Source organism: Oncorhynchus kisutch, linkage group LG28 (genome assembly GCF_002021735.2).
Source record: "Oncorhynchus kisutch isolate 150728-3 linkage group LG28, Okis_V2, whole genome shotgun sequence".
NCBI lineage: Eukaryota > Metazoa > Chordata > Actinopteri > Salmoniformes > Salmonidae > Oncorhynchus > Oncorhynchus kisutch.
The window spans coordinates 39,650,161-39,713,347 of record NC_034201.2 but is presented as its reverse complement, the minus strand read 5'-3'; the positions used below and the strand labels follow the sequence as shown (position 1 = coordinate 39,713,347).

General features: G+C 43.1%; 1 protein-coding gene across 11 annotated transcripts; it reads right to left on the bottom strand.

Moving 5' to 3' along the window:
- Positions 1-23,150: 23,150 nt before the first annotated feature.
- LOC109872851 (gamma-aminobutyric acid type A receptor subunit alpha1) lies at positions 23,151-54,847 on the bottom strand. 11 transcript variants are annotated; one of them, XM_031807954.1, is made up of 10 exons: positions 54,722-54,813; positions 51,353-51,452; positions 46,402-46,514; positions 45,066-45,133; positions 42,007-42,227; positions 41,052-41,134; positions 38,877-39,020; positions 36,547-36,699; positions 27,590-27,792; positions 23,151-27,097 (listed from the first exon to the last, which is right to left on the bottom strand). In XM_031807954.1, the coding sequence occupies exons 2-10, from the start codon at positions 51,430-51,432 to the stop codon at positions 26,774-26,776; spliced, it is 1,389 nt and encodes a 462-aa protein (XP_031663814.1). In that variant the 5' UTR covers positions 51,433-51,452; positions 54,722-54,813; the 3' UTR covers positions 23,151-26,773. The 11 variants fall into 11 exon arrangements, with proteins under 11 accessions (XP_031663814.1, XP_020319801.1, XP_020319799.1 ...); XM_020464212.2 differs by lacking the exon at positions 54,722-54,813 and adding an exon at positions 53,830-53,951 and having other exon boundaries at positions 23,151-27,100; XM_020464210.2 differs by lacking the exon at positions 54,722-54,813 and adding an exon at positions 53,835-53,951 and having other exon boundaries at positions 23,151-27,100.
- Positions 54,848-63,187: the final 8,340 nt, after the last annotated feature.

The following is a 63,187-nucleotide window of genomic DNA, read 5'->3' as shown; positions in this document are numbered from 1 at the left end:
CAGTATTCACACAACGTGTCACAGAAAGAGTCAAAGAACAACCAAACAAAATGTGTTTTTTTGTCTCGCGATAAAGACTTAAACGGCTGTCAATATGCCGGAGGCGCGGGAGCTGTGAGCCAGATGAAACAACACGAATCCATAAGAAAAAAATGTAATTCTGCCAGTAAAATATCCCCCCTAGTAACATCAACATAAACAGGCAGTGTGTAAAGGTTACCCGGGAGACAGAGAACACAGGGCAATGTCATGTGATGGAGGACATTTCATTCCTCCATGTCAAGGTGACCTTGAGTGTAGAAGGGGGAAAAAACCCAGCCAAGATCCTTCCTTGAAAACCATTAGTGTCTTCAAAAGATGAGGGACAAAAGGTGAGTGTTCCGAAGCAACTAGAGCTTAAGTGCTTGAGAAAATAAGCAAGGCTTTCTTGCTCTGAGTCCCCAGGCGGAATGCCATATTAAGATGGTCCAAGCCCCCTGTTAAAGCAGCTGACTACCACAGCCTTCTAGGTTTGAAACCAGAATAATAATCCAGCTCCTATTCAAAACCCTCTTTTCTTGAGTGGTCCTGTACATTGTCCACTGCATGACCTTCCACTGCATGACCTCTATAGTCCTTTGGTGGAATCGAATGTTGGAACATTCTTGGTCTCTCAGCCATTGAGGGCCACATCAACCACTTCAGAGATTGGAAGACACCCTTTTTGTGAAAAAGTTTTCTATCTTCATTTTGGACCTTAGTAATTCTCAGTTTCATTAATGAGACAGGATGGCATTGTCAGCGGCAGGCAGTGCAGGTCGGTGGACAGGAGGGAGCTCGCCAAACAGGAGAAGAGAAGTGGTTTAGTAAAAATGCAGATAAGCTAATCAGTTGACTTCATGCAGGGAGAAGGCTTTCGCTTCACTCCGGGTGGTTGTTCCATGTTTGTCTGCTGCAAGGGCTCCTATTCATTTGGCCTTCAATGTATTTCATTCTCCTCATTTTATCTGCTGGTTCTGAGTTCTTCTGGATCGCTGAACAGCAAGAAGATAAAACGAGGTTGGTATAAAAAAAGAGTTGGTTGGATGATGCACTAGGTTGTTTTCACGTCCATGTACGTACATGTATGCTATTTGCAGCCGGTTGCATGGTGTTGAGGTGCGTTAAGGATCCATTGTCGGTGTGTTTGGATGGTGAAGAGGCCACTGGCTCCCCAGGGAGCTGATATGAGGTGCATGTTTGCACAGTAGGGTATAAGTTGGGGTAAATTGAGCCAATTTTTGTTGCATTCAAGGAAAATATAGTGTTCTTTCTAACAAAGATATCTCCATACTGTATTTTTCAGGATGTTGTGTATTCCTGGAAATAATCAGAATTAATGTAATCATAACAGTTTGAAAATATAGCTGGTCCTCTTGGCAAAACTTTACCTGTTTTTGGAGTAGGTTGAGCCTCCTTGGGGTAAGTGGGTGATGGTGTCCTGTGACAGTGGATGATGGTGCTGGTAGGTCAAAGTTGAATTCATGGTATGGGGGTGTGGTATATTGTAAATCTGAAATATATGCCTACATTCAGATATAGATGTATCTGTTCAATATCACTTACCCTTCCATTTCTTGACCAGGGACAAAAATGTTGTTTCGATGAGCCAATTTGTATTTCTCTGCATTTTAGGCTATTAACCCCATGAGACTGGTCTGTGAGATTCTTGATGTGTTTATCAAGCTCAGACTCCATGTCATCAGATAAGACCTTGTGTGCCTCTGCTACTCTATCATAGACTCTCTTTCACACAGGTAGGGTTAAAGTCGGAGGTTTACATACACTTAAGTTGGAGTCATTAAAACTAGTTTTTCAACAAATTCACACATTTCTTGTTAACAAACTATAGTTTTGGCAAGTATGTTAGGACATCTACTTTGTGCATGACACAAGTAATTTTTCCAAAAATTGTTTACAGACAGATTTTTTCAGTCATAAATTCACTGTACCACAATTCCAGTGGGTCAGAAGTTTACATACACAAAGTTGACTGTGCCTTTAAACAGCTTGGAAAATTCCAGAAAATGATGTCATGGCTTTAGAAGCTTCTGATAGACTAATTGACATCATTTGAGTCAATTGGAGGTGTACCTTGAAGGCCTACCATCAAACTCAGTGCCTCTTTGCTTGACATCATGGGAAAATCTAAAGAAATCAACCAAGACCTCAAAAAAAATTTGTAGACCTCCAGAAGTCTGGTTCATCCTTGGGAGCAATTTCCAAACGCCTGAAGGTACCACGTTCATCTGTGCAAACAATAGTATGCAAGTATAAACACCATGGGACCACGCAGCCGTCATAACGCTCAGGAAGGAGACACGTTCTGTCTCCTAGAGATTAACGTACTTTGGTGCAAAAAGTGCAAATCAATCCCAGAACAACAGCAAAGGCCCTTGTGAAGATGCTGGAGGAAACAGGTACAAAAGTATCTATATCCACAGTAAAACGAGTCCTATATCGACATAACCTGAATGGCCGCTCTGCAAGGAAGAAGCCACTGCTCCAAAACCGCCATAAAAAAGCCAGACTATGGTTTGCAACGCACATGGGGGCAAAGATTGTACTTTTTGGAGAAATGTTCTCTGGTCTGATGAAACAACAATAGAACTGTTTGGCCATAATGACCATCGTGATGTTTGGAGGAAAAAGGAGGATGCTTACAAGCCAAAGAACATCATCCCAACCTTGAAGCACGGGGTTGACAGCATCATGTTGTGGGGGTGCTTTGCTGCAGGAGGGACTGGTGCACTTCACAAACTAGATGGCATCATGAGGAAAGTAAATTATGTGGATATATTGAAGCAACATCTCAAGACATCAGTCAGGAAGTTAAAGCTTGATCGCAAATGTGTCTTCCAAATGGACAATGACTCCAAGCATACTTCCAAAGTTGTGGCAAAATGGCTTAAGGACAACAAAGTCAAGGTATTGGAGTGGCCATCACAAAGCCCTGACCTCAATCCCATAGAACATTTGTGGGCAGAACTGAAGAAGCGTGTGCGAGCAAGGAGGCCTACAAACCTGACTCAGTTACACCAGCTCTGTCAGGGGGAATGGGCCAAAATTCACCCAACTTATTGTGGGAAGCTTGTGGAAGGATACCCAAAACATTTGACTCAAGTTAAACAATTTAAAGACAATGTTACCCAATACTAATTGAGTGTATGTAAACTTCAGACCCACTGGGAATGTGATGAAAGAAATAAAAGCTGAATTAAATAATTCTCTCTACTATTATTCTGACATCCTAACTGACCTAAGACAGGGAATAATATTTTCTAGGATTAAATGTCAGGAATTGTGAAATTTAGTTTAAATGTATTTGGCTAAAGTGTACGTAAACTTCCGACTTCAACTTTACATGGTCATTATCTTTTTTGTTAATGTACCTCTTCAGTGTCATTCAATCCATTTTTTTCAACCCTTGCTGCTGTTCAAATGGACTTCATCCCTTCTCTCATTTCCTTGGCTTCTCTCTCAAGAACCTCAAGGGGGGCCAGACCCCTGCTTGTTTTATGTTTGTTCATCCCTTCTCTCACTTCCTTGGCTTCTCTCTCAAGAACCTCAAGGGGGGCCAGACCCCTGATTGTTTTATGTTTGTTCATCCCTTCTCTCACTTCCTTGGCTTCTCTCTCAAGAACCTCAAGGGGGGCCAGACCCCTGCTTGTTTTATGTTTGTTCATCCCTTCTCTCACTTCCTTGGCTTCTCTCTCAAGAACCTCAAGGGGGGCCAGACCCCTGCTTGTTTTATGTTTGTTCATCCCTTCTCTCACTTCCTTGGCTTCTCTCTCAAGAACCTCAAGGGGGGCCAGACCCCTGCTTGTTTTATGTTTGTTCATCCCTTCTCTCACTTCCTTGGCTTCTCTCTCAAGAACCTCAAGGGGGGCCAGACCCCTGCTTGTTTTATGTTTGTTCATCCCTTCTCTCACTTCCTTGGCTTCTCTCTCAAGAACCTCAAGGGGGGCCAGACCCCTGCTTGTTTTATGTTTGTATACACAAGGCATGATGATGTCTGCTCTGTAACAATACAAATGCACTATCTAGAGTTCACATACATGACAGACAGCAACAGTACTATGCATAGAACTGACAAAATGTAATCAGAATTTGTGTATGGGGTATGGTGGCCAAAACCTCAACCTACCACATGACCATTGGCTCAACTTACCCAAAGGTAAACATTTAGACTATTAGCCCACAAAGCTACAAGGATGCACTTTCATGCTAGGTTTAGGACCTCATTGTGAAGCTTATAGAGACCCAAACTGATGTATAAAACAATCTTAAAACAATCTACTTTGGTTTAGATACAAGCATCATGAAACCTATAACACAATCAATTAACTTGACTTTGTGAAAATCTCTTCTTTTTTTTTACCGAACTTGCGTAACACTTTTTCATGGGTTTTCATCCATCACAGACTCCATAAAATGACCTCTTCCTAAATATTTGGTCACATGATACATTTTGTGTATGGTTTCCTAGAAAAAGGGTTGGCTCAACTCACCCTTTGGCTCAACGTACCCCATTCTCCCATATGTTCAGAGTATCGTGGCTGGGGATCAGGTCTGTCTGACATAGAAATACCAGATTGACCAGAGTGGCTGGGGTATAGCCATTAGACACCTCCCTGGAATACATGAATACATGAAGAGGGAAACGCATAGAATCACATTTAGACAAAGGTACACATCCATTACCTACATCTAGTGATGACTGACATTGTTTCTTCCCTGACACACCATGTGAGTCACCATGTGAGTCACCATGTGAGTCATAACATATTTTCTTGGCTCAATCCTATTCTTTACTAACTTTATTGATTTTTATTCCTGAAATGTGTGTTCTTCCTGGGAATGTGCCTTTTTTGGTGCAAAAATAGCAGAGGGAATAAAGTGGGAATGTTGCTTGTTACCTTTGGATTATCCTCAAACACACACAAAGGGTAATGCTCCCTGAAACGCAATGTCACTGGTGCAATTATCTGCAATATGGAATATATATATATATTTTTAACTTGCACTGATTGAATTTCTAGTTTATGCCCTATGAGCAGCTTTCCCACAAAATAGAGAACTTCAAAGGGAACCTCCTTATAATAGGATATGATTGAATGAAAATGTGTGACTGAGCAGAACGAAGTGAGCATTATACCCTTTTGAACTGCGCTGCTTGTTAGAGATGTACACTGCAACAATTGGCTTTGACAAGGAAAATCCGGAAAGCTTCAGAAGACTTAGTGTGAATGACCCTGTAAATCTCTGGAGAGCGTAATGTATTGTTTGTAGGAACAGTGTGAACAGAGGGGGGACTCCTTTCCCACTACCAGGTGATGTTAGGGGCTGACTGCTGTGGCTGTTGCCTTACACTGTGATTTATGGGCCGGAGGTAGATACACACCCTCAGGCTGGGGGTAGCAAGCGCTGCTACTGTTAACCATCCAAAGTGAAGCCATGTTCAGCACGCTAGAGATCCAGGCTGGACAAATGCTTTGAGCCCAGGAGTCACCACCCGCCAGCAGAAGTGTATCGGCCTGAGTGTGGGACATCCCATGAGAATAGGAATGTGGTGGGTGTGTATATTTGTCCTGTTTCACACATGTCCAAGTGTGTATTAACGTGTGAAATGGAAATATGTTCTTTGCATATCCCAACTCTCCCTGAGACACCCTTGGAGAGTGGGGTTGCGGCCAGGGTCAGCCATTGTCAACGGCGACACTGGAGCAATTAGGGTTAAGTGCCTTGCTCATCGACAGATTTTTCACCTTGTTGGCTTTGAATTAGCAACCTTTCAATTACTGGCCTAACGCTCTAACCGCTAGTCTACCTGCCGCTAGGCTACCTAACACGAGTGTAACCGGTGTGAAATGGCTAGCTAGTTAGCAATGCGTGCTAGTCGTGTTTCAATCGGTGACGTCACTGGCTCTGAGACCTTGAAGTAGTTGTTCCCCTTGCCCTGCAAGTGCCGCAGCTTTTGTGGGGCGATAGGCAACGATGCTTCGAGGGTGACTGTCGATGTGTGAAGAGGGTCCCTGGTTTAAGCCCACGCTGGGGAGAGGTAAGGGATGGAAGAAAAACACTGTTATGCTAGGCTACTTCCCGCTAGGCTACCTGCCTTATTAATAAGGCAGTGGATAAGTAACATACTAGCCCAAGGCAGTAGTTAAAGCTCTAATGTTCATACTCCCTTGTGTTGGTATGATGGTCTCATTGAAAAAGGATGTGGTAATATTTTTAAAATCCACGTTTGTATTTGTCCTGTCATTTTTTGTTGAAGGGTTTATCAATTCATATATTCAGTTTCTATAACATGTATGGGCTGCTGACAAATATCTCCGTCCAACCTCCCTTAAGCTAGCCTACAGGTATATGTATATTTCATATTTTGTTTGTATGTACTGTATGTGTTGGACTTTATAGATAGCTGAGATTATTCTTTACAGTGTCAAGTATATTTGTCCAGGCTTCAATTGTTCCTGGACTAACACCATTCATTCTCGCCGTCAATAATTCTGATGTTCTAACTTCTAATAGTAACTGTATCCACTGGTTAAATGGGAGAGAGTGAGCTGATTTCTATTTTTTTTCCAAGCAGTGCTGCCTCCCAGCAGTAATCATCTCTGATTGATTGAAAGATTCAAGGAGCTATCATCGTTAAGTAACATAGTAGATGCAACGCATTGAATATTTACATTCATACACTTCAAAATTAATTTAGTAACTTTGGCCCAGAAGCATTTAACTACAGGGAACTCCCACATCATATGAAGGAACGAGATTTAGGGGACAAAGTGAACAGTTGAGAGTTGGGGCAAATTTCATCATAAACCTTTTCATTGGTGTGAACAACCTCTATAAATTCATGGTTCAGATTACAGGATGCCAAGGTAATATTTTTCCATATTCTGTTCCAGTTAAAGGGTTGTTCAGATTCACTTAGATCTGTGGACAATACTTTTTTAATGGCTAGCTCAGAATATGAGCTTTCCAAAAGTTGTTTATATATTATAGATGTTAGACCTTTCGGGAAGCCAGATCATTTATTTATAAATCCCATCATTGGATGGTTCAGTAGTTGGATTTCCCAAGGGACTCCATAGGCCAGAATAGCTGACTTATGTTGTAAATATAAAAAGGAGTTGCCTGGTAATGTGTATGTCTTTCAAATCTTGGAATGCTCTCAGTCCATGAAATCAGCAAGGCTGTGGATTCCATATTTAGACCATTGGGGGGATGCTAAAGGCTAGCCTCTAGATCGCAAGACATTATTGTAAAATATTGCACGGGCATGCCATTTTCATTCCCAATTCCATTTTTTTTTGCGCTTATTAGAAATTGTGTGAGCAGTAATAGGACCAAAGTGTAGTTTACATTGTTTCAGGGATATATCAGTGTAGACCACCTCTTTCAAGCCAATAGGAGACACCATATTTCTCTCTATAATCAGCCAGGGAGCGAAATAACAAATGTGACTCGTTTTAGAAAACTAGGTGTATGTCGTGTGTCACTACTTCACAGGAGAGTCATTTGAACATAAAAAAAATGTATTTTTAGAAAAATTCAATTTTGGGGCATAAGTGCCTTCTGGAACATGTGAACTTTCATGTGCCTTAATAACAAACTTGTATACCATCTATAATATATGTAAATATTAGCTGGCTGGCTCGCTAGCTAACGTTTTGTGTATGATCTGTGTAGTAATATGATTTGTATCTCAGAGTCATTTGCTTTGCTAGTTATAGCCGAATGTTAGTTAGCAAACATGAAACCTGGTTGGTTAGCTACCTGCAGATTCATGCAGGGTATTAACGTCATGAATTGGGATTATGGTTCATTGTTTAGCTAGCTACATGTCTGAAATTCTTTGGGATCGGTATCCCTTCCATGGGATGGTTGAGCTAACGTAGGCTAATGCGATTAGCATGAGTGTGCCAAAGCGCAAAATACCGGTTGAAAATGGTTGGTCATCCTAAGTCATTACCTCCTTGCAAGTTTTTTAATTTTGTCAGGGATTGCTTACCTTGCCATATACATTTTGAAACTGCTCTATGGATTTTTTCCCCATAGCCAGAAGGGGAACAACAGAAATTCAGCAATGGCAATAAATAAATTTTGACAATAGATATTTGGAATGTTAAAGTAATTGGGATTTCTATTGAGGTCGGATTGAATTTGATTTGAGTTTTCTGTTAAAGTTTCTGGCAGTGGATTTATCTAAGGAAAGAAATATACCTATTAAAACGGGAAAAGATTGGGATTCTATAAGTAGAGATGGAGTCCTCCATCAGCGTCTTGAGAGGCAGTAGGGCAGATTTGGTTAGATGTATTTTATAACTTGAGATGGAGCTGAATTTGTCTATGGGAGGGATTGAGATACATTGTCGAGAGTAAGTAAGATATTGTTCGTACATGTGTCACACCCTGATCCGTTTCACCTGTCCTCGTTATTGTCTCCACCCACTCCAGGTGTCGCTTGTTTTCCCCAGTGTATTTATCCCTGTGTATCCTGTCTCTCTGTGCCAGTTGTATGTTCAATTTTTTCTTGTGTGTTTCCAAGTCATCCAGCGTTTTCCCATTCTCCTGCTTTTTGGTTACAAGTCCAACGCTCTAACCACTAGGCTACCCTGCCGACTCCAACCATCTGCCTCCTGTGTCTGCATTTGGGTCTCGCCTTGTGCCTTGATAGTAAGAACTGGCCATGACAGACCCAGCAGACTTGGACCAGCTCAGCCACGCTGTCTCCCTGCAGGGAGCCACCATTGGGAGACATCAGGAGTTGCTACAGGACCTTTTGGAAGGGAGTTAGTTCCGTCAGTTCCTTGACGGAATGCCATAACCAAGGGTAAAGGCTATTATGGAGCAAATCAGGGAGTTAGCTCAGAGCCACTTCTGAAAAACTCCAATCACTCTGTAATTTTATCCCTAGCTGTAGTGACTTGGTACAGCCTATCCTGAATCCCCGTGAACCCTGCTTACTTCCTCCAGAGTGATATTCGGGGGAATCCTGGTGCCTTCCGGGGTTTTCTTTCTCAGTGCGCGCTTATTTTTGAGCTTCATCCATCTTCGTTTTCTTCAGACCAATCGAAGATAGCATATATAATTACGCTAATGTCGGGAAGGGCGCTCTCCTGGGCTACGGCAGTATGGGAACAACAATCTGCCATTTGCGGGAATTTGGAGGAATTTATGGCAGAGGTGAGAAAGGTTTTTGGAGAAAGGTGGCCAGCAAACTGCTTGACTTAAGTCAAAACTCCCGTAGTTTGGCCGCCGAGAGTGCCTGGAATCCGGAGTCTCTTTTCGGTACTTTTCTGCACGGATTATCTGAGGAGGGGATGAGCTAGCTGCTCTGGAACTGCCAGAGGACCTCGACTCTCTTATCGCCTTAACCATTAAATTTGATGGACGCCTAAGGGAACCCAAGAGTGAGAGGAGGTCTGGTCTCAGGCAAACTCGTGCACCCGATATGGTGCATTCACTTCCTATGGAATCCGGAAGTTCCCGAAGGCAGCTCTTCCGAGAGGAGTTGAAGCCACCCGAGCTCTCTCGTGAGTCTACGACGGGTGAGTTGGATACTCCTGAGCCTATGCAGTTGGGAAGAACTAGGCTATCAGTTCGGTAGCACTCACGGAGGATGAATAATAACTGTTGTCTGTACTGTGGAAGGGGCAGGACATTTTATAGCCAGCCACCTGTCCTATTAGGAAACCCTTGTCTCTAGTGGGTACCAGTACTATGGTGAGTCAGACTGGGAGTTCCCTAATTCCCATCACCCGCACACCCCTTTTTGCTCTTGTGCTGTGGGGAGACCAATCTAAGTCTCTCCGAGTGCTCATTGACTCTGGGGCTGATGAAAATCTTATGGATGCCACAATAGCTTCGGAGCTTGGTATTCACACTCTGTCTCTCTCTGTTCCCATGGATGCTAGGGCACTGGACTGCCGCTCTGTAGGGGAAGTCACCCATAATACTGTGCCTGTTCAATTACGGATTTCTGGTAACCACAGTGAGACAATAAAGTTCCGCCTCATTACCGCTCCCCATGTTCCGGTGGTTTTTCCTGGCTTCAAAAGTACAATCTGATGATTGATTGGATCACAAGCTCCATCCTGGGTTGGAGCCCATTTTGCCATTCCCACTGCCATCAAGCAGCACAGCCATTCTCAAGTCATCTTCCTCTCCACAGAATACCATGACCTCCTGGAAGTGTTCAGTAAGGCACGTGCTACTTCCCTTCCCCCACACCATCCTTATGATTGTGCCATTGATCTTCTCCCAGACACCACATCACCTCAAGGTCGATTGTATTCTCTGTCTGGACCAGAGACCAAAGCTATGGAGGAGTACATAGAGGAGTCTCTGGCCACTGGGGCCATCGGTCCATCTGCATCTCCTGCTGTCGCAGGGTTTTTCTTTGTGGGGAAGAAGTAGTCCGTGCTTTGACTACCGAGGACTTAATGACATTACTGTCAAGAATCGTTACCTCCTACCTCTCCTCTCCTCGGCGTTTGAACCTCTCCAGGGTGCCACCATATTTTCCAAGTTGGACCTTCAACATGCCTACCACCTGGTTTGGATATGCGAGGAGGATGAGTGGAAGACAGCCTTCAACACAGCCAGTGGACATTATGAGCACCAGGTAATGCCATTTGAACTCGCTGTTTTCCAGGCTTTGGTCAATGATGTCCTTTGGGACATGCTAAACCGTTTTGTGTTTGTGTACCTTGATGACATCCTGTTTTTTCCCGATCTGCACAAGAACATGTTCTTCATGTCAGACAGGCCCTTCAATGCCTCGTGGAGCACTAACTATTTGTGAAAGCCAAGAAGTGTGAGTTCCACCACTCTACTATCACCTTTCTGGGATATGTCATTGCTGAGGGCAATGTTCAGATGGATCCTGGTAAGGTGAAAGCAGTGTTGGATTGGCCTCAACCAATGTCCAGGGTGCAGTTGCAACGGTTTCTTGATTTTGCAAACTTCTACCGCCGTTTCATTCGGGACTACAGCACCCTGGCGGCCCCCCTCTCGGCACTCACCTCTCCCAAGGTTCTGTTCAAATGGTCTCCAGCTGTTGACAAAGCCTTTGTGGATCTTAAGCATCAGTTTACAACAGCTCCCATTCTCATCCATTCGGATCCCTCGCGTCATTTTGTGATGGAAGTGGATGCTTCAGATGTTGGAGTGGGGGCCATCCTGTCCCAGCGATCTGCCCAGGAGCAGAAGCTTCATCCCTGTGCCTTCCTGTCCCATCGTCTCAATCCTGCTGAAAGGAACTACGACTCCTGGCGGTGAAGATGGCGCTGGAAGAGTGGAGGCATTGACTGGAAGGAGCAGAAAAGCCATTTCTGGTCTGGACCGACCGTAAAAACCTGGAATATCTGGAATATCTCCATACAGCCAACTCTTAACTCCTCCTGTTTCACCAGATGTAACTTCACCATCTCCTACCGCCCAGGGTAGAATGTGTTGTGAAGCCTAATGCCCTCTCCGGCCTATACAGTTCCTCTAACACACCCTCAACCTCTGAAACCTTTCTGCCTGCCTCATGCCTTGCTGCCACTGTGGATTGGGGTATTGAGAACCTGGTCCGTGAGGCACAATTCTCACAGCCTGGACCTGAAGGGGGCCCGGATAACTGGCTGTTTGTCCCTAATCTAGTCTGGTCCCAGGTTCTGGAATGGGCTCATTCCTCCAGGCTGACCTGTCATCCAGGGTCCCGTTGTACGCTAGCCTTCCTTCGACAACGTTTCTGATGGCCCAAAACGGTCCCTGACATCTCTGCCTTTGTCACCACATGCACTGTGTGTGCTCAAAACAAGACTCCACGGCAAGCTCCTTTTGGCCTCTTGCAGCCACTACCGGTTCCTCATCGTCCCTGGTCTCATAAATCTCTGGACTTTGTCACTGGCCTCCCTAGGTCTGATGGCAACACTGTCATTCTGATGGTAGTCGACCAGGTCTCCAAGGCCGCCCATTTCATCCCTCTCCCCAAAATACCTTCTGCCAAGGAGACGGCCCAGCTAATGGAGCAGCATGTCTTCCGGATCCATGGACTCCCGGTAGACAGGTTCTCCGATTGGGGTCCTTAGTTCTCGTGCTCTTAACCAACCCCACTACCTGGAGCCGTCAACTGGTCTGGGTGGAGTATGTCCAGAACACTCCTCCCAGTTCTGTCACGGGACTCTCCCCTTTCGAGTGCTCCATGGGGTATCAGCCTCCACTCTTCCCTGAACAAGAGCAGAAGGTCAGCGTCCCCTCGGCTCAGATGTTTGTCCGCCTTTGTCGACATACCTGGAGAAGAGCCATGGCGGCTATTCTCAAGACCAACTCCAGGTTTCGTCGACAATCGGACCGTTGCCGGACCTCAGCTCCCCCTACCACATTGGGCAGAGGGTATGGCTGTCCACACGGGATCTGCCCCTTCGGGTTGAGTCCCGCAAACTGTCTCCTCAGTTCATTGGTCCTTTTCCCATCTCCAGAGTCCTGAGTTCCACTGCTGTCTGTCTTGTGTTAACCCGTACCCTCCGTATTCAGCCTACTGTTATTTTACTAGGCAAGTCAGTTAAGAACAAATTCTTATTTTCAATGACGGCCTACCTTCCATGTGTCTAAGATTAAGCCTCTGTCTTTGTCTTCTGGCCCTTCTGGCGTCCCTAGAGGGGGGGTACTGTCACACCCTGATCAGTTTCACCTGTCTTCGTTATTGTCTCCACCCCCTCCATTGTATGACTCCAACCATCTGCCTCCTGTGTCTGCATTTGGGTCTCGCCTTGATATAATCAGATGACCTGTGTCATGACGTTGGCACCCCTTCCCCCTTTTTCCTCTCTACCCTACTGGGGTTACATTTGCAAAACCCTTGGTTAACATAGAGATTCTGGGAACGTCAGAATGTGGGGGGAAATGAACTATATTCTGGTAATCCGAACAATTGAACATATGCGGTGGTACTTAATGAATATGATGTCAGTTCGGTTGTCATCTGAGACATTCTCATCGATGATAAGATGACATAAACTCTACAGTGGAAAGTCTACACATCAGAGTTATCGGATTCACATGGAATTGTTGTTCAATTTAAATGTTTGAATATGAAATTATTTGTGATGGGATGAAATGTGATTTCAGCTTCTAAAATGTGAGATGTGGGTTTTCATAAGATATTGCTGCTCACTCAGTGGCCCGCCCACGTGAAGAGACAGAGGATGTAAACTATGAAACACACCCCTTTTCTCCCTTCCTATATAAAGCCTTGACAACAACATAACTTCCTGTTCCGAGGATATGAGGGTGACGGTCCTATGTCAGTATCCCGTCTATCACAGAATGACATTACTACAACGTATTCAATTAACAACCAGAAAAGGACAGAGGATTCGGTTTGGCAACACAGCCTTCCATCTACCACCAACCTACTGAAGCACAGCTCAAAGTAAATGTTTATTGCATTTTCCTTTTCCAAATGGGCGGTAATTTAGAATGCATAAGATACTGTATTTATGATAGCACAGTTCGCCTTTGTTCCTGTCTTCCCGCTCTTTCACTCAAGCCAGCCTCTTTTCCTTTGTGTAACAATCTGTCATATCTCTTCCCCCCTTTAGGGATGTTTTCCTTTATGACGTAATTTGTAATCAAGTTATGATTTAATTATGTGTATGTGTGATTAGTTAGGTATTTAGTAAATAAATGATTAAACCCAATTTTGTATTGCTGATTCAAATTGTTAGCCAGGGTTCTTGCAGATAACCAAGAATTTACAACTTTCAGATGAGACTGAAGTAAGATGAACATTAATGTTGACTGCTATTGATGTAAAATATTACTAGGTCATTAAGAGTTTATTCGGAAGATAACAGCTCTATAAATATTATTTTGTGGTGCCCGACTCTCTAGTTAATTACATTTACATGATTAGCTCAATAGAAAATAATAATAAAATAACTACATTCTGAGCAAATATTGTCTGCTAAATGAGTGTAGTCCACAGCCATACGGCATAGCCAGATCAGGGCCTAACAACTCAGAGGATGCTATTCTGTTCTTCTGAAATAGACTACATTTTCTTCACTTCATGTTTCTTTAGACCTGTCTAAAAAAATAATGAATTTATTGTGAAGGTGTAGGCTATATTACATGGATTTATTAGACTCTTTAAAATGTACTGTAGATGTTCCAAAGGTCTGCATCAGTAACTTGTAGGCTCTGTGGAAGCCAGGAGATGCCAAATGTGTTTATGTTAATTAGGTCAATTAGACCTGCAGATATTTGCTTGACAGTCACCAACTGATTACATTTGGTAACCGCCACAACCCTACACCTGGCACCTACTACCATTCTCCGTTCAAAGGCATATTTTGTCTTGCCCATTTACCCATTTACAATCCATGTCTCAATTGTCTAAAGGCAAAACAATTGTTCTTTAACTTGTCTCCGCAGCTAATGAAGTGGATTTAACAAGTGATATCAATAGGGGATCATAGCTTTCACCTGGATTCTCCTGGTCAGTGTACGTCATGAAAAGTGCAGGTGTTCTTAATGTTTTGTATACTCAGTGTATATTGCCATATTTAGCCCAAATGGATTCCATGTACTGTAGCCACACAAGAAAGCAGTCCCAGTATGTATGACACCTCCATATATGGTTCATTGTCCATTAGTTGGCATGGTGTCATCACTGTGTAAATGTCCTAGAACACAGACAAAATAGCAAGTTCAATGCTCAGCATCAATAGTTATATTGTTTTTTTGTACCCAAACATGAGAGGTGTCCTCATCCTAGTCTTATGCTGAGGGCAGCATCGTAGCCATAGGCTAAACTGCGTGATTGTGCATGGATAGCATACCTGAATAATGAGCCAGCCATGGGGTACCATCTGTCAGCTTGTCCCCTTGTGTGTTGGGTTTGATGTGCTTCTCAAAGAAGTCTGAGCCACCTTGGCAGTGGAAAATGTGTGTGTTGTGTTCTGGAATGTCATGATTAGTTTTGCTGGATGGATGAAGCCCCATCTCATGTTTAGCTTGCCTCCTATTTGACAGTTTGATGCAGTGTCCAAAGTGCCCCAATTACAGTGGAAATGAGGTGTAACTCCTTTTTTTCTCCACATGAAAGCTCTCACTTGTAATTGAATGGAACTGTATGTTTTCTGATGTAAGCCAAACACATTTCAACTACCATCTGAGCAAATGGATTTTTGCACTGAAAAAGACAGAAGACATGTGAATTGGGATAAATGACTGGCACAAGGAAACTAAATTAATGTAATGCAATGATTGAAAAATGAGAACTTCTAATTATGTTACATAACTTCTGTTACATAAATGTAGCTGTAGCAGCCCATAAAAACAATATCTCCTAGATGATAGAATTGCTTTTAATAAGGGGAATAGAGAGAGCAAAACAGAGGGAAAGAGAGAGAAGGGAGAGAGAGGATGAGAGGAGGAGTTGGTGAGCCAGAATAACAGATTTTCCTTCGTCTTTAGTCATGTAAGCTCTACTGTCGTGTTACACCTCCTCTGAGATGTGTCATATCATTCCCTGAGTATAGATGCCTGCGACATCAGCCGCATGCAGACACAAAGGCGGCAGGAAGCGGTGTAATGCCAAGGTCCTACGCCCATCTCCAGGCGTTTCTGTACACATGACAGCCAAATGAGTGGTCATCATAATGCGTTATATCAATCGACCATCAATGTGATTTCCCACCAATGCAAATATCATCAACGAAAATAGTGACAAGAATATTTGTCAAACACATATTTTTTAAAGACTAACTGACTAAATAGACTCAGAAAAAACTATAACTAAACAAAAATTATTTTTCATTTCATTTAACTAAAATGAGACAAGACAACATTATCTCTGTGACTAAAATCTGAAAGCTTTTCAGTGATAAGCACAATTAATATTAACAGCACAGATGCGCAGCGCAGCGCAGTTCTGTTCAGCAGTAGGAAGGACGCACCAAACCCAGCACACAGCCTACATTAGCTGGTAAGCTGCACGGGAGCAAGCGATGAGTGTGGTCAGACAGGCAGACAGGCTCCGCTCCGGCTCCGCCTCCGATTATACACATTGCTCAGGTGACTCTCTTGCTTCCTTGTAGCTAACCAGTCACCACCAGCCTTCTAGTTAGCTACCTTTGCCTTGTTACAAAGCACAAAATGCTCAACGAACTTCAAAACAATAGCAGCGTTGAGTTTAATAATAAAACAACAGTCTTCCTATGTTTTTCTCTCCCTTGAGAGAGAGAAAGCGATATCTATGTAGGCTGAAATAGGAATTTATATGGGCAGATAATTCTTATATATGTTTGTCATATTTCTGCTGTTGGGAAGAGAATAGGATGCTATGGGTGTAACGATCGTCTGTGGTGGAAGAAGGTGAGGACCAAAGCGCAGCGTGGTAAGTGTTCATGTTTTTTAATAAAGTAATGAACACTGAACAAAACAATACACGACAAACGAACAGTCATGAACGGTGCAACAAAACACAGAACAGAAAATAAACACTCACGAAACACAGGTGTAAAAAGGCTACCTAAGTATGATTCTCAATCAGAGACAACTAACGACACCTGCCTCTGATTGAGAACCATACTAGGCCGAACACAGAAACCAACATAGAGAAACAAACATAGACTGCCCACCCCAACTCACGCCCTGACCATACTAAAACAAAGACAACAAAAAAAAGGAACTAAGGTCAGAACGTGACAATGGAGGCTTCTCAGAGGAGGAAGGGGAGGATCATCCTCCTCAGTGAATAAAAATAAATTTTAAAAGTAAAATATTAAAGAAAGTTATCCTTTAAGTTATTCTAATAAATATATTAATGTCACCAAATCATTGATTAAAACACACTGTTTTGCAATGAAGGTCTACAGTAGCCTCAGCAGCACTCTGTAGCGTAGCACCATGGTGTAGCCAGAGCACAGCTAACTTCGGTCCTTCTCTGGGTACGACTGCGTGGCCACGCACGCCTCCAACTCAATCATCAAGTTTGCGGACGACACAACAGTGGTAGGCTTGATTACCAACAACGACGAGACGGCCTACAGGGAGGAGGTGAGGGCCCTCGGAGTGTGGTGTCAGGAAAATAACCTCACACTCAACGTCAACAAAACTAAGGAGATGATTGTGGACTTCAGGAAACAGCAGAGGGAACACCCCCCCATCCACATCGATGGAACAGTAGTGGAGAGGGTAGCAAGTTTTAAGTTCCTCGGCATACACATCACAGACAAACTGAATTGGTCCACTCACACAGACAGCATCGTGAGGAAGGCGCAGCAGCGCCTCTTCAACCTCAGGAGGCTGAAGAAATTCGGCTTGTCACCAAAAGCACTCACAAACTTCTACAGATGCACAATCGAGAGCATCCTGGCGGGCTGTATCACCGCCTGGTATGGCAACTGCACCGCCCTCAACCGTAAGGCTCTCCAGAGGGTAGTGAGGTCTGCACAACGCATCACCGGGGGCAAACTACCTGCCCTCCTGGACACCTACACCACCCGATGCTACAGGAAGGCCATAAAGATCATCAAGGACATCAACCACCCGAGCCACTGCCTGTTCACCCCGCTGTCATCCAGAAGGCGAGGTCAGTACAGGTGCATCAAAGCTGGGACCGAGAGACTGAAAAACAGCTTCTATCTCAAGGCCATCAGACTGTTAAACAGCCACCACTAACATTGAGTGGCTACTGCCAACACACTGTCAATGCCACTGACTCTACTCCAGCCACTTTAATCATGGGAATTGATGGGAAATGATGTAAATATATCACTAGCCACTTTAAACAATGCTACCTTATATAATGTTACCTACCCTACATTATTCATCTCATATGCATACGTAGATACTGTACTCTATATCATCGACTGCATCCTTATGTAATACATGTATCACTAGCCACTTTAACTATGCCACTTGGTTTACATACTCATCTCATATGTATATACTGTACTCGATATCATCTACTGTATCTTGCCTATGCTGCTCTGTACCATCACTCATTCATATATCTTTATGTACATATTCTTTATCCCCTTACACTGTGTATAAGACAGTAGTTTTTTTGGGGAATTGTTAGTTAGATCACTTGTTCGTTATTACTGCATTGTCGGAACTAGAAGCACAAGCATTTCGCTACACTCGCATTAACATCTGCTAACCATGTGTATGTGACAAATCAATTTGATTTGATTTGATTTGATTTGGGTACATTTACTTCAATACAAGACTTAGGAGGCTCATGGTTCTCACCCCCTTCCATAGACTTGCACATTAATTATGACAGAGAGAGAGATAGCTATATTTGGTTGTATTTCACTTAGCTAGCAAATGCAGCTAGCTAGTTTAGTCTACTCAAACACCCGGCTCAAACAGAGAGGGATGCTATGTTAGCTAGCTGGCTATGATTATCCAACACTGGATACTTTTTTTCGCCTGGTCACAGACAGCTGATGTGTTGTGCATGTAAGTCCACAAGCGAAGGGAAAAGGTGAGAGGATATAGTTGAGAGAAGGAATTATATATGCAAAGAGCAAAGTGATCATGTTGTTTTTATGTGGATGATATGAAAGTGAACTGTGTTTGCTTGTGATCAGAGGTGTATTCATTCTGCCGATTCTGTTTAAAAAAATCTAAACGAAAGTAAACAGAACAAAACGGAGATGAACATATCAGAATGTGTCCAATATAAACTCTCATTTGCAACTGTTGGACTAATGATTACACCCTAGATCAGCTAGATGCAGGCAAGAGTGTACAAGGCGGTATTGAATGCATCACTGTCTGGCTCCTTGATTACTCAAAATTCTCTCGACCTGTGCCCCTACGTTGTAAACTTTGATTCATAGGCTAGGATGTAGCAACCTTATGAGTAAATTTGACTATCATATAGTAGCCTAAACCTATCAATTTTACATTGACCGTGGTAAAAGGAATATGAATGACATTCATCCAATATGGTGTAATAGAAATAAGGCCATGCTCATAAAAAATGATCATTTCATCTTAAGGCTATGTATGTTTGTGCACATGGAAGTCAGTGATTTATGTTTACCATGGGTACAAATGTGATGTGACTAGAATGTGACTAAAATGAAAAGGGCATTTAGTTTACTAAAATGGCCCACAGTTGTTGTCGTTTTGACAATAACTCGACTAAATAATTTTTCAAAATTACTAATACTTAAGGATATTTTTAAGTAAAAAATGCTAAGACTAGACTAAATCTAAAAAAAAGTAGAAAGATGAACACTGTTTCCCACACATAATGACAGGAAAATAACAACTTAATATTATTAGATACACACACAGGCATGCACGCATGCACACACCACACACATAAAACACACCCATTCTCTCAACCTTTCTTCTACACAAAAGGATTACCAAAATTCACCATTAAGTCCACTTTGAACAGGATGTGAAGTCATCAGTAGGGTACAACTCCTTCCTGTTCTCTACTTATGGCATGCTTCTCTATAAAATACTTTCTTGTTCTTCATCCCCCCTCTCCTCCATTCCTCTTCCCCTCTCCAACCTCCCCCTATCTTCAGAGAGACATGTCAATTACGGAAGTTGAAACAGAAGCGATGTTTGAGCAGAGGATCAATGCGATCTGTCCTGCGGTCAGGCTGACCCAAGTGACAACTTCAAAAACAAACCACTGGCCCCAGAAAGAGAGAGGGCCTGTGGATTCTATTGAGAGGCACCAAGGACATACAATCTGCTGATGATATTATTAAGGCCTACTGCCTGGAGGCTTAATTCCTGCTCCTCTCCTCTCCGCCCCTCTCCGCGAGGCTGACGAGTCTTGCTGTTGGCAACTTTTTGACTCGTTAGCTGATTGGGAGGCACTGCAAAGTTCAACCAAGTAATGGGATGGCTATTTAGAGGGAGGAGTATTGAATGACGAACAGTATCTCTAATGCAACAACCCCCGTAGAGCAGCTCATAGGTTAATGTTGCTGTCCTGCACTGCCCGACACATCCGAGTCCAGCATGTCATTTTTTGTGGTATGTACTGTAGCATTATTGCCACAAATTCTAACACCTCTGGGGCTTCTTACTATTTGGGCCGCTAACACATTTATATTGGATTTGAAAGGCTTTAATTGTTGTCATTGTGTGTGTGTGTGTGTGTGTGTGTGTGTGTGTGTGTGTGTGTGTGTGTGTGTGTGTGTGTGTGTGTGTGTGTGTGTGTGTGTGTGTGTGTGTGTGTGTGTGTGTCTCTGTGTGTGTGTGTGTGTGTGTGTGTGTGTGTGTGTGTGTGTGTGTGTGTGTGTGTGTGTGTGTGTGTGTGTGTGTCTCTGTGTGTGTGTCTCTGTGTGTGTGTCTCTGTGTGTGTGTCTGTGTGTGTGTGTGTCTCTGTGTGTGTCTCTGTGTGAATGTGTGTTATTAATGATCAACATCACCTCCTCTCGGGTAACATGGGTGTAGACGACAGTGTTATCCCTCTGGGGGATTTTGCCATTAGTGTCTGTTCGATTGGTAGAGAATGAGACATAGAATTAAACAGAACCCCTTCTATTTTGGATCAACTTTATAATCAACTCCCTCCATAGGGAGTCCAATGCGCCTAAATCTACATGAATATAGCACCCTTTTCGTGCTTTTTCATACATTTCCAAGTCCATTCATTGGTTTTCTTGTTTGCTATCCAAAATGGCAGATGAAACTCCATGAGCTATATTGAACATAAATAAATGGTCCTAATATAGTCCTAATACTATAGATGAAATAGGATCTATTGGACTACCATATTGGGAGTTTGTATTTCTGTTGTATAAAACAATTGGCATTTCTTCACACATAAAAAGTATAGATAAACACTTTTGCCCCTCAGGCACAAACCGTTTTCAACAGACACAACGCGAAAAGCCCTTTTGTAAGGTGAAGGAATTTAGATACAGTAATGTTGACCTATTCATTTAAAAGGATGGGGAAAAACACATCACAGGTCCAAATACCTGCCAAAGTAATCTTTGATATGAGTGAACAGGTAATGTCAGAGATAGAGAGAGCGAGAGGTCTGGGGTCCGCTCACCAACCAAGAATTTACAACATGGGACAAACACCGAATTGAGACTCTGCATGAAAAATTCTGCAGACTCAACCAAATCATGAGAAAACAACAATATAATTACTTGACACATTGGAAAGAATTTACCAAAAAATTGAGCAACCTAGAATGATATCTGGCTGTAAACAGAGAGTACACAGTCTCAGAATACCTGACCACCGTGACTGACCCAAACTTAAGGAAAGCTTTGACTATGTCCAGACTCAGTGAGCATAGCCTTGCTATTGAGAGAGGCCGCCAGACCTGGCTCTGAAGAGAAGACAGGCTGTGTGCACACTGCCCATAAAATGAGGTTGAAACTGAACTGCATTTCCTAACCTCCTGCCAAATGTATGACCATATTAGAGACACATATTTCCCTCAGATTACACAGATCCACAAAGAATTAGAAAACAAACCCAATTTTGATGAACTTCCATATTTACTGGATGAAATACCCAGTGTGCATCACAGCAGCAAGATTTGTGACCTGTTGCCACAAGAAAAGGGCATCCAGAGAAGAACAAACACCATTGTAAATACAACCCATATTTATTCATTTATTTCCCTTTTATACTTTAAATATTTGCACATACTATGACATTTGAAATGTCTTTATTATTTTGTAACTTTTGTAAGTGTAATGTTTACTGTTCATTTTTATTGTTTATTTCACTTTTGTTTATTATCAACTTCACTTGCTTTGGCAATGTTAATATGTTTCCCATGCCAATAAAGCCCTTAAATTGAAATGACTTGAATTGAATTGACATAGAGAGTGAGCGAGAGAGAAAGCACTTCTAGGAATCTCAGCACATACCCCTACAGCCGAGTGAATTAAGAGCCAAAGAATTTAATGTGGCACAAGGCGGATTGGAGCTGGCAGAGAGATGGCTCATAGTTCCTGGCTTTTCTGGAGCCCAGTACAGGGAGACCATGCAGACAGACAGGCAGGCAGGCACTTCCAGAGAGGGGAGAGAGAGAGAGCATCTCAGCCAACAGCAGAAGCCCCACATTACGTAACCGTCTCATGCTTTTGAGGAAGCCAACGCACGTTCCTCTGCACCTGAATGTGACGGTGGTAGGGACAGGGGGAAGAAAGAGGATGGCCCATCACCACCACTTGAAAGACGTAGAGGAAAGCGAGCTACCTCCCTCTCTCTGTCGGTATGTGAGGTCTCAACCAATTAACTTTCACTCAGCATAAAACAGAGTCAACAGACAATTTCCTACTGAATTGAAATTAACTTTAGACTCCAATCTTAGACATTATATATAATAAACTGGTGTTTTTTCCCGACTCTCTCTCTCACACTCGGAACATTCATGGTTAGTGAACGAAGCAGAACATTATTTATGAGTGTCCCCACGGACTGCTTATATCTTTAAGAAAGAGACGGGGAGAGCTGTGAAAGGGGGAGTCAATAGCCATTGGTTAGTGTGTTTCCTAACTTCAATGTGCATTAGAGAGAGGAAGAGAGACAGGGAGAGAGAGACAGAGACAGAGACATAGAGAGACAGAAACCGAGACAGAGAGAAAGAGACAGAGAGAGCGAGAGAGACACAGAGAGGGAGAGAGAGCGAGAGAGAGAGAGAGAGAGAGAGAGAGAGAGAGAGAGAGAGAGAGAAGATAAGGAGGATAGAGATCATCATTTGGATAATAGTAGGGCTCTAGGACCTTCTTCTGATTAGGATGTTGTTGGAGAGCTTTACAGTACTGTACATCAGTTTAACCAGGGGACATCACTCTGTTATGTATTGTTATTTATGTCAACTTAGCCTTGTCACCAAAATAAAACTACCCCCTGAGACATACAAGCCATAGAAACATGAGGTGTTATTCCTTCCCTTGCCTGTGCACAATTTCACTTAGTGTCCCTTTGAGTCCCTGACACATGTATTTGATGTGTAATAAGCTGCAACGGTCTCACTCTTATGCATTTGAGTTGTCCATTCCCCAAGAGACACATACATATATGAACTGTCAGTTCTCAAGTATTATCTTTGGTTGTAAAAGTAGCAGAAAGCATGATACGCCAAGTCATAAAAGAACGATGTGTTGGCATTTTAATCATTTATTACACATTGATAAAAATGTCAACGTGACCAGGTTTATTTAAAGACGTCAGATTCTACTGAGATTCAGATTCTACTGAGAGTCATTTTATAACAAAAACAGACATTTACAGAAGATGCACCTTTCCATCCAATCCAACAGAATCCTTCCCCTTCTCCATCATCGTTTGTAATCAGATGTTACATATCAGTGTGTGTGGATGCCTTTCACCCTCATCCATTATATATCTGCAACATTTGCGCTTTCGAAAATGTGGTTTTATTTCCGATTTAAATATATTTGTATGCCTGATAAATAAATGCACAAGAAAACAACAAACTCCCACAGGCACCTAATATTGATCAAAGACCCAACTTTGAAAAGCAATGAGGCAGGATTCTCGATGGGGGATCACTTGGTCTCCAACATAGGGGATCGGTTTGAGGTGCTTTTACATGTTACAGCTGATCAATGTAAAAAGGTAAGGGGTTGGAAGCTCATGTTGGAAAATGTGCCACAGATTCCACAGCCAGTGCTATGGAGCAAATACAATGCCTTCCTAAATGAGTATGCCAGAATAACAACAAGTGGGGTGAGTCCACTTTCCACTATCAAATGAATTGTAGCTGAGGTTTTCATTTGTTAAATGATAGAGGAACCCTTCAGGGATTTAGTTTCTCTAAAACTAAATTGCTAGCTATGTGGAAAAGATTTTTATTTATTTATCCAGTCTGCAATTCATCAGTCTCAGATTATATTAACAAATCTGATTAATGTTATCCTCAAATAAAAATATGTATGTTAACTTGATATACTTTAGCTTGAGGTTTTAAATTGACTAACTTTATTACCATAACCCCCCCCCCCCAAAAAAAAAAAAATGCAGTCGACATTCAAAGCCATCATCTTTCCATCAACCATCATTAGATTCAGACATGTACATCAAAAAATTATGGTAGACTAATTCACAATCACTATCAACTTTGTGATTACCCAGCAGAAAAAATGGTTAAACGGCTAAGTAGGTTGCATGGTTGATTAAAGAGTTAAGCTTTTTACAACACCTTTTTAATTGGACAAACAACGGTCAAAGAAAAAATTGAATTAACGTGGTGCAAAGCTGTCCTTGCATAGCACAAAGCTGACTACATACATGTAAAGTATACTTCTAATGTGCAAAATGCATAACAATAGGTTGGTACAAACAATATTTATCATTATCTTAGCTAGTATGTTTTATGAAATAGTCATATATGCATTATGTATATTATATATATATTTATACTCTTTTCGTCATGATATTAAACATCCATACAATACGTTTGAATTTAATTATCAATGTATTTATATTTGTACATTTCACACGGAACTTGTGTTCCTGACGCAGTTTGAAACAGACTACTCTGAGCACGGCAGAGTGAACCTGCATACTGAAAGCCCTCCATCTCCAGGAATGGATTCTGTCTATTGGTCGTAATGCAACTGACTCTCTCATTCTCCCTCTGGGAAACACTGACCTTTTCACCCCTGTGCACTGATATACAATACACTCTAGTCTTTCTACAAGGTCCAGAGATGTCATCACCACTGCACAATGTCCAGTACTATAAAACCCATTTACTGTAAAAACACCCCAGCCCATGCTATGCAATACCCCCACTCTCAAATTGGATCATAGATTTCTGAAAGCAAGTCAGGTGCTGACGGCTTGAAAACCACAGAGAAGAAAAAATATAAGCCATTGCTCGTGATCATTAATCCAAAGATATTTTGGATAACAACAATACACATGGAACTATGACTACAGAGGTCACCATAAAGCTACCATGGATATCATCCGGGACAATGCATGTTTTAAATTCAGATTTTCAAAAAGCCCTTGCTAATCAATATTGCTACATCAACAGAATTTGAGAAGGACAATTAACTTTAACTTGCCACATCTGGGAAAACATTGTCTGTTGGAATGAGGAAATAAAAAGAAAGCAAACATGTTTTCACGTTTGGTTTAGAATCTGTTGGTTCTCTCTGAGGAGTGATTGACATCATGCTACAAAAATATAGATATTCAATACTGTCAAAGAACTACAAGACATTTCCTATGCGCAGAACACAGCACTAGCCAATAGAGTTGAGTGCCTCCGCCTTCTCTCTCATCAACATCAAGCAGCAACAGATGCAGGCCAAAAAGCAGCCTTCACCTAACGGCATGTGAGACTGAAGGCAGCGTAGCAGGTACGTTTTAAGTGATGTCTAAAACATCGGTAACAGAAGATGGGAACTACGGCGCCATCACAGGGTCACGGAATAGAGCAGGATGGAAAATGTAGTGTCATCAATCATGGGAGTCGCCTTTCCTTAGTGGCACTGCTCTTCACTCTCAATGTGTTAGCCACTGCCCGGCCGGTGCAACGCTCACTGCTACCAGCCATCTTAGAAACTTAACAATGTTGCTAACGGTCCTCTGGGCCCTGTACACATGTCCCTTTAGGGGCTCATCTCTGCCATAGAAACCAGAAACCAAAGTAAAGAATAATAGTGTTTTTTAATTCTAAATATAAAATGCATTCCGACATTTAGACTTCGACAGTTTTACATTCTTACTCATTACTATCCCAGACCTGACACATTGTTGGTGTCAGTACGCACATACACACAGCTATGGAATTAGTTGAATATATATTAACTTATACTTGATAAGTACTTGATAACTTGATAACCACTGGCAACGTTGACCAGCGATCAGTGGAACACTGACTTGGTAAGAAACAGTCACTTTGGAGTGAACCAGTAAATACTCTCTTCATACAAACTATTTTCAATGTTTCATAAACAGTTAAAGAAAGAAAAGTCTTTTTTCCAGGAGTTGTATATGTATACCATTAGTTACTCTTTGAAAAGCTTAAACATAATGTTGACATCTCTAACACTTGATCATATTTACAAAACAACTAAATTCATATTACTCCTAATGTTGCACATAGAAACAATAAAATAATTTAGCTTCTTCTAAAATCGATGAATTGAATGATGTTGTTTCCATTGAGACATGTTTTATTGCTATTGCTGAACCCCTATCTTGATTCTTTCAACAAAAGGAAATGAACAAACCCCAAAAACATCAACTACAGAGAATAGAGGAATATTTGATGAAGATTGTAGGTAGCATTTTGTCACTGATATCAAACAAACTGGTCCATCGGTGAAATAAATGTTGATTGATCTTTGAAAAGAAAAATGCCCAGTCCATGCAAAAACACAATTTTCTTTTACAGTGTTAAAAATGTAATGCAAAACAACAACTGAACATATATCAGAAAACTAAAACAAATAATAGATCCTTAACAATTGTTGGGCTATGTGCATTTGTAGAATAGCATTCTCTTGTGTATATCATATATTATTTATAGCATATTTTCTTTAGTAGCATAATCCCTCCCCCCAAAAACAATTCCCATGAAATAGTCACCACATTGATCCTAAGACCTTTACTCTTTTCAATTTTTTTTTTTAAATCTTGGAAGGTATTTGACATTAAAGTAATGTGGCGACTGGGAATTCAACCAGCATGAAAACCATGTTTTCAGAAAATACACATTCGGGGGAAAAAGAAAGGGGGATTGAGATTAGTGGGATCCTGGGGTCATACCCTGTAACTTAGGCTTTTTATTCAAGTAAGTTGCCCAGTAGACCAGGTTAAAGGTTCCGAAGAGTAAGGGGAAGGCTATTCTGGCGATCCTGTCGATCTTGCTGACGCTGTTGAAGGTCTTCTTGGCCTCTGGTGGCTTGGGCTTTGGCTCTTCCTTGGGCTCAGTGGGGGGAGGGGGAGCACTTTTGGCAATGGTGGCCAAACCAGGATCTCTGGCAATGTTTGGAGCGAAGGCTGTAGCAGTGGCGGCAGTGTAGGCGGTGGTGTTGTTCTTCTTCAGGAGAGACTCCTTCTTCTTCTTCTGCTGCATGAGAGGTAAACAGACAGTTCCTTGGGTTAGCTTATGAGAACCCAAACAACAAAGCACATTGACAAGCAAGCAATTTACATTTCGGGACAACCTTTACAGATAAGTATAACAAAACATGGCAAAACATTGTGTGAGAGTTTCTCTAATAGCACTCTCAGTGTTGTTCAGGAGAAGCTGAAGACCACATAGTAATGTAGTTCTAACTGCACTGGTGACACAGTGACGACCTGAACACTATGGAGGAACACTAAACTATTCATGTTTTTGTCATGTCCCATGAATATCATTTCCACTGAGATGAGCAAATGACATAAAACCAACCCTCGATGTTATGCTCCAACTAACTGCTCTGGTTTTAGGTAGAACACTCCCGATCTTGATGTTTAGAAACAATTCGAGTTTTTAAAATCTTAATATGTCACAAAATATGTATATATTTTTTTTAAATACAATATATTTTATGGGGGATAAGAGGAAGAACACCTTCTCTGGCACCACACTTTTTCCATCCCAGGCGTAGCCCCTCTTTGTGAAGTAGTTGACTGTAGCAAACTCAATGAGGGCAGAGAAGACAAAGGCATAGCAGACTGCAATGAACCAGTCCATGGCTGTGGCATAGGCCACCTTGGGGAGAGAGTTCCTAGCACTGATACTGAGGGTGGTCATGGTCAGCACAGTTGTCACTCCTGTATGGACAGAGAGGGAGAATGGGTTACATTCTAGAACGGAACAAAGCATGTTCTTGCTTGTTTTGGTTTCACATTGTAGGCTAAATACACATATTACATTCAACAACTACACACTGTCCAATCTAGCACATGTGGGCATTTACAAAATGGGGATGTTCTGGTCAAATTAAAACACACTGTTGTTGACATATGTAACACTGCACATCTTGAATCAGTAACAACATAATTGGTCACTGGGTAAAATTGCTTAAATGGATGAAGCATGAGCTACCATTATGTTGGCATCCTGAACATTACATTTTGATTAGCTGCCGCAAAGCTTGCCAACTTCTCCAAAGCATCCCTGATTCCAACTTCATGCATTACATGAAAAACGAGGCTGCAGCCCCAGAGAAATAGGAATTATCATGTAATGCCGGTGGAGACATCATTTAGTTTTGATAAAAGCACCAAAACACATGCGTTTCTTTTTAAGCCTGCATAATACCTGCGCACGAAAGGTTGGATGAACTTAAAAACAGAAAGAGGGAGGGTGTTAAGCCTACAGGGTTATGTGAGGTCATCATGTACTATAGTTGGGGTTTGTTAAAGCAGAGGTGAGAGCAGGGCTGTTGGAGAAGAGAAGCAGGTCAGGGGATGTCTGTCGGTGCATTGCTCACCCACACGGACTGCTGCAGATGTTTACACCACAAAACAATAACAGCCCAGCGGCTTACACAGAGAACTCAGCTGGGGCCAAGGCAATTCAAGGGACAGAAGGAGAGACTGGTCATGAACTAGCCAGTATACAGTCTTCCTCCACCACCCCTGTGTTACACTGCAATGGTACTGGCTAAAACAGGTATATAGAGAAAGGATAGTGTTAGCCTTGTAAGCAGAATCAGAATCACTTATTCACGAATTACATTTACCCATACCTAGAATTTGACATTGTGAATAGGTGCTGCCAGCAATAGACAATGTACAGACAGGATACAGACACACAGTCAAAAAAGTCAACATACAGACAATACTGTACAAATACAGTGGATATAAAACATAAAACTCTGGAATATACAGTAAGCTGAACTCCAACATACGCTTCTAAACTACTGTTGTCTCTCCCTACTCTGCTCTGCTTGGATGACTGTGTTGACTGAGACCGAGATGGAGAGATTAGACAAATCAGAGAATCAACCTGGTGTTTTAGAGATCGGTTAAAACTCAGTGACTCCACTGACCTTGGTCCTGTGACTTGGTTTGACCTTGGTCCTGTGACTTGGTTTGACCTTGGTCCTGCGACTTAGTTTGACCTTGGTCCTGCGACTTGGTTTGACCTTGGTCCTGTGACTTGGTTTGACCTTGGTCCTGTGACTTGGTTTGACCTTGGTCCTGTGACTTGGTTTGACCTTGGTCCTGCGACTTGGTTTGACCTTGGTCCTGAGACCTGGTTAATAGACAACCTTATTCTAATTAAACGTACTTCTTTTTAATTACTTTTGTTGATGAGAATAGAAAAGAAAAATGTTTTTCTCACAGTTAAATGCAGAATTGTTCTAGACTTCACAAAGATATTACAAACTACATTTGAAAATAATTTTCCATGATGGTGTGTGAGGCTCTTTGATGTATATTTAACTCTTATGACCTTACTAAATAAAAAAATAAACATTTCAATCACAAATGAGACAGCACACGCACACAATCTCAAAGCCACAAAAGCATCTGGCAGTGGAGCGGTTAACGTTCTCCTCTGAGCTCTGAATGTTATTGTTTGCCATCAGAATGATGAATTCTCTCGTTCCGATGATGTGATGATGACTCATAGTCCTACATCCCATTCACGCTCATTCTATTCTGATCTCATAGAGTTACATGAGGCGAACAAAGTGATGCTAATAATACAATCACGTCAGCAACAAATAATAAAATCAATACAAAATTCAAATGTCCCCAAAATATGCATGTTCACTCCATTTGTAGAGGGACCACTAGATTTTGCAGATAGCCTTGTATGAGGCCAAGCTATGATATAATTTCTACTCGACTAGAGTAGTATGACAGGGGTGGAATTACTTCGAAAGGTCATACTACTATCAAGATGTCTTTTCACTGCCATAAAAACAATCTTGATCGACCTCGGACACATTCCTTTATTGTACGGTGTCAAATCAGCTTTCTATTACTGTCATCATGTGGGTCCATCGTGGGCTTAGAGTGTTTTTGTGTCTGGACAGGGCTTTACAGTAGAAATAGCTACGTGCTGTGAAAGGCAGCGCCCCCAACATGACATTATCCCCTCAGCAGCTCAGTCACCTCAGTCTGATCATCACTGGCTGGATTTCCATGCTAGGAGATTTGCCGGGGGTGATTAGAAGTTGAGGTCTCCTACACGCTACCCTTTTGTTAGGAGCTCAGCTGGAATCCATAGCCTGCAGGAAAACACATCACAACCGCATCTAACCGTGCCTGAAGATTTGTGCGGGGGGGGGGGGGGGGGATTGGATGGATAAGTGGGTTTGGGGAAGTGGGAGGGGCATGCGACAGCCAGTCATGAGGCTGGTTTAAGGCAGCAGCCTCCATCCTTCGTTACCCCACCACACTCTTTCCCACTATCATAAATAGAGACAGCAAGCTGTGTTGCCATGGAAACAACTCGCCGGCTCTAACTTTGTTACGTCTTCACAACCCTTCCCCCACACCCCCCCAAAAAACAAGTGTTATAATCCCAAATGATGCATGGAATGCAAACAAAGTCATGTGTTGGGCATGGTAACATTTACTTATAGAACAGAGAAACACTGTTCAGTATTCAGATTCCTTCTCACCTAAATGAGCACAGCGACTGAATCATTACATTACTCTATTTGACCAGTTGGACTAATAGGCGTGGTGGCCCTTACTGAACAGAGGCGCCCATCTAGAAAGTTCTGTGTGGATTAGTAGTTGTTTAGCTTAGTTTTTGGTATTCCTTCCACTCAATTTAGCTCAATGTGCAGAAGCACTGCCACTTGATTCAGATCAACACATCTTCTAACAAGGTTTGCTTCCACACACACAGTAGGTAGCAGGGAAGAACATTTTAGAGATAAAGAGTAATAGTGTCGGTCACACCGGTGGCTGATAGAAACGCTGTCACAAGGAAATCATGGATGAATCATAACAAATAAATCAAGTGTATCAAATGAAATCTCAAATAAACTCATATTTAACTTCTTACCACTCCCAGCAGTGAAGTGGTCCTCTCTATTCACCTATCAGAGAAGCCTGCTGTGTCAACCTTAAGACTACTGCTTTGTTCATGGCCTTATCAATAACTAAAACGTATTCTGCACATGTCTAACCATGCCAGTTTCACACAGCAACCCAGAAGATGTTGTATAGCGGTACTCTGAGAGTGTTTACTGGGGGGAATGTTGCACGAAAGACGTGTGCCAGCATCACATCTCCATAGCTGACTGGTCTGGTCTACCCACCCACAGTCACACACTCTCTCTCTCTCTCTCTCTCTCTCTCTCTCTCTCTCTCTCTCTCTCTCTCTCTCTCTCTCTCTCTCTCTCTCTCTCTCTCACTCAACTCACTCACTCACTCTCTCTGGCTGTCTTCACTCTCTCTCTCGCTCTCTCTTTCTCTCTCTCTCTTTCGCTTCCATTGTACCTTAATCAGCAGATACATCAAAAAGCAGCTGGGCACAGCACAGCCAGTACATACACTGTGAATGGCTTTAAGAGCAGGGAAGAAAGACAGCTAATCTTCTGAGCACTGTTGATGTCTATGACAGCCACAGAGAGAGACTAAAGGACAAAATGTAACATATTCATCCAGTTTTCCTTTCAGAGCCATATAATCATTACCATATATGTATTTTATTGGGATGATAAATAAATAAATAAATAAATAGCAAATAATTTTTCCACTGCAATAATCTGGCTCTGAATTTATCTGCCTCTTTAATCGTAACAACGACAAATAGATAACCCTACCTAACCCACTGCTGTGTTTTTAAATTGCCTATTTATCTAAAAGGGAGGCTGTGTGTGTATACTGTGTTTTCTCACTCACACGGAACCTATTAACCAGGAGGCAATACATTACAATATCTTATGTTAGTTAATATGACTTGATGAGACAAATACTACTACTCTAATTTCACTCATTATTTCTTAATGTCTTGAACAAGTTACATTTGAAGAGTTGATAAGACATGCTTGTTACAAACATCAGTATAAAACACTAGTACAGATACAATATAGTACAGTATAGAACCGATACAAGCATGTTCAGCTGATTATTGGAATCTTAAATTCAACTGTCTCAACTGAAAAACAATGAATAAGAATAGCAACCATAAATAAGCTGTTTGTCAATAGCCTAGAGTTGATTGAAGCACCGGTGCGTCAATCTAAGTTACATAACAAAACGATCCCCATCAAAATCTTTCAGTTTAAGATAGAGATACGGTGCCTTGCAAAAGTATTCACCCCCTTCCTATTTTGTTGCATTACAAGCTGTAATTTAAATGGATTTTTATTTGGATTTCATATAATCGACATACGCAAAATAGTCCAAATTGGTGAAGTGAAATTTAAGAAATAACCTGATTTAAAATAAAATTAAAATTGAAAAATGGTGCGTGCATATGTATTCACCCCCTTTGCTATGAAGCCTCTAAATAAGACCTGGTGCAACACATTACCTTCAGAAGTCACATAATTAGTGAAATAAAGTCCACCTGTGTGCAATCTAAGTGTCACATAATCTCAGCATATATACATACACCCCCAGAGTCAGCAACACCACCAAGCAAACGGCACCATGAAGACCAAGGAGCTCTCCAAACAGGTCAGGGACAAAGTTGTGGAGAAGTACAGATCAGGGTTGGGTTGTAAAACATTATCAGAAACGTTGAACATCTCACAGAGCACCATTAAATCCATTATAAAAAAATGGAAATAATATGGCACCAAAACAAACCTGCCAAGAGAGGGCCGCCCACCAAAACTCGGACCAGGCAAGGAGGGCATTAATCAGAGAGGCAACAAAGAGACCGACGATAACCCTGAAGGACCTGCAATGATCCACAATGGGGATTGGATAATCTGTCCATAGAACCACTTTAAGCCATACACTCCACAGACCTGGGCTTTACGGAAGAGTGGCCAGAATAAAGCCATTTCTTAAAGAACAAAGTAAGCAAACGCGTTTGGTGTTCTCCAAAAGGCATGTGGGAGACTCCCCAAACACATGGAGAAGGTACTCTGCTCAGATGAGACTAAAATTGAGGTTTTTGGACATCAAGGAAAACACTATGTCTGGCACAAACCCAACCCCTCTCATCACCCCGTGAACACCATCCCCACAGTGAAGCATGGTGGTGGCAGCATCATGCTTATGGGGATGATTTTCATCGTCAGGGACTGGTAAACTGGTCAGAATTGAAGGAATGGTGGATGGCGCTAAACACAGGGAAATTCTTGAGGGAAACCTGTTTCAGTCTTCCAGAGATTTGAGCCTGGGACAGAGGTTCACCTTCCAGCAGGACAATGGCCCTAACCATTCTGCTAAAGCAACACTCAAGTGGTTTAAGGGGCAACATTTAAACGTCTTGTAATGGCCTAGTCAAAGCCCAGACCTCAATCCAATTGAGAATCTGTGGTATGACTTAAAGATTTCTGTACACCAGCAGAACCCATCCAACTTGAAGGAGATGGGCAAAAATGGGCAAAAATCCCAAAGTATTGACTTTGGGGGCGGTGAATAGTTATGCATGCTCAAGTATTCTGTTTTTTTTGTCTTATTTCTAGTTTGTTTCACAATAAAAAATATTTAGCATTTTTAGAGTGGTAGGCATTAAATGATACAAACCCCCTGAAAATCTATTTTAATTCCAGGTTGTAAGGTAACAAAATAGGAAAAATGCCAAGAGGGTGAATACTTTCGCAAGTCACTGTATTGCGTCTCAATCCACCGCATCTGGCAGTGTAGCACTTCCGCATCTGCAGTGAAAGGTGGCAGAGTTAGAGTGGTGTTTGTCAGACCGTGTCACCGTCTCATCACGAACATGATGGTGTTCTCTGGGACTCGTCTGAAGGTAACCAGTTCCGGATTCAAAAACTAATGGAAGTATGGAGGTAGTTTTGTTCCTACCTTAAAAATAGAGGTTCAATATGTGGAAAAATATATATATGTATATACAGTGCCTTGCGAAAGTATTCGCCCCCCTTGAACTTTGCGACCTTTTGCCACATTTCAGGCTTCAAACATAAAGAGGCTGTATTTTTTTGTGAAGAATCAACAACAAGTGGGACACAATCATGAAGTGGAACGACATTTATTGGATATTTCAAACTTTTTAACAAATCAAAAACTGAAAAATTGGGCATGCAAAATTATTCAGCCCCCTTAAGTTAATACTTTGTAGCGCCACCTTTTGCTGCGATTACAGCTGTAAGTCGCTTGGGGTATGTCTCTATCAGTTTTGCACATCGAGAGACTGACATTTTTTCCCATTCCTTGCAAAACAGCTCGAGCTCAGTGAGGTTGGATGGAGAGCATTTGTGAACAGCAGTTTTCAGTTCTTTCCACAGATTCTCGATTGGATTCAGGTCTGGACTTTGACTTGGCCATTCTAACACCTGGATATGTTTATTTTTGAACCATTCCATTGTAGATTTTGCTTTATGTTTTGGATCATTGTCTTGTTGGAAGACAAATCAGGTTTTCTTCCAGAATGGTCCTGTATTTGGCTCCATCCATCTTCCCATCAATTTTAACCATCTTCCCTGTCCCTGCTGAAGAAAAGCAGGCCCAAACCATGATGCTGCCACCACCATGTTTGACAGTGGGTATGGTGTGTTCAGGGTGATGAGCTGTGTTGCTTTTACGCCAAACATAACGTTTTGCATTGTTGCCAAAAAGCTCAATTTTGGTTTCATCTGACCAGAGCACCTTCTTCCACATGTTTGGTGTGTCTCCCAGGTGGCTTGTGGCAAACATTAAACAACACTTTTTATGGATATCTTTACGAAATGGCTTTCTTCTTGCCACTCTTCCATAAAGGCCAGATTTGTACAATATACGACTGATTGTTGTCCTATGGACAGAGTCTCCCACCTCAGCTGTAGATCTCTGCAGTTCATCCAGAGTGATCATGGGTCTCTTGGCTGCATCTCTGATCAGTCTTCTCCTTGTATGAGCTGAACGTTTAGAGGGACGGCCAGGTCTTGGTAGATTTGCAGTGGTCTGATACTCCTTCCATTTCAATATTATCGCTTGCACAGTGCTCCTTGGGATGTTTAAAGCTTGGGAAATCTTTTTGTATCCAAATCCGGCTTTAAACTTCTTCACAACAGTATCTCGGACCTGCCTGGTGTGTTCCTTGTTCTTCATGATGCTCTCTGCGCTTTTAACGGACCTCTGAGACTATCACAGTGCAGGTGCATTTATACGGAGACTTGATTACACACAGGTGGATTGTATTTATCATCATTAGTCATTTAGGTCAACATTGGATCATTCAGAGATCCTCACTGAACTTCTGGAGAGAGTTTGCTGCACTGAAAGTAAAGGGGCTGAATAATTTTGCACGCCCAATTTTTCAGTTTTTGATTTGTTAAAAAAGTTAGAAATATCCAATAAATGTCGTTCCACTTCATGATTCTGTCCCACTTGTTGTTGATTCTTCACAAAAAAATACAGTTTTATATCTTTATGTTTGAAGCCTGAAATGTGGCAAAAGGTCGCAAAGTTCAAGGGGGCCGAATACTTTCGCAAGGCACTGTATATATTTTTTATATACCTAAAGGGGTCCTACAATTCTAAATCAAATTGCTAAATGATCCATAGTATAACCATCTTAAAACAATTCCATATGTCAGTTTATGCATCAAGGTCAACCTCATTCCCCTACTCCTCTCTCTGCCATGTGATGAACAGCCCAAGGTAGGCAACAGCACCACAGGAACCCTGCAGCAAACATAGTACAGGCTGGGACTGGTGCTGAAAAACCCTCTTCCTTCCACTCACATAAAGGCTGTATTATGGAGCTCGGAAAGCTCTTTTAATAAATACTAGGCCAAGGGAGACACTGGGCAATGCGCAGAGAGAGGAGAAGGTAAAACAAGGACAACCCAGCTAGACAGTACTCTGCTCTGCTAAGGAGAAGCATGCTTCAGACTGACCAACAAGAGTCTTCCTTTTGAACGCTGTTGCGTACGAGCTGACACACACACAGCACTCTCTCTCACACACACGCATATCCACAGTCACAGCCACACTCAGCCAGCATAGAAGTTGAAATTCCACTGTGAACAGACAGTAACACTCAGCCAGCATAGAAGTTGAAATTCCACTGTGAACAGACAGTAACACTCAGCCAGCATTGAAGTTGAAATTCCACTGTGAACAGACAGTAACACTCAGCCAGAATAGAAGTTGAAATTCCACTGTGAACAGACAGTAATAAGATAATTCTACCAATCTGGTTTATTATACTGACTTTAGAAAACCAACCAATGTGAGTGTCAGTGATACTTTTCCTTTGCTTCGACACGAACTCATTCATTGATGGGCGACAGACTTACTCTATCAAAATTGAGATATAGTGTAGTAATTGAATCCAGAGCTACATGTGAAGGGACGTTAGTAAGGCAATGTGACGAGGATCACTCTGTACCCATCACAATCTCAATGAAAGTGTAGGTCTGCTGTGGTTAGTTACCACTGAGTGTATGTCAACTGGTTTACATTTGGCATGAAGTAGTAGGGACTCACCGAACACAGTCCTGGCTGGGACGGACTCTCTGTTGAGCCAGAAGGACACCTGGGACAGGATCACCGTCATGATGCAGGGCAGGTACGTCTGGATGACAAAATAACCAATCTTCCTCTTCAGGTGGAAGTGTGTCGTCATGACAACATACTCTCCTGTTTTTCAGGAAGGTGGGACAGAGGGAAACAGAGTTGAAAAGCATGAGAAGGGTCTGTGTCATCTGAGTTGGAGAGCCACTTCATAGAGTTCTAGTGCTCCTGTGAATCCTAAATATTTGATCTGATATACTCCAAAAATGTGTGAGAGTGCAGTTCTTCTCTGCGTCAACATACCCCCCTTCCAAAACAGAAATAAAAGCCAATTAGAAAAAAAAGATATGGAAACTAATGTATCCAATCAGTCTATGTAGTGTGCTGGTTTTGTGCACTCCATAATCTTCAGCTGTCGTGTAAGACTATTAAACCATACCGAACAGGAAGTCTGTCTATGTGTGCTTCGTAGAGGTTAGTCATGTTATGGACATGGACTAGGTTTATTGCCAGACATTTATTACTATTGTTTAGGCCTCATTTATCAACTAATTCAATAATGTGGCATGGAGTTAGTTGATAATAACCCAATTCATCAATGCATTTAGAGCAATACCATATTGAATGCTCTGCGACAGCACTGGGAATGACTTATGTCAGTGTTACCCAACTGGCGGCCGCGGGTGGATTTATTTGAAATATGTTGCCAAGTATTCCCACACAGAGAGAAACGTGATTGTATACAAAAGTTTGCAAGGTTTGAAATGATTATGTTTTAGTCAAATATTAGATTCGTTTGGGCTTCTTGCAGTCAACTTGTATACAAATGATTTGTAATCATGTTTCCGGCCCCCGACCATCGGCTGAAGAAAACATTGGCCAGTGGCTGAATTGAGTTGATGATCCCTGACCTAGGTAGTAATACATTGGCTCTTTATGTTTGACAGAGATTTAAACAAAGGAATCATTCAATGGTCATGCAACATTAATTACATTGGTTTTGGTAAATCAATGGTTCCTCAGAATTAGCATATATAATTGAATGAGATAGGTATTGACACTATCAAACACAGACCAATACAGAAACACTCAAATCAACCTTTCGGCCTGCAGTTAAATGCACTGTAAAGGGGTCACCGATTACGATTACTTTGTCACTACCTTTGCCAGTATCAATGTACCAAAAAGAAGGTAAAGGATGTGATGCCCACAAGGGAAATGACAAATCTGGGACATGTTCTCAGAGTAAGCCTACAAACACAGAGCAGTGGAAGTGAGAGAACAGAGAGGGAAGTTTAGTGTAGGTACCCACCACATGACCAAAGGAATGTGGACACCTGCTTGTCGAACATCTCATTCCAAAATCATGGGTATTAATATGGAGTTGGTCACTCATTCGCTGCTATAACAGCCACCACTCCTCTGGGAAGGCTTTCAACTAGATGTTGGAGCATTGATGCAAGGACTTGCTTCCGTTCAGCTATAAGAGCATTAGTGAGGTCCAGCACTGGTGTTGGGCGATCAGGCCTGGCTCGCAGTCAGTGTTCCAATTTATCCCAAAGGTGTTCCATGGGGTTGACATCAGAGCTCTGAGCAGGCCAGTCAAGTTCTTCCACAACGATCTCATCAAACCCTTTCTGTATGGACCTTGCTTTGTCTCTCTCTGCCTCTGTCTCTCTCTCTGTCCTCTCTGCCTATGTCTCTCTCTCTCCCTCCCTCCCTCCAATGTCTGCAAGCTTTACACCACTCCAGCCAACACTTAGCATCGTTCATGGTGATCTTAGGCTTGTGTGGGGCTACTCGGACATGGAAATCCATATTATGAAGTTCCCGACGAACAGTTCTTGTGCTGACGTTGCTTCCAGAGGCAGTTTGGAACTCGGTAGTGAGTGTTGCAACCGAGGACAGACTATTTTTACGCACGACATGCCTCAGCACTCGGTGGTCCCGTTCTGTGAGCTTGTGTAGCCTGCCACTTCACGGCTGAGACGTTGTTGCTCCTAGATATTTCCACTTCATAAAAACAGCACTTACAGTTGACTGGGGCAGCTCTAGCAGGGCAGTAATTTAACGAACTGACTTTTTGAAAAGGTGACATCCGATGACGGTGCAACATTGAAAGTCACTGAGCTCTTCAGTAAGGCCACTCTACTGCCAATGTTTGTCTATGGAGATTGCATGGTGGTGTGCTCGATTTTATACACCTGTCAGAAATGGGTGTGGTTGAAACAGCCGAATCCACAAAATTGAAGGGTTGTCCACATACTTTTGTAAATATAGTGTACTTTACAAGGGAAACAGACCTGTGCTGGACTGGACAACCCCAGAGTCCACGCTTTGCCCCATCAGATCATACTGGTTGAGCCGAGAGCCATCTTCAGCCACCACAACAGACTGGGCTGCCCCTCTCGTCCACACGTACACAACCTCAGCCCTGGTGTAAGCATCTGTCAGGAAGAAGAGAGAGCAGTGGTGTGTATTCATGGATGCCAAGGAGAGGCAGGCTTCCCCCCCAAAATGACCAAGAAATAAACATAAAATAATTAATATTTTGTTTGTGTTTAATCATTTTCCTTCAATTCGCAAGTGGCTGAATGTATCTCACCGGAGAAAAGCATCTGAGCGAGTGAAACAGCGCTCCTCTGTCTCTGTATGTGTAGGCCATCTATTTGATGCTGTCTGGTCAAAAAGAGTATGACATTGTTGCCGCCCGTAGCATTGAATGCAAAATACAAAATAATAGCCAATCAGCGTTGCGCTCAACTGTGAATGGCCCTGGTGCACCAAAAAAAAGCCAGTTGGGATTTGGGATCACTCCAATCACATCACATCGAGAGCAATACGTCATTGACAGAAACATCTCGTTGGGTTGTTGTCCTCCTGTGGCTAGCAGGTTAAAATTGTCCCTTTCCTCAATTAGCCGTGTATGGAGATAGGGATTTGGACTTGTGGTTTTACTTAATTCTCCGTACTGGCCAATGATTATAACGACGATTCTGATCCAACCATTAATTCATACATTGTGCCTCTGGCCTGAGAGGATGGAAGTTCAAAATGTAGCTAGATGTAAAAGGCTAATGTTAACTAGCTAACGTTGCCCATATAAGGAAGTTAGGCTAGGGAACAAGCATTTTAACCAGGTAGCCTAGGACAACAAAAACTAAAAGTGTGTAAAATATGACAGAGTCATAGACCGTAGGGAGTCAACATCGTTTTTCAACTTCTTTTCTACACACGCACACGCACGCACGTACACACACACACACGCACACACACACACACACACACAGAATTCATAGCCATGGACATCCACAACATTTTTTGCGTTTCCGTTGATTAGACAAAATCGTTTTTGGTGCCTTTTAGTTGTCACTGTATTAGACTAATCATAGGTGATTCGATGATGATGAAATGTTGAAGTTGAAATGGTTCTGGAATGGTAGAGGCAGATCCTGTTTCCTTTAAGACTTGCGGTAAAACTCTGTGGTTCTGTAGTCAGAAAATGTGGGGAACATTAACTTATCATGCTGTAGGCCACGTAACTGTTTGTTACATGCAGTATGCTTTGTGGACTTCACCAGACAGAGGTTGCTCTCTGGTTTTGTGATGAAACAAAGGTGTGGTTGAATTTATTCTGCCACTGTGTTCTTACTGTCTCTGCCTTAGGCCTCTCTATATATCACAGTGGCAAGGCATTTGAACTAACAGGTTGTAGAGAAAACAACGTAATTATCACAACACATTGTAATATGGCTTTTTTTCTTTTTTTTCTGTGTTCCCCAGTGATTTTACCCACGCACCGCTACTGAGAGAGAGGGAAAGAGAAACAAACAACATCTCAATCTGACTGACCTTTAAACAACCAAGTCAGATTTCTTCCCACCTGGTGATCCAGCCAACACGTAAAGTGTTGCTTCAGCACTGTTGAGGATTTGTACTGCAGAGGAGCCTCATCAATGAAATATTCAGCAAGCCAGTTTAAAGTTGAGAGTTGGTCTTTATTCAAGGTGTGTTATTCTGAACAAACTGAGTCATTATCGTTGGGCTCTTCCTCTCTCTCTCTCTCTCTCTCTCTTTCTCTCTCTCTCTATTGAAAGGGGCTTTATTTGCATGAGAAACATCTGTTTACATTACCAAAGGTAGAGAAATAAACAATAAACAAAAGTGAGAAGACATAAAACATCAACAAAAAACTATTTCTCTCTCTCGACTTCTCGAGGATAATTTGGGGTCAGAAGACCTGGCAGCAATGACCAGCTGGCACAATGGAACTGAAAGTATGACAGAGAGTAGTGCCTCCGATAAACAGAGGTCTACAGTGTGCTGGTGGGTCTTGGTGGGGTCTGGCGGGCCTGGGAGGCCAGGTCCTGTCTGAAAATAGCTGTTACGCCATTGTCAACTCCTATCAGGTACGAGTACCGGGCTTCCTGTTGGAAGGGAAAGACAAAGAGAGCGGGGGAAAACAGCAAATCACTCACAGCTGCCGAACTTCAGTGGGCAAGCATGGGCATCCATGGGGAAGTCCTCCAGGTGCATGGGACACTCTGCCCTTACGGTCAGTCTGGAGGGAGGGAGGGAGGGAGGGAGGGAGGGAGGGAGGGAGGGAGGGAGAAAGAGGGAGAAAGAGGGAGAAAGAGAGAGAGCGAAAGAGAGCGAAAGAGAGCGAGAGAGACACACAGAGAGAGAAAGATAGACAGAGAGAGAGAGAGAGAGAGAGAGAGAGAGAGAGAGAGAGAGAGAGAGAGAGAGAGAAAGAGAGAGAGAGAGGAAGACAGACAGAGACAGAGATGAGAGCGAGATAAGATACAACAAAAGCCTTTTGCAAATCTAATTGAAGGAATGGAGGGACACTGCTGCAAATCTCTGAGCAGCAGCCTTTTCCTGACAGCACAGTGAAAAGGGGAATGTCAAACGAACCATGACATGTCACCCATTCGTCATCTCTATGACATAAATATTAACTCACACTGCATCCTTATCTGCTAATAAATATGTTAAAGAATGTTTTATGGCCACCCTCTGTGACCCACACGTTAGCTCCATTTTGTGGGCCATGGAAATTCACATCTGGGACCATTATTTATGATGATTCAGCTCAAATGAAAACTCACAGCGAGCCTCCACTCTACCACTAGTCTACACTACTCGCTCCACTCACTATGGTTCTTGGTGCTCTCCACTGCCACTCCCTTTTAAGGATAAATCATTTGCTGGATACCAACAGTATTTTCTAGAGCATAAGTTACAAAAACATTATAATGTACTGGAATCACGATCATCGCGAGACTGATAGATGTATGCTTATTATCTGTAGAGAAAACCACATTCTGCTTCCCAGTGAGGATTTCCACTTTCAGTGTTGAAAATACCTCTTCCTAAATCTAATATGAAGAAAGCAGACTATATCCCAGTTGAGAAAATGGTTTCTCTCACCTCATAGTATAGAGCAGAGTTCCCTCCTCTGTGATTCGTAGGAGTTTGTTGGGCATAGTCATGTTGTGTGCCACAGACTTCTTGCCATTGTGAAAGAATGTGTCAGGGGTCCAGATTTTACTGGCCATCAGGTTGTTCAAACGGAGAACCGCCATTGGCCCTTTAAATTTTAGCCGCTCGTCCTTCCAGCTTTGACGGAAGAACACATCAATGGTGTATTCCTGTAAGAGAGAATGCAAGATCAGCACCTGGAAGAGGTAGGTTGTCCTGCCCTAATCGTCCTATATCTGCCAGACATGTTACAGACCACATGCTGCTGAGTAATGCACACGCCCACTTTTCACCACTTTGTTTCTCTCTCACGTCACTCAGGCTTCCATGTAGCAGCATTGGCCTATTTGTCCTGCTGGTGACTGTCTTGTCTTGTCAAGGAAGAGGCTTCAACAAAGGTAGGTCTATCTAACTGGTGGAGTGGCTTCCGTCTCTGTCTTCCAGCTTGTCCTCATGAATGTGTCCTCCATAAACATGAGGAAGAAGCACAGTGCTCTAGATTTTAGCGCACCAAAAAATACAAACACTGGCATGATATATCACTCTAACATGCACTAATCACTATGGCTAAGAATGTCATTGTTTCAGAATGCCTGACAGAGTTAGCTAGCCAGTGAAATTAAAAGGTGCTTCTCAGTTTTCTCCCGACCATGAGTTAAATAGTTTGAACGGTAACAGAGCAGTGAGTTAATTAGTGTGAACGGTAACAGATCTGTGAGGTAATTAGTGTGAACGGTAACAGATCTGTGAGGTAATTAGTGTGAACGGTAACAGATCTGTGAGGTAATTAGTGTGAACGGTAACAGATCTGTGAGGTAATTAGTGTGAACGGTAACAGATCTGTGAGGTAATTAGTGTGAACGGTAACAGATCTGTGAGGTAATTAGTGTGAACGGTAACAGATCTGTGAGGTAATTAGTGTGAATGGTAACAGATCTGTGAGGTAATTAGTGTGAACGGTAACAGATCTGTGAGGTAATTAGTGTGAACGGTAACAGATCCGTGAGGTAATTAGTGTGAACGGTAACAGATCTGTGAGGTAATTAGTGTGAACGGTAACAGATCTGTGAGGTAATTAGTGTGAACGGTAACAGATCTGTGAGGTAATTCGTGTGAACGGTAACAGATACGTGAGGTAATTAGTGTGAACGGTAACAGATCTGTGAGGTAATTAGTGTGTACGGTAACAGAGCAGTGAGGTAATTAGTGTGTACGGTAACAGAGCTGCAAGGTAATGGAAGTGGACTGGGAAAGGGAAGTGGTAGCTTCTGTAGCTTCTGACCAGCCCATTCCGTTACTTACTCTAAGGTAGCGCAGGCCCATATGTTAGAGCATGAACAGTAATTAACTCATATTACATCAAATATAAATGGTTCAACTGCATAAATATTGAACCTTCATCAAGACCAGAGGCAGAGAGAGAGAGAGAGAGAGAGTGAGAGAGATTCACACAGAGAGGGAAAGAGAGAGAGAGAGATACAGATAGAGAGAGAGAGAGAGAGAGAGAGAGAGAGACAGAGAGAGAGAGACAGGGACAGAGAGAGACAGAGAGAGAGACATACAGAGAGAGACATAGAGTGAGAGAGAGGCAGAGAGAGAGACAGAGACAGAGACAGAGACAGAGACAGAGACAGAGACAGAGACAGAGACAGAGACAGAGACAGAGACAGAGACATACAGAGAGAGACATAGAGTGAGAGAGAGACAGAGAGAGAGACAGAGAGAGAGACAGAGAGAGAGAGCGAGAGAGACATAGAGTGAGAGAGAGACATAGAGTGAGAGAGAGACAGAGAGACAGAGAGAGAGAGATCCATAGAGAGATGGAGAGAGAGATACAGAGAGAGAGAGAGAGAGAAAGAGAGAGAGAGAGATCCAAAGAGCGAGGCAGAGAGAGAGAGGCAGAGAGAGAGACAGAGAGAGAGAGAGAGAGAGATACAGAGAGAGATACAGAGAGAGAGAGATACGAGAGATCCAGAGAGAGAAAGAGAGAGAGAGATACAGAGAGAGAGAGAGATACAGAGAGAGAGAGATACAGAGAGAGAGAGATACAGAGAGAGAGAGATACAGAGAGAGAGGGAGATACAGAGAGAGAGAGACAGAGAGAGACACAGAGAGAGAGAGAGATACAGAGAGAGAGAGATACAGAGAGAGAGAGATACAGAGAGAGAGAGATACAGAGAGATCCACAGTGGTTAAAGAAGACGTCTCAACCAAGAAATCACGAACAAATCAATCTCACATTAGCCATTGCCATTCAACAAAGAGGACCTATTCAATATTCTACATTATTTTTCACATGATAGGTACGCTCACTTTTGCTAAATTAAATTACTTTTGTCTAATTTGAGATAGACTAGCCTAATCATTCCTCTGTCAGTTGATATCTCAGTGTGATTATGATATCCATCCAATCACATTATCCAGTGATGATAGACATAGGAAGGGTAATGTCTCTAGCCATGACAACAGCATCTGCTCTCTGTGTTAGCATCCCAAATGGAACCCTATTTCCTATATAGTGCACTTCTTTTGACCAGGACCAAGAGGGTGCCATTAAAATTAGTCAAAAGTAGTGCACTAAGTAGGGAATAGGGTTCCATTTGGAACACGGGCTGGGGCTTTGCAATCTAGTCCCAAGCACCTGCTAATACACTGTGCATCATGGCCACGTCTAAAGACCAAGGCTACACAAGATCCAAAGTCGTTATACCCACATCAATACCAAGCCTCTCCGCTTGGGTCATGCCATGCAATACAAACTGACATACACGTGTACTTTCATTTAAGACTACAAGCGGCATTTATCTAGGAAATGACTGAGCCAATTGGTCTAATAACATTTCCTTGCTTGTGACATTTCATTTATGTCAAAAAACTAATGGGGGGCTGATCAAATCAATAAACACTTTACCTTTGAAACCACATGAAAATAGGTTAAGGGGAGAACAAGGACACAGAACTGGTGACATTTCAGAGAGGGGAATAACAGAGAGGAAAGACAGGCATACCATGTCATGGTCCGAGACGGGCCCAATACTCGTCACGAAAATGTCAGTCTTGACTTCAGTTACACGCTCTGTTGAACCAAGAAATTAGGAGAGTGAGTGGCGATCAGGGCTCCTCGTTAGCTCTAACTAGCTCGTAATCCTGGGGAGCATTTCTAGCCCATTGATCGTTTCATTCCCCAATTCTCACAGAGCCCCCTTCCAAAATGACACCTTACAATCCCGATTTTCACGTCAATAACCATTTCTGCAGTTCTCCGTTTCAGTGGCAGGACCTTTACCCGGGGACTGACTCAATCTCTTCATGAATTTTCAAATCTCTTGGCTGAGATGAAATTCCACCTGGTCTTTATGTGGCTGATGTGTTTACAGTAACTCTGTCTGCTGTATAGGAGTTATGTTTCTGGGAGTGAATAATGGAAACATGATTTACATCAGGAATGGTGTCAATCATAATGTTTCATTTCTGTCCATTTGCCACTGAAAATATACTAAATCCCCTGCCTGTTTGACCTTCCACTCAGTCAATTCCATAAAAATCCTCTTCACGTTCCAGTAGGCCTACATATCTCTCCAAAACTCTGTACAGCTGAGTCGGATATAAATCAGTATACGCAATAACTGTGTGGCACACAGTGCACTTCCATGAAAAGTGACAAAACTACCCAAGGTTCTCAATGAGAGTGTCCTACACCATACACTATTCCTCAAAAGAACGAGGGGCGTTATTTACCGGGGAGCTGTAATTTCAGTTTGCTTTAGTTTTCAAAAGATACTAGTTGTTGATATCATGCTTCTAAGGAAACAAGCTAACAGTAAATCACCCTCCTGTAGATTCCTCTGATACGAGTGCAAAGGCAGAGAAAACAAGATATGAGCATGCTTGTGACGATACGCAAACACATTGCAGATGTATTTTTCATGAAGTAGGACAAAGGACTCCAGTCTGTAGTCAATACGCACGACTGTAAGTCACTTTGGATAAAACTGTCAGCTAAATGGTGTATATATTATATTATATAAGATTATAGTATATTATATTATATTACTTTAAATCCTGTTTTGATGTGCTCTTGACTGCTATCCTCCAAGTAATGGTTTTGGCAAACCATCAATATTAAACCAACAGAGTGCTGTAACCTGGTGCCAACAATTCCAAATAACACAACAAATGATTCAGGAAATGACTAGCTGGAAAATACTTGACAGCATCATGCAATAAACATGTTATTGACTAAATCAAAGACACTCATCACCACCCATCTATCTCCCATCACCTCTATTTCCCTAAACTTCAGAATGATATGAGTTGGTGAGAAACCATTGTACAGTACTGTACCTCCCAACCCTGGTCTGAGACGATTGTCGTAGCCATCTAGAAGACTGTCTAGGATCCGGGTGAACACTGTTGTGTTGTCTTTCTGCTCGTCCGTCTGGCCATTCTGTCCAGAGCTGACGAAAAGGAAGAGCAATTTTGGAAAGTGAATTCGGTGAATCGATGCAGGAGTGTTGGAGAAAAATCCCACCTGAGCAACTTCTCTTGATCCTTTAAAATCTACTTCCTCTAATGATACAGATTTGTAATAAAGCCATATGAATGTGAGAAATAGGTTATGTTATCCACAGGGCATGAAATTGTACACACACACAGGACTCGTAATTCATTATTTATACCTTAATGTGGTCTCTTAACAGCAAAGGACTCATTGAGTGTGCTCTTTGAGCAACATGAAACAACATAGTTCATTCATACTCAGAACTCCCACAATCAGTAATTGTGTGAGTGGAGTAGACATCGCCACTCATTAATAACTCAACACAATAATCAACAGCAATATAGATTTCATTATGTTGCAAAATATGTATTTTAACAAGTGGAAGTATAGATGGAGAGGGAGATGGTCAGCTTGGGAAGGAGGGGTGGGGGTTATTTTCTCTCTTTCAAAAATAATCACAGGAAAGCCTTTCTCATAGATAATCACAGGACAACTTTTCTCATCAATAATAGTTTGCCTCTGAGCAATCACCTTCTCTTTTTACACCCAATCACGGACCACACTGGTTTGATTGCATGCTAAATAAACAGTCCCCAGTGTTTGGAAACAATCTCTGCTCAGAACGTAGCTTCAAGGAGAAGGGGAGGTCATCAAGGTAAGTTAGCATGGACTTGCAAAGGGAAGGGAGGGGAAGGGAAGGGAGGGGAAGGGAAGGGAAGGGAAGGGAAGAGAAGGAGAGGGAAGGGAAGGGAAGGGAAGGGAAGGGAAGGGAAGGGAAGGGAAGGGAAGCGAAGGGAAGGAGAGGGAAGGGAAGGGAAGGGAAGGGAAGGGAAGGGAGGGGAAGGGAAGGGAAGGGAAGGGAAGGGAAGGGAAGGGAAGGGAAGGGAAGGGAAGGGAAGGGAAGGGAAGGGAAGGGAAGGGAGGGGAGGGGAAGGGAGGGGAAGGGAAGGGAAGGGAAGGGAAGGGAGGGGAAGGGAAGGGAAGGGAAGGGAAGGGAAGGGAAGGGAAGGGAGGGGAGGGGAAGGGAAGGGAAGGGAGGGGAAGGGAAGGGAAGGGAAGGGAAGGGAAGGGAAGGGAAGGGAAGGGAAGGGAAGGGAAGGGAAGGGAAGGGAAGGGAAGGGAAGGGAAGGGAAGGGAAGGGAAGGGAAGGGAAGGGAAGGGAAGGAAGGGAAGGGAAGGGAAGGGAAGGGAAGGGAAGGGAGGGAAGGGAAGGGAAGGGAAGGGAAGGGAAGGGGGATTCTGAAATGGCAAGTAGCAGGAGGAGAGAACAAAACAGCTGAGAGGACATGCATGCAGGCGGCCGCAAATGAGAGAGAGAGATAGAGAGTGAGAGAGAAGGTGGGGGCGGGGGGTCAGATCACACGGCTTTAAATGTGAGCAGGTAAACGATTCTTCTAAATAAGGACATGCTACTCACATCACTGCAGGAATTATATAGTTAATATGCCATCAAACACACCTTTCATTCCCACATAGGCTATTTGTTAAAAATGCAGCTTCCTGACAAAAATACTTTAAGAAATGGCCAAATCTTCCATGCCATAGCTCAAGAGCCTAGGTCACCAAAACAAATATCTAATGACCTGCCTGCAGGGTCATGTGAGGTTGAAAAACTCTCATCTGAATAACACACACACATGTATGTTCTGCTTGCTGATACAATGAGTGAAAACAACATGCTGAAGGTTTTCCCCAGATACAGTAGATTAGTTCATTATATCCTCCTCACAAAAAACACAACAGGAAACGTGCAAGGATGCCTCTTTTTTTAAATTCACCTTTATTTATCAATTAAAAACTCATTCTTTTTTACAATGACGGCTTGGCCAGTGACGACTGGGAAGTGCAGTGCAATTATTATTATTATTTTAAAACATTGAAATCACAGGACAGTACAGACATCATAACGCAGAAGGACAGGGACATTATGACAAACACAAATGTCAATACAGATCACTTACAGCAGCAGGAGAGCTGCTATCACAACACACCAGAACAGAAACACATGGCAACGACATAACATTTAGTAAAAACAGTAAGCGAAGCCGAGAGGTAAACGAACAAACAGAGCACACGCAGTACATCATGCTATGCTCACTCCGTCACACTAACACAGACTTACACTTACATACACGCCTTGGAGTTCTTTCAAGTGAGGAATAATTCAAATGCGCTTGACATAGAATATATTTGGGAATGGGAGGTGGGGACAGAGGATGGGAGAGGCAGAAGGAGAGAGAGAAGGGGGGTACAGATAAGCAGAGAGCAATGGACTGGATGTTTAGGAGCTGCTGGGGTCACTTCCTCATAAAACATCATAAACCCCCCATCTACAGGTCCTCTGAACAGCAACAGTTCTGCCGACTGCTGCATGCCTTTTATTTTATTGAACCTTTATTTAAGTAGGAAAGTTAAATAAATGCTGCTGCCTCCAGCCTGCCTCCCTGCCTCGCTCCCTGCCTCACTCCCTCCCTCCCTCCCTGCCTCGCTCCCTCCCTCCCTGCCTCGCTCCCTCCCTCCCTACCTCCCTGCCTCACTCCCTGCCTCACTCCCTCCCTCCCTCCCTCCCTGCCTCACTCCCTCCCTGCCTCGCTCCCTGCCTCACTCCTCTCTCCCTGCCTCGCTCCCTGCCTCACTCCCTCCCTCCCTGCCTCGCTCCCTCCCTCCCTGCCTCGCTCCCTCCCTCCCTGCCTCACTCCCCTCCCTCCCTGCCTCGCTCCCTCCCTCCCTGCCTCACTCCCTCCTCCCTGCCTCGCTCCCTGCCTCACTCCCTCCCTCCCTGCCTCGCTCCCTCCCTCCCTGCCTCGCTCCCCTCCCTCCCTGCCTCGCTCCCTCCCTCCCTGCCTGCCTCCCTCCCTCCCTGCCTGCCTGCCTCCCTCCCCCTCCCTGCCTGCCTGCCTCCCTCCCTGTCTGCCCTCCCTCCCTCCCTGCCTGCCTCTCTCCGTCCCTCCTTCCCTGCCTACCTCCCTCGCCTCCCTGCCTACCTCCCTGCCCCCCCTCCCTCCCTCCCTACCTCTCTGCCTCCCTCCCTACCTCCTCTTGCCTACCTCCCTCGCCTCCCTACCCTCTCTCCCTCCCTCCTTCCCTACCTACCTCCCTCGCCTCCCTGCCTACCTCCCTGCCCCCCTCCCTACCTCTCTGACTCCCTCCCTCCACTGCCTACCTCCCTCGCCTCCCTCCCTCCCTCCCTACCTCTCTGCCTCCCTCCCTCCCTCCCCTGCCTGCCTACCTCCCTCGCCTCCCTCCCTACATCTCTGCCTCTCTCCCTACCTCTATGCCTCCCTCCCCTGCCTACCTCCCTCGCCTCCCTGCCTACCTCCCTGCCCCCCTCCCTACCTCTCTGTCTCCCTCCCTCCCTGCCTCCCCTGCCTACCTCCCTCGCCTCCCTCCCTCCCTCCATCTCTCCTCCCTCGCCTCCCTCCCTCCCTCCCTACCTCTCTGCCTCCCTCCCTCCCCTGCCTACCTCCCTCGCCTCCCTCCCCTGCCTACCTCCCTCCCTCGCCTCCCTCCCTACCTCCCTACATCTCTGCCTCTCTCCCTACCGCCTCCCTGCCTATTCTGTTAAAATATCACAACACCAATATCAACATGTGCTAATGATTATTGCGTTTGTTCAAAAACCCTCCATGGTTTGTTTTTGAGTTCTAGAGGTCAATACAGTCAATCACAACGCAGTAATTACATTGCAGTTTATGGTGACAGTTGTAAGGTGGAGTAATCAGGGAAGGTGTTTATTGGTTAAATGGGCCATCCTTGAAGCAGTGCGGTTAAGATACATTAAACTGTCTGTTGATTAATAGGGAAAATGTCACAGCTCACAGAAAATAAATCCTTAAATGGCAATTTCATTAGACTGATTAGATGTGGATGCAGCTCAGACAGTTCTACTGAATTATTTAGGCTAGCAGAATAGAAAGAGAAAAAAACTTCATTCATTTAATAGTCAAGCATCTTCATGTGATTCCACATGATCATATGCACACAAAGTTATCTAGGTATATGCGGCTTCATTTGCAAATAGTGAATCCTTGATATTTGCATATTTTTAGTTCAATGTCAAACTTCTCAATGTTAATCCTAAAGAATGGATTAGCATTGAGGTGTAAATGAAAATGTCTGTCATTTCAATGGTGGGATTAGTAGTGTGGTAATCACATGTCAAAACCTATCATCTCTCATCCCATCTCACTGTGGTACTGAGTGGGTGGTCTGAGCACAGACACCATCTGTATTCCCAAGTCTGACTTTTTATATTGGACTAACCTCTACTTCAACTATGTCACTTGAAACACATACATCCTTTGCATAAACGACAGAATGTCCGAGACATGCACTTCTCTACTCTGGTTGAACATTTAGTGTTATCCTATGTGGTTGCTTAACATATGGAAACTGTAACACAGTATTTGCTATTTTGGGCAAATCTGCCCCAGCTCCTCTTATTATCGCAATTACAGTGTGGAGTCTTGAAGTGATGCCCTAATTACTGCCATCACAGAGTCATGCACAACATAAAATATGATCAGTTGGCAAAACATGATCATTACAATCATACCTTCTTCTCCAGGATAATCAGGTGTTTGCTCTCAGACTGCCAGTGAGGGATGGATTCCAACATGACATGATTGCAGATCACAAAATATATTCTAATTCCACACTGTTGGGGACTTAAGAGACGAGCGAGCATATTGTCTCTGTAACTAGACCCTAGAACAGAACACAATGATTCTCTTTTCTGGGCCAAATCTAGCTTGACAGTGAACATTTTGTTTGTGTGGTCGAAGCCCACCTTACCTTTTCCCACAAAGCACGTTGGCCACCAGCAAACAGGCCCACACACATAGCAGTATGGCCGTTCCTGTCCGTCCACCCATGGTTGGAGAGTGGTTTGTCACTGAAGAAGGAAGACAACAACTACACATCAGAAAATAAAAATAAAAATAAAATACCACATCAGAAAATAAGCAGTACCATTGACAAGACTGGCTCAAAAGAGAATCAAACAAGACACAAATCAAGAGGTGAGTGATTCTGAAACCAAGAAGATCAAGGAACATAAGAGGCAGGCACCGTTCTAAGACCAGCCTTTCCCAAGAACTATGTTGTATCTTTCAGTTCATATTAGTATCCAGCTTTTGTACACTCAAAACACTAAATATTTCACAAAAACAGCCTATATAGGCTATCTTGAACCGTACTTTAACGGAACTGCATCCGTAAGCTCATATGTCACAAATCAAACTAAGCGTTCTCGTCACAAGTCAGATGTCAGTTGACACATAAACACACAGCCGTTAAAGACATCAGATATAATTTAGTGTTTTCAGTTTATTATATATTAAACTTAATATAATTACCTGAAAAGAAAGATAGCGAGAGCGCGTCTGAATGAATGTGATACACTGGCGGCGATGTATTGGTTTCTTAAAAAAAGAGCTACATTCCATGAAGAATCGATTTCGGATGATCCGTCGACATACATTACATTACGCATGCATATTGCATAAAGAATCAAACACGTTACCGGTTACATAGTCTTGTATGCCATTTGTTTTCATAGCACTTGTATTGCCTACTTAGTTTATTCATAGCCAACAATTAAAAGGCGGCGGAAATCGCATATTAAACCAAATCCTCTTAGATTCACGCATTTTCACCTTCGTCCGAAATCATAATGTCAACCCACTTTCAGAGGATGTAAGTGGTAGGATAATGTTATTGCGTTATGAAAATACAATTGTTGGCCAGATGCCCGTTTAACTGAACCATAAAAAATAATATATATATATATATATATATATACATAAAACGATGTTTCCCACGGCAGCAGCAATTAATTACCTACGCAAAGGTATTGTAATCAATAGCTCCACCATTATCAAACAAACGACTACAATAACCTGTAAATTAAAGATACACACTGTAGAAGATACGGCGGCTAATTTCTCCAAACTGCGCTGGAATATACCGCAAACGAAGCGTATTAAACGATGTGCAATATTCTGTTACAATGTCGTTAGTTGACAAGGATTTGATAAACCAGGGATAATGCAGCTTAATGGGGGGAAAAAAATCATATACAGCACACTTTCTATATTATTCCGTGAAATGTGTCCCCAGTATAAACATCTTGAGTTCAGGGAGATATTGGCATTTCTCAATGCTCACCTTAAACATTCGTGTGTGGCGAGTAATTAAGCAACTGAATAATGCTACATTCGGAGCGCTGTCCAGGGATGAAACAACTTGGACAAACCATGTCATACCACAGCAGATAAATCATTTTCAATAGCTAACTCCACATCATCCACTCCCGGACAGTTGCAACTCATATGCCATCTATTTGAACTGGATTCTGCCTCTGTTAGGCTGAACACAACTCACTGCCGTTCGAACTGCAAGTCAAATTCCCCGACTCCCTTCTGCACCGAAAAAGACAAGTCAAAGGAAAATTCACTTACAGCGATATGCCAGAGATGTTCGAGGCTGTCGTATTTTCAAACTTTTATGGATATATTTTCTACACGGATTCGATGAGAACAATCCTCCAAGATCTCAGATCTGACCAAATTTAGCTTGAGTCTCGAGAAGCGGCAGCTGACGATGCTGAGTATGCGCAGGTTTCGCGCACTGTTCAATGGTGTGGTTGAGTGAAACTCTTCTCAGTCCCCAACAAATTGGCAATCTAACTATAAAATCTACTCTAAATACCGAGACTGCAGCCAAATAAATCTTTACTTTACCAGGACAATGGTAACATATCACTGGGTAAACCGGATATGAAATAGGCTGTGACTTCAAGCCAGGGCGATTTTATTTTAGAATGGAAGGTGGTACCAACGTCTCATCTAAAGACCAATCCGCCCATTGTTTATATTCAGCACAATGTAACTTCCACTGCTCTAGACTTCATATCTTTTTCAGTGGCTGCAAAATCAAATCCTCTTCCATTTTCAACCAGCTCCCTTGTCCCCCCCCCCCCCCCCCCCTCCCCTTTTCTTCCTGATTGATGTTTCATGTTCTCGGATAAAAGCGGCGTTTTACATTTATAGAATTGGTTATATCAACTAGCACGAGATTTCGCTCTGACCAAAACGAAGACTCCCACCGATTATTAAATTATTATCTCATATCAATGAACACACAATGCAAATAAAAATAACACATTCATACACACGAAGACATTCTTCCCAATGTTAAGAAATGCATATTCCCTCACCCGATATATTTGATGAGACAAGCCCCACTGAAAATTAACTTTAGTCACTCACTGTACCCCAAAAGCCCAGGATTCGCATCGAGATGACAGGACCGCCTGTTTACTGTCAAATATTATGCCGCTATCGCCTGCACTCCACGACTGAGCACAGACAGAGCTGTGCTGTGCTTCTGCAAAAAACGCCTGATGATACCAAGCTTATATTTTTGTAGTCATCTGCGTATTTCCAGTTAAACTACAAACCAGAAGACATTTTAATCATGATGAGATATGTAATAACGGAACATTTATGTAGCCGGTTTATTGACCTCGAAGCAAAATACACACTGATCTTATTGGTTTGTTTGAATACGTTTACAACACGCTATGATGACATCTCGACTACTCGTCCTTCATGTACAAATCATCACTCGCCAATGCAATATTGGCATTGGGTTTAATTTACCAGACTACTGTGATTCCTCTCGTCTGAAATGGAACCGGATTTATGTGTTGCTTTATATGTGGTTAATATAGTGCATGTATGAGTTATGGGTATTCAGTAAGGTTTCTGTCGCTCTCGCTCTCTGTCTCTGTTATTATAAGGTAATGTCTTCGCAGTCATGCTTCTTCACTGTCCAATGAACAGTGAGTTCATTACGTTACAATAACAATAAGTCTGGTCAGAATTCAGCGAATATATATATATATATATAGAGAGAGAGAGAGAGAGAGAGAGAGAGAGAGAGAGAGAGAGAGAGAGCGAGAGAGAGAGAGGGCGAGAGAGAGACGAGAGAGGGCGAGAGAGACTACAGTGCAGTGTATGGCGAACTGTCATTTCAGCACCATGGGCAGTTGAAAACCGGACCGCTTGTGGCCAATCAAGTCTATTTCCAATGAAAATCACACCCTTCACAGAGTTCGAACAAAACGACAATGGCCTTTCATCATTTAGATTTGCTCACCTCCTGCATCCCCTCTCCTCTGTCTTCTCTGGCCTGCTTTTGAAAAGTTCAAGGGTAATCGAGGAGAGGCGGCGAGGACAGGGAAAGTGGACGAAAATGTGCTTGCATGAAATGACACTTCTTCTCCAATCGCGCGTCATCGGGCAAATGACGTTTACAGGGTGGAATGGAATAGTTAAAATGATAAATAGCATATCGTTTAAATCGTTTAAATGTTTGCATGCTTTTCTCCTTCGAGAAAACAATAGCTGATTCAAAGGGGGTGCGGCAGATTTCAAAACTTTTTAGTGAAGGACTCAGGTAGGATCATAGAGATAGATAGATTACTCATATTTTTATCTGTGCCATTATAGCGTCTGTGACAGCATGGGCAGTGCCACTGACACAATCTGCATTTTGAAGTAGTACATTTTCTTCTTCAGTATTGGCTGATCCCTCCTGATGTCCGGATGAACATGACTCCAACAGGTCACTACGCCTCAATGGTGCTGACCAGCCTTTTGGCCACTAGAGGCCTCTATCATTCTCTATGGTTATAATACATTTGCGCTTCCTCGCCAAAAGGAGGCTATAGAGGAAGAGACACACCTTTTTCGTTTGCATACTAAGGAATTGACATAATCCTGCACCACTCGACCACTTATGGGTTTTCGGGCCATGGAGGAGAGGACAGACTTTCGCCCAAACGAGAAACCTCAATCTCCGAGAGTTGCATGTTGTTACCTTCAATAAAGGAGGAGCAGTGGTGTAGTGTGGGGATAAAGTAGGACTAAACATCAATGTGATGGATGACTAGCATGTATGTAAGTGCCTTGTTTGATGTGCGGGTTACAGAGATGTAACCACTGCTTCTAAAGTAAGGTTTTGAATGGAAAGTACATGAGTATAATAATCTACTACCCAATAGCCCTAGCCAGTTGCCCAGTGAATTATATCATCTTTCCTTGCTGTTTATATTCCATCATCTACATTCCCCACAAGTCTTTTGTACAATATAGGCCACCTAACAGCATTTTCACTATCATTCACTATGAATATATATTTGGTGTGTGTGTATATACACTGTATGTATCTGTGTGTGTTTCCCTGTGTGTGTGTGTGTGTGTGTGTGTGTGTGTATGTACACTGTATGTATCTGTGTGTGTTTCCCTGTGTGTGTGTGTGTGTGTGTGTACACTGTATGTATCTGCGTGTGTTTCCCTGTGTGTGTGTGTCTGTCTGTATCTATGTGTGTGAGTGTGTATATTCATATTAACTGCCTGCTCACATTGTTCCTCTAAAGTGGTCACCATTGTATCGTTGAAAAGCACAAAGACATGCGTATGTCTTCTGTATTAAAGGATGTTGAGGAAAACCTACATAGCTGTCAACGCTGGAAGACTATATTGCTATGAAGCTTACACACTGGACTGTCCAAAATGGCACACTATTCCCTATGGGCCCTGCTTAAAAGTACTGCACTGCATAGGGAATCACTTAGGACATACTATTTCTCTATGAAGCTACCTGCCAGTACCAACCATGATGAAACTGTCTGCATGAGCAGCATTAAAAAAAACTTTATTTAACTGGGCAAGTCAGTTAAGAACAAATTCTTATTTTACAATGACGGCCTACCCTGGCCAAACCCTCCCCTACCCTGGCAAAACCCTCCCCTAACCTGGCCAAACCCTCCCCTAACCTGGACAACGCTAGGGCAATTGTGCACTGCCCTATGAGACTCCCGATCATGGCCGGCTGTGATGCAACCAGGGATCGAACCAGGGTCTGTAGTGACGCCTCTAGCACAGAGACCGCTGCGCTACTTGGGAGCCTTAACTGAGTCTGGACTCAATCACTCAGTTTTAGGAAGCAACCAGATTCCCACTGGTGGTGAAGGAAGGGGGTCCTCAGCAATCAGCCACAAGCTGACACTGTCTGTGACTCATCCACAGATCCACAGTGAGGCGGAAAGAAGTTTCAGTGGGGGTATTTAGGTGTATAACGTTCCATCTTGGTGACTCATGCACTAAATGTATGATCAACAAACTGTGGACACATTAGACTGCAAAGCTATGAAACACGTGCAAGGTAGGCAAGGGGTCCTTCACCGATAGTTACTCAACCATCCACCTTGGTAAACAACAGCGTCCGCTTGTCCTCACCTGCCTCAGGAGGATTGTCTGTGGGTCCGTTCTGGAGTGAGTTTACCTGAACATTCCGTGTCATTCCCATGCCTTCACAACTTACGTTGTTGAACATATTACTCACAGTTACAAATATACAAGTTCTAATGTAGCATCTTGATATGGGTGTATTCCGCTGAGGGAAAAGAAAACATCTTCACGGCGCAAGACAGAAATAAATCAGTTAAGCAAAACATATGAATGCATATATAATGCATCATTGATGGATAACGTCTCCTGCCAGCAGTCTTTTTGGAGTGGGTGATTCAGGAAGAGGGCTGCTTGTACTGAATAATAGTGTAGGGTTGATTTTATGTTGTGTGCGTAGGGAGTGCAGGCAGACAGCGCAGTGTATCCAGTCCGCAATTTACATAACACTGATTATAACCCATAGATTTACCAAAGTGCAACAGTTTGGCTCCGGCATTAAAACCTCCACTGGCCATCTGCTCCTCTTGTTTGCTTTCTTTCAAATACTTTCCTTCCATAACAACTTTTATTGGAACAACAATGTGCACCAGTTCCGAACTCAAGGAAAAGTATCAAAAGGACTAGTAACCGGAAGGTTGCAAGTTCAAACCCCCGAGCTGACAAGGTACAAATCTGTCATTCTGCCCCTGAACAAGGCAGTTAACCCACTGTTCCTAGGCCGTCATTGAAAATAAGAATTTGTTCTTAACTGACTTGCCTGGTTAAATAAAGGTAAAATAAAAAAAATAAAAAAATCAGTTAGATGCTGTTTTTGTAAAATATACTATGAAAACAAATGAAAACACAGGGAGATTGAATCCAATGCTTTAAGAGTCATGACACTTACTTTGTCTGTTGTGTACCTGGTGTAATTAATTGTGTGCTTTGCATTCTACATATGGTCAATTTGATGTTACGCTAAATATTTACAGCATAGTTTTTGACCTTTCTCTCTGTGATGAAGGCCAATCATTTACTGTCATAGATAGATATTTCAGTTACTTACACATCCCATGAGTCCAATAAAACTCTACCTTCAAAGACACTATGCTTTTAAGGATTAGCCCCTCTCTCTATCCTCCTTATCCTCCTTATCCTCTCTCTCTGTCTCTCTCTCTCTCTCTCTCTCTCTCTGCCCGCTCTCTCTCTGCCCGCTCTCTCTCTTCCCGCTCTCTCTCTCTTCCCGCTCTCTCTCTTCCCGCTCTCTCTCTTCCCGCTCTCTCTCTCTTCCCTCTCTCTCTCTTCCCGCTCTCTCTCTTCCCGCTCTCAGGTTCCAATGTATTCAATAAGAAGGCTTTACAGGTTAGAATATTGACATTAAAAGCACATAAAATCCACTTCCCCTCCTCAGGCTGAAGCAATACAGAAATTGTCAGGGCGACATCATTAACTATGAAAGCTTTATGGAGTAACAGTAACCATAAAATCAATCCCAAAAATAGAGAGGAAAGGGGGAGTAGGAAGAGGAGGAGGAGGAGGAGGAGGGGGAGGAGGGGGGGAGGAGGAGGAGGAGAGAGAGGCACATATTTGGTTGTTAGCACTGTAATGAAACACTGAAAAGGTGACGTTATCAACACGAAAGGCGCGTGATGAACACAGTGTAACACAGTTATCAGGCCCCTGCTCACATGTCCCAGTCCTACTTAGATCCAATCATATGACTCTTGAGCAGAGAGCTCCTGATCTGCCATCAATACTTGTCTGTCTCAAATTACATCAGTCCCCAGGCACACACCCACACGGGGACTACTTCATGAGGGCACAGACAGAGACGTGTGAAAAATATGTCTGTTCATTCATCCAGCCAATTTTACACAACTGTGGAAAGCATTGAAGTCAACATGGTCCAGCATCCCAGTGGAACATTTATAGCTTCTAAACAGATCTCATGCTTTAGTATTCAGAATAATGAACCATAATGTGTGTGAATTCTCTGCAGGTGTGGGCCTCAAGTTCAGCCTTTGCTTTCGTAATAAAATGAAGAGTGTCGTGGCTCATATATTACCGTAGGTAGTTGCTATGGCTATGGGTTATGATAGGCACACACACACACACACACACACACACACACACACACACACACACACACACACACACACACACACACACACACACACACACACACACACACACACACACACACACACACACACACACACACACACACACACACACACACACACACACACAGTAATTTAAATGTATGCATTTAAGTGGGTACCTCCAGTGACCACAGGGTGTCTGAAGGACTTGGGTTGCGGTATGTGGAGAGAGCTGTCCTTGGTGCTGAAGTCTATCAACACTCCTTGGCCACACTGCTGCTCCTCTCCTCCACTCCATCAACCTCTCTATTCTCCTCTCCATCCTGCTCTCCAACAACCCCTTCATCAACCTCTCCATCCTCCTCCAGGTGAAAGGGGCCATTGCTTGAGTAAACTGGTGCATTTGAAAGTAAACTCTCTCCATCTCCCATAGCTGCAGAGGAGTTTATGATAGCAGGGTGTTCTATCAGCACTTGTTTTTGTTTTCATAAAGTACACTCCCATATAAAGTTCTCAGTAACAGCATGAGAGAGCACAATCAATTCTTAACACTGTTATTTCCTCTGCACAAATAGATTTGAGTAGTAAACATACTATTAGAAATTATCTAAAACAACTAGAGAGCCTGAGTGGAAGACTTTCAGCTCAGACATTTCAGCTCAGACATTTCAGCTCAGACATTTCAACTCAGACTTTCAGCTCAGACAATTCAGCTCAGACATTTCAGCTCACAAAATGGCCTCATAATCAGTTAGTTTGGAGAGTGGTCATTTAGGAAATACTGCACAAAAATATCAGTTACCATCCAGACAGACAATCACCGACCACTCCCACCTGGGTGGGTGTCTGGTCAGGTCCACATGCCGCGGGCATCAATCATCATCACCTTACTGACCTTGTGGTGACCGGCGGACTCTACCACCTGGACATGAGCCACAGGGCTTCTCTGCATTTCGTGAAGGCTCTGCCTTACCCTGGGCCCTGCAACGTGGTTCCTACCACAAGCCAACAGAGCTTGTTTAAAATGATGAATGGCAGTGAGCCCACATGGTGGAGAGAGAGAGAGAGAGAGAGAGAGAGAGAGAGGGAGGGAGAGAGAGAGAGCGAATGAGAGAAACCCTTGTCTCCCTCTCCCTCCTTCCCTCCCTCTCCCTCCTTCCCCCAGCTCTACCTCACCCCTGTCTCCCTCTCCCATCCAGTCTGACTGCCTCATACACAGTGACATGCCCTCTAGTGTGCACTGTACACTGCCTTCACTCAGGGTTGTAGCTGAACACTTGGGACTTCAGCACTGACAGCATGACAAGGCTGCATGCAGCGGCAGATTGGAGACACACTGTATGCATTCATGTTAGACACAGATGAGCAGACCAGCACCTTCTGGTAATGTGCTGTTTTAATCAGAGCATTGATCTTTTGTTGCCTGGCTACCCAGACTCCTTGATTCAGTCAGATGCTACACCATGCCCACAGACATTAGTTTCTCCTCTGCAATGAGTCTGGATCTGAGTACCTCCCTGACCCTTCACCAAATGCAAACACATTCGAGGCCGTCTGATTGGTCCAGAAACTGACGGGTTGGGCCAGAGCCAGACACACATGGGTAAAGCGGTAGTTTGAAAATGTGTCATTGGCTTTGATACTCTGATTGGTTAGAGACTTTGTTTTGTACAACGCCCCTCTTACCCCTCACCACCATGAACGACTTCAATGACGGCAGTCTCAGACTATGTAGCGAACGACGAATGTCGCAAACATCTAAGCAGCGGAAGAATCTCTTTGAGGAGCTGATGCTAGAACCTACTAATTTACCAAATTTTCACATTCATAGATAATCTTTTGTTTTCAGAACATCACGCGTGTCATGATTTCCACCCACTAGCAACAACATGTATACACTGAGCGTACAAAACACTAGCAACACCGTCCTAATATTAAGTTGCTCCCCCTTTTGCCCTCAGAACATTCTCAGTTGGTCGGGGCATGGTCTCCACAAGGTGTTGAAAGCATTCCACAGGAATGCTGGCCCATGTTGATACAATACTTCCCACAGTTGTGTCAAGTTAGGTGGATGTCCTTCGGATAGCATGCTATTTTGATACACACGTGAAACTGTTGAGCATATGAAAAACTCAGTTCTTGCAGCTCTTGATACAAATCAGTGTGCCTGGCACCTTCTACCATACCCCATTCAAAGGCACTTCTCTTGCCCATTCACCTTCTGAGTGGCACACATACACAATCCATATCTCAGTTGTCTCAAGGCTTAAACATCTTTTTTAACCTGTCTCCTCCCCTTCATCTACATTTAACAAGTCACATAAATAAGGGATCATCGCTTTCACCTGGATTCACCTGGTCAGTCTATGTAATGGAGAGAGCATGCGTTCCTAATGTTTTGTATAGTCAGTGTACATTTCTGAGAGGAATGAACAGACATATTTTCACACCTCTCTGTCTGTGCCCCCATGAAGTAGTGGGTGTGTACCTGGGGACTGATGTAATTTGAGACAGACAGGTATTGATGGCAGATCAGCCAGAACAGGAGCTCTCTGCTCAAGAGTCATATGATTGGATCTAAGTGGGGTGGCAGGTAGCCTAGTGGTTAGAGCATTGGGCCAGTAACTGAAAGGTTGCTAGATTGAATCCCCGAGCTGACAAGGTAAAAATCTGTTGTTCTGCCCCTGAACAAAGCAGTTAACCCACCGTTCCTAGGCTGTCATTGAAAATAAGAATTTGTTCTTAACTGACTTGCCTAGTTAAATAAAGGGGAGGGAAAAAAGTAGGACTGGGACATGTGAGCAGGGGCCTGATAACTGTGTTCATCATACACACACACTATGTATTGACAAAAATGTCAACCTTGTGACATGCATCTTTTCCTATTGAATGCAATATATAAAGTTTTCCCTTTTGGGAAAAAACGTGCCAGGTTGATGTTTTCCTATGATATCATGTTGCAGTCTTTCTCAAAAGACAGTGGAAGGGCTTGGACATGTCCTATAATAGCCAAGCAGACTGAAGGGGATTTAATGTATATATGTAATAAGGAACAAGGGGTTGCAGGGCTGGATTGACTTTCAGTTTCCTCCCAGTCAGCCCCCTCTGCACCACGGTCATTCTAGTCTGCCCCCTCTGCACCACGGTCATTCCAGTCTGCCCTCTCTGCACCACGGTCATTCCAGTCGGCCCTCTCTGCACCACGGTCATTCCAGTCGGCCCCCTCTGCACCACGGTCATTCCAGTCGGCCCCCTCTGCACCACGGTCATTCCAGTCTGCCCCCTCTGCACCACGGTCATTCCAGTCGGCCCCCTCTGCACCACGGTCATTCCATGCATGCGCTCCACTGAGTTTCCTGGGACATCCTGACAGTGAGACAGGGAAGACTTTATGTAAGCACTCCATTATCGTCACTGGACTGCACAGAGCAATCAGTGCCTTTTGCAGCGAGAAATTGCCTATAAAAACATCCATTTGGCATATAGATGCCAAACACTTAGCAGGGATTTTATGCAATGGTGAACCCTGGCACTCTGATGCCATGGGAGAATGGCGCAGTAGAAAAGGCTAGCGAGAACATTGCAAGAAGCATCTCTCACACTAATTACACAGCACAGGGTGGGTGTAAAAAAAAGAAGAGGAAGATTGCTTGAACAAACAGCTGGCACGAGGTGTTGGAATTCCAACTCAAAGTTAGCTGGAACAGATGGAGCAGCTAGTCCGCTCTGCTGTGTTTCCATGGTAATGTGGAGTTGACCTGATGTCTAATATCTCTCCTCCCTCTCCCCTCCCTCCCCTTCCAGGCTCTGGCAGGCCTGCTTGGAGGAGTAACTGTGCCCTGCTTCGCATTCAACTTGTACCTTAAACCCAAAGGGACGCTCCTGCACTTCACATTAGCATAGGTTCTGTCCATGCTGTTCAAGCTGTCATCAATCTTCCACTTAAGATATGCAAACGTGAAGCAACACAAAAAAAAAGAGAAAATCCAAGCAAGACAAACACTCTTCGCTGTGAGGATGTGTGCAGCATCATAGTCAAATTTATTGAATGTTTACACCTAAAATATAATATCTACCATTTTCCATACTGTATATCATTAGCTTGATTCTAGCCTCCTCCGTCAGTTCTTGTTTTATGTTTCACTCGTAGAATGCAGCCATATTAGTCATAATCTGGCCCTTGTGGAGCAGTGAGCTGCTTACTTGTAGTTATTGCACAAGTGTTTGCCGTTTCTGTTACCCCCCCCCCCCCCCCCCCCCCCCCCCAGGCCATATCTTTATCTAAGAGA

Excerpts from the sequence above, each read along its gene's own strand:
- LOC109872851 (XM_020464210.2), bottom strand. The coding sequence starts at position 53,856 with ATGCGAATCCTGGGCTTTTGGG. Across the intron at positions 46,515-51,352 it reads AACGTGCTTTGTGGGAAAAG|CTCTGGACAGAATGGCCAGA; the intron begins GTAAGGTGGGCT and ends CCTTTTCGTCAG. Across the intron at positions 39,021-41,051 it reads CCCACTGAAGTTCGGCAGCT|ATGCTTACACCAGGGCTGAG; the intron begins GTGAGTGATTTG and ends TCTTCCTGACAG.